Source organism: Phyllobates terribilis, unplaced genomic scaffold (assembly GCF_046119375.1).
Source record: "Phyllobates terribilis strain yellow unplaced genomic scaffold, ASM4611937v1 Scaffold_1__5_contigs__length_1240528914, whole genome shotgun sequence".
In the NCBI taxonomy this organism is placed as follows: domain Eukaryota; kingdom Metazoa; phylum Chordata; class Amphibia; order Anura; family Dendrobatidae; genus Phyllobates; species Phyllobates terribilis.
Window position 1 is genome coordinate 944,829,893 of NW_027362761.1, and position 72,089 is coordinate 944,901,981.

Genomic DNA, 72,089 nt, shown 5'->3' on the forward strand with positions numbered 1-72,089 from the left:
TATCAATTGCAACCACAGAAATAGGTGATGACAAAGGTTTGGATTTCAATTTAACGTTTTCCAAAAACCCTTTATCAATCACATTAAGTGTTGAACCACAATCCACAAATACCTGAAATTCAATCAAATCTCCCTGTAGAGTAGTACTCCCAGAAAGAAATACTCCTGCAGAGCATAAACAAGCTATACGGGCGTAACTGACCTTTTTTTTTTCTTTACTTAAACAATGCTCACAATACTTAATCAAGTGGTCAGCTTTACCACAATAAAGACACAGTCCCTCGGCGAACCTCCGGTCTCTTTCCTGAGAGTGGAGTGACATCCCCCCAACCTCCATCGGTACCCCGCCGTCAGAGCAGATTTTCTGGGGACTAGGAACTGACATTACAGGAGTCTTTACCTCATTGAGCCTGCACCTGTCTATACGAACAGCTAACTGCATAGCATCCTGCAGAGTCTCAGGTGAAGGGAATGCAATTAGCAAATCCTTAACCCTTTCACTCAGACCAGCAAGAAATAAACATCTCAGCGCAGGATCATTCCACTTAATTTCTGAAGCCCATCTCCTGAAGTGTGTGCAATAATTTTCAACATCATCTGACCCCTGATTCAAACGTCTAAGTTCTGATTCAGCAGATGAGATTCGATCAGGATCGTCATATAATAGCCCCCTAGCAGAAAAAAATTCTTCAACAGACCTTAAACACGGATCATTAGGCTGGAGAGAAAAGGCCCAACCCTGTGGTTCATTGCGCAAAAGTGACATAATAAAACCAATGAGCTGTGATTCATTCCCAGAGGATATTGGTCTCAAACGAAAATATAACAAACAAGCATTTTTAAAGGGAAAAAAATCTTGCTGTTTACCATAAAAAACATCAGGCAGTCCTACCTTGGGTTCGACAAAATGCGCTCCAGAACAGCTACTCACGTGTTGCTGAAGCTCGGCCACCTCCAGAGACAATCCCTGCAGGCGTTTAGCCAAATCCTGGACGGAAACCATACTGATCCCCGAATTTCTTTCCTTTTAGTTTTTTTTTTTGGGCTGGACTTACTGTTATGATCTGCAACATGTACTAAGGAAAGATAGGGGAAAGCTGTCCCTACAGTAAGACTAAGCTGTATACCTACGATGTAGCTGGCTGCCTCTTCCTAGTGAACAGACCCGCCTTAGTCCTTGGCTAGTCTGAACGATGACCTATAGAATTAAGGGAGGGGTCCCTAAAAGGACTATGGACTGGAACAAAAAATGGGACACCTCCTAAACAGAGAAGTTGTTGCAGAACACAAAAAGACAAACTGACAAAAATGTACAAGAGGTCCCAGAGGACCAAGCGAACTTGACAGAGAAGGCACCGAAGCACCAGGCTAGAGAAACAGTCAAACACTGAAGTCCAGCACAGCCAGAAGGGCGGAGCTGGAATATAAAGGCAGATGGTCACGTGACCGCAAAACACAAGATAGAAAAAACAAACAGGAGGGTTCTAACAGTTTTACATTTTGCGGAGATGATTCATGGCTATAAGAAGTCATAGCAGCCTTTCCAGGATGAAGAAGAAAATGAATTACTTTCATTGGTAACATCACCAGTGAGTCATTAGATTTACGTGCACTGTATATAGTTTATGCCATCTATATAGCTCCCGCGTATAATGTGATGACAATGTAATGTAATGGTGATCGCTGTAATACCTGTACATTTATTGTCTTGAAAAAGTATTCATACTTTGTGAACCTTTCTACATTTGTTCAAGTAACACCCACAAACACAAATGTATTTTATTGGGATTTTATGTGATATACCAACACAGTTTTTGCACTCTGTACAAATAAGGGCATCGCCTCCCTTTTCTTTATACTGGACATTATGTTTAAAAAGCTCCCCACTGCTGGGTGTCCATTAGTCTGGACCTCGGTCCTTATCAGCCCTTATTCACACTTACTTCATTAGACACATGGTAAGGTTTTAGTACTAGAGGTTAGGACCCAAGTAGGGTCACCGTGACGTGGTTGGATAGCTTTTATGTTTTTTTGATCAAAATGATGTTAACCAAGTACCCTATATTCCTTTCATTCACTGTTGCTATTTATTTATTTATTTGATGCAGGGTATTTGCTCATTTTGTTTTTGTCTTGGGTTTTATACCAACACAAGTATTTGTGAAGTGTAAAGAAAATGATACATGGTTTTCTAAATATTTAAAAAATATGAATCTGAAAATTGTGACATGCATTTGTATTTTGCTTCCCTCTGAAGTAATACTTTGTAGAACTACCTTTCGCTGCAATTACTGTTGTAAGTCTTTTGCGGTAAGTCTCTACCAGCTTTGCACATCTAGAGGCTGAAATTTTTGACAATACTTTTTCAAACTAGCTCTAGCTCCATGAGGAACAATCAGAGAAAAGGTATAATAGAAACAAGCCACCAAATCTGCATTTATCACCCACTCCTGGTTTTTGCTCCCACTCCTGAGAAAAAATACTGACCAAATACTGATAGTGGGGCAGTGGCCTTTCACTAAGCCTTTATCCATGGCTGTCTACATGTTGTGCCCCTGCTTTCTACAATCATTTCCACATGCTACTTTCCTTATAAGTTAAACCATACTATTTTACTGTCATGATCATGGTACGCATTGAATGTATCTTTACAACTCAGTTATACTACTCCATGGCCTTGTCTATATTGTACTGTATATTGTGTATATATTTATCATACAACGCACATTATGTTTGTCCACATTGTTTGGTACTCATGCTATGTTTTTTTTCTCTCTCTTCTAGTGACTTTTTTGACAAAGACCCAGGACTGGTTGAACCATTCTCTATATCTATGTCGCTTACCTACCAGCACCTTTGATGCCTTGTACATATCTGCAATTCACCTTCACTTGAAATAAAAAACCTTGTACTTTTTGGAACAAGAGAGTGCAGTGAATTACTCTCTACATACATACTGAACATGAAGACAATAAAAAAATAAAATAAAAAAACATTAACTGCCCAGTGTCCAATGAGAACACAATAGCAAAAATATGTTTTGCAAATAGTAGTAATTAGCTGCATATAAAGATTTCCAAATTTATCCGACTTTAGTGTTTAACCCTCTGATTGCTGAAATAGTCACCAACTATGCAATAAATGTAATCATGCAATCTGTGTGCAGGCATGGGGGGCAAGTGGTTTAAGTGCAATTAAGGGGTGACTACTGGAATTATCTGAATCAGCATTCAAAGAGCTTAAGCAACTCTGGAAGTGAGGAAAGAGTGTTTTCCAAAGGGCCATATTCACACTGTCAATCAACAAGCATGGAGATTCAATGGAGGCACTTGAATATATAAATGAATAACAATGGGAGAGTCCAGACTTCATTAGGTGACAATAGGAAGTCAATGGCTCACACTATGCAGTCGGTGAAATAATGCTGTTTACTCACTATCTATGCAGGGAAAATAAACATTAGACAGAGGACCTTCCTGTCAAGGAAATAATCAAAATCTTGGCTATAAATTCAAAGATCTCATCCTTCCTTGGCCCATCCTTTCATTTAAGATCAGAGGAGGCTGAGCAGTGCAATGTTTCACAAAACCCATCCTCATGGCCCCCAACATATCATGTTTTTAGGATTTCCTAGTATTGCACAGGTGAGAGAACATGTGTCAGTTTCTGATGCCTTAATAATAATTCCATCACCCAATATTAAGAAAATCTTGAAAACTTGACGTGTTGGGGGCCATGAGGACTGGAGTTTGGGAAACACTACTCTAGACAATCCTTCAGCAAGGGGCCATGCTGGAAAGGTAATCTTTATTCAGAGATTCCCTGACAATGGTGGTCAGTGCATCTAATTAGCAGAAGTTAGCATGTGTAAACCTCAGCATAATTAAGGAAGACACAGAGACCTTTCCTCCATCCAGAATTTTTCAAGGTGTGTACCCAATAGTGACTGAACAGACATCTATGTCAATTACTTAAAGGGACCACCAATACCATGAAAATTGCAGGCAATAAATTAATGACACAAAATATATTAATAAAAAAAGTAATGAAGAAAAACAATAAAGAAAATTATATATTTCTCAACTCAATGTTATAAAGAAAAGTAAAACTCTTTTACAAAAAAAAAACTACATTTAGTCTTATTATTTAATCCATGTTGTACAAGTGTATTCCCACCTCTGCAGCTTTTTGTACTTGATAAATGGCCATAAAACGAAAACCAAGCAGCTTTTTTCATCATTATGAATAAAGTGTGAGGCATTGTTATAGACAGTTGGAAAAAAAATATTTTAAATTATATTGCTATTAAACTAAATAATTAACCTACAAAAGACAAAAAATATATCACATACCCTACCATTATTATATATAAATGTAAAGCAAAGTTGCATATGAAATATAGGGTACTTAGTGAACTATTTTTGATCAAAAAAAGTATACAAGCCATCCCACCAGCGACAAGGTTTTTTGTCTTGTTTGCATTCTGTGCAAATTAGGGGTGTGGCATCCCCCTTGTTGAGCTGGTCAGTATATATGTAGCTTACCACGGGCTTAGGTGGTCTGAATTTGGGACCCGGTTCTATTTGTCTACCCTTTTATATGCATTACTTCAACTCTGATATACAGTAAGGTTTTTAATATAGACAGTGTAGGACCGTCCCAATTAGGGTCACCTTGTCGCTGGTTGGATGGCTTGTATACTTTTTTTTATCAAAAATAGTTCACTAAGTACCCTATATTTCATATGCAACTTTGCTTTACATTTATATATAATAATGTTAGGGTATGTGATATATTTTTTGTCTTTTGTAGGTTTTGTATCTTTTTGCTAGTGTGAACATGCTCTTATTTCTTGCATGTGTACCATCTTAGACCTCAGTTCACATTGCTTGGTTTTTTAAACTAAATAATTGTATAGCCTAAGCTTTTGAAGAGAATTTAATTAATAAAAATGAATATAGTTTCTTGAAAATACATAATCCTAATATTCCTACTTTGTATTTGTTGCCAAAATTACACAAAAACAGAGATAAACCTCCAAGACGTCACATTGTCTCTGGCAATGAAGGCCCAACAGAAAATCTAGGCAAATACAATGATATTAAATTGCAACTGTTTGTGAAATTACTTGAATCCATAGTTTAGGACACAGGAGATCTACTTAAAAAACTCAATGGATCGATTGTACCGTATCTGATGGCGATATTTTGGTGGGAATTGATGTTGAAGCCTTATTTACATTTATTCCTAACCAGAGGGGATTACATGCAGTCTCTTATTTTCTCTAGAAATGTGGTCCTGAGTGGGCTGCCCAGAATGAATTTATTGTTGACATGTTGAGTTTCGTTTTACATCATAATCATTTCACCTTTGATGGCAAACACTACTTCCAGGTGCATGGGTCTGCAATGGGGTGTTATTGTGCCCCGTTGTATGCATGCCTGCACCTGGGATGGTGGGAAGAAAATATCATATACCACAGTTAATGGTTCACCTATATGATGGCATGGCTGCGGTATATTGTGTAGCATCGGCATCTCTGCCTCCTGCCGGGTAGAGACGTCGTTCCCCTCACGGCCGCGGCCCTGGTCTGGCGTCTTCCTGTTCTCCTGTTGCTGAGGCGCGCACTGCGCGCAGCTTCCCGGGCACTGTGCTTAGGGCGCGTGCGTGCTCCCTCCCTCTTAAAGGGGCCGCGCGCACCATCCTAAAGAGTACCCGGCCAATGGCCGGAGGACTGCCCCTATATTAAGCACCTCCTCCAAAATGGAGGTGCCTGTGCAAGGTTGTTGTTTGTGTGCTAACACTCTCCTAAGCCCCCAGGTCCCTTGCCCGCCAGTCTGTCTAACAGTCCTGCCCACCAGTCTGTCTATCAGCTGAGCCCGCCAGCCTGCTTACCTGGAGCACCTGCCAGTTACCGGTTGTGCCCGCCAGCCTGCCTACCTGGAGCACCTGCTAGTTACCTGCCGTGCCCGCCAGCCTGCCTACCCGGAGCACCTGCCAGTTACCTGCCGTGCCCACCAGCCTGCCTACCCAGAGCACCTGCTAGTTACCTGCCATGCCCGCCAGCCTGCCTACCCGGAGCACCTGCCAGTTACCTGCCGTGCCCGCCAGCCTGCCTACCCGGAGCACCTGCCAAGTTACCTGCCATACCCGCCTGCTTGTCTACCCGGATCACCTGCCAGCCTACCTGCCGTGCTCATCCGCTGTACCGGTCAGCTCCTGTCATCTGACCTGTGGGAGTCACCTGCTCTCACACAAGGTCGGTCCCAAAGTGGCACCTGGTTCACCTGCCCGGTTCCTCCCTGGTTCACGGGGTCGACTAAGCCGCCAAGTGACCCAGGTTGGTCCAAGTAGGCACTTTGTTACGCCCCTCTGGTCCCTCCTTACATCAAAGCACAGAGGTTCCACCACCCGGATACATAACAGTTTGCACAGGCCATGGAATCCGGTGGCTCCCAGGCTCCTTCGCTATCTGACTTGTACCAGGAGGTCTCTCGTCAGAGATCCCAACAGGAGACTATCCTGTCCTATCTGCGGACAGTCAACTCCCGCCTGGACACGCTGTCTACTCCGACGGTGTCCGTCTCTAATTGAGCGGCACCCACTCCGGCGGCACCCACTCCGGCGGCACCTCTACCCTGTGGCACTCTGGCACCCGGCTTTGGACCCCAGCTTTCTGCACCTCCACGTTTCGATGGTGACCCTATGTCTGGGCTTCATAAATCTGTGCACGCTGCACTTTGAACTTCTGGCACACCAGTTCGTCTCCGACCGGCATTCATCATGTCTCATCTCACCGGAGAGGCGCTAGCGTGGCTTAACCCTCTGTGGGAGAGAGGGGATCCTCTGGTGTCCGATCTCCAGGCTTTCCTCGCGGCTTTCCGGAAGGTGTTCGATGAACCTGGACGAAGATCTTCTACTGCCTCCTCACTTCTCCGACTCCGTCAAGGGAGTCTTTCTGTGGGACGGTATGCCGTGCGTTTCCGCACCCTCGCTTCTGAACTGGCCTGGAATAATGAGTCACCGGTGTCCACCTTTTGGGAGGGCCTTTCTGGATGGATCAAGGATGAGCTATCCGGCCGAGACATACCTTCACCTCCTCATGGGCGAATCTACCCCTTGTCATTGGCCGAGACCCGTGCTATGTCTGAGTACATTGAGGAGAATCTTGCTAGGGGATTTATCCGGAAATCCACCTCTCCAGCTTCGTCCTTGTATTGACTATAGGGGTCTTAACCAGATTACCATCAAAAATTAGTACCCCCTGCCTCTCATCTCGGAGTTGTTTGACCGCTTAAAAGGCGCGAAGATCTTCACCAAGCTCGATCTTCAGGGGGTGTACAATCTGGTCCGGATTCACCAGGGAGACGAGTGGAAGATGGCATTCAACACCCGGGACGGTCACTACGAATACCATGTGATGCCCTTCGGTCTCTGTAATGCTCCAGCCGTCTTCCAGGAGCTAGTTAACGACATATTCCGAGATCTCCTGTATTCCTGCGTGGTGGTGTACCTGGACGACATCTTGGTGTTCTCCCCGGATCAGCCCTCACACCGGAGGGGTGTTGATCAGGTTCTGCTGAGGCCCCGGAAGAATTGCCAGTATGCCAAATACGAGAAATGCCTCTTTGAGCAGACCTCCTTGCCGTTTCTTGGTTATATCATTTCTGAGACCTGTCTGTGGATGGATCCCGAGAAGGTGTCTGCCGTCTTAAAGTGGCCCCGACCGGAGGGATTGAAGGCGATTCAACGGTTTCTGGGTTTTGCAAACTATTACCGCCTCTTCATTCCTCATTTTTCTTCCCGGACTGCTCCCATCTCTGCTCTCACCCGTAAAGGAGCAAATCCCAGAGAGTGGTCTTCCGAGGCGGAGAAAGCCTTCGTCTCCCTAAAACAAGCCTTCTCCTCCACTCCAGTGCTACACCGTCCAGATTGCAACAAGCAGTTCTTCCTGGAGGTCAATGCCTCCTCCTCCGGGGCCGGAGCAGTGCTCACCCAGAAATCCTCATCCGGGAGAATGGTAACCTGCAGCTTCTTCTCCAAGCTCTTCTGCTCATCTGAACGCAACTACTCCATTGAAGATTGAGAGCTGCTGGCCATCAAATTAGCGCTGGAGGAGTGGCGCTACTTGCTGGAGGGGGCTCTGCACCCGGTGGCCATCTACACTGACCATAAAAACCTCGCTTATTTGCAGAATGCCCAAAGACTAAACCCGCATCAGGCCAGATGGTCACTATTCTTCGCTCGATTCTGCTTTACTCTTCACTACCACCCGGCAGACAAGAACATTAAAGCCGATGCACTATCCCGTTCATTTTTGTCTACTGACCAGGAGGCGGAGCCTCTACATATCATTGACCCCTCCAAAATAATGACTGTTGCTCCATTTGACCTGTCTCATCTACCTCCCAGTAAGACCTTTGTAGCAGTTCAGGATCAGAAGAAGGTTTTACTGTGGGGCCATTCATCCAAACTGGCTGGTCACGCCGGCAAGAGTAAGACATTTCTGCTCACTGCCCGACATTATTGGTGACCCACCCTGCGCAAGGATGTTGCGGAATTTGTCATGGCTTGTTCTTCTTGTGCCCGTAACAAGATACCTAGGCACCTTCCAGCAGGCCGTCTTCTTCCTCTTCCCGTGCCTTCGGCTCAGTGGCAACATATTGCAATGGACTTCATCACAAATCTCCCTGTTTCTGCCGGTTGTACAGTCATTTGGGTGGTCGCTGACCGCTTTTCTAACATGGCCCTCTTCATTCCCCTGCCTGGTCTTACGTCTGCACCGGTGCTAGCTAAGAACTTCATCCATCACATCTTCCGTCTTCACGGCCTACCCCTCCACATTGTCTCGGATCGCGGAGTTCAATTCACTTCGTGCTTCTGGAAAGCCACGTGCAAGCTGCTGGATGTCTCCTTGGATTTTTCTTCGGCCTATCATCCTCAGTCCAATGGCCAAGTGGAACGCATCAATCAAATCCTCACCAGTTTTCTTCGACACTTTGTCAACGCTCACCATAGCAATTGGGTTGAGCTCCTGCCCTGGGCCGAGTTTTCCTATAACAACCATGAGAGCGAGTCTTCTGCTAAAATTCAGTTTTTTGTGGTCTACGGTCAACACCCCCGGATTCCGTTTCCCATCTCCTCTTCAGTGGACAATCCTGCCGCGGAGTCTCTCGTCAGCGAATTTTCTGCAATTTGGGAAGACACTAGATCTGCGCTTCTTCGGTCCTTGGAGCGGATGAAGAAGCATGCTGATAAGAGACGTTTGGATCTGCCTCTATTCCATCCGGGAGACAAGATCTTTCTTTCTTCCAAATATGTTCGTCTTAAGATACCATCTTACAAGTTGGGTCCGCGGTTCATCGGTCCGTTCGAGGTTCTAATCCAAATTAATCCGATGGCTTACAAGCTGAAACTCCCGGCCTCCTTACGGATTCCCAACTCCTTTCACGTGTCTCTCCTCAAACCGGTTGTACTTAATTCTTTCTCTGACGATCCAGGTACCACTCCAGTTCCAGTCTCCGCTGATGACGTCTTTGAGGTAGAAAACATTTTGGCCACCAAGAGGGTATGAGGAAAAACTTTCTTTCTTGTGGATTGGAAGGGGTTTGGCCCTGAGGAGAGGTCTTGGGAGCCCAGGGAGAACATTCATGCCCCTCATCTTCTAGAAAAATTTCTCACGGGCTTAAAGAAGAGGGGGCGTAAAGGTGGGGGTACTGTAGCAACGGCGTCTCTGCCTCCTGCCGGGTAGAGACGCCGTTCCCCTCACCGCCGCGGCCCCGGTCCGGCGTCTTCCTGTTCTCCTGCGCGCAGCTTCCCGGGCACTGTGTTTAGGGTGCGCGCGCCTTCCCTCCCTTTTAAAGGGGCCACGCGCGCCATCCTAAAGTGTCCCCGGCCAATGGCCGGAGGACTGCCCCTATATTAAGCAGCTCCTCCAAAATGGAGGTGAATGTGCAAGGTTGTTGTTTGTGTGCTAACACTCTCCTCAGTCCCTTGCCCACCAGTCTTTCTAACAGTCCTGCCTGCCAGTCTGTCTATCAGCCTGCCTACCCGGAGCACCTGCCAGTTACCTGCCGTGCCCGCCAGCCTGACTACCCGTAGCACCTGCCAGTTACCTGCTGTGCCCACCAGCCTGCCTAACCAGAGCACCTTCTAGTTACCTGCCGTGCCCGCCAGCCTGTCTACCCGGAGCATCTGCCAGTTACTTGCCGTGCCCGCCAGCCTGCCTACCCGGAGAACCTACCAAGTTACCTGCCATACCAGCCTGCTCGTTTACCCAGAGTACCCGTCTGGCTATCCGCTGTACCTGCCTGCTTGTCTACCCAGATCACCCGCCAGCCTACCTGCCGTGCTCATCCGCTGTACCGGTCAGCTCCTGTCACCTGCTCTCCCACAAGGTCGGTCCCAGAGTGGCACCTGGTTCACCTGCCCTGGTCCCTCCTTGGTTCACGGAGTCGACTAAGCCACCGTGCGACCTGGGTCAGTCCGAGTAGGCACTTAGTTACGCCCCTCTGGTCCCACCACCCGGATCCGTAACATATTGGCAACATATTTATGATCTGGACTGAAGGTGAATCGGAGCTTTGTAAGTTTATTGACTGGATAAATGACAACCAATTGAATCTTAGTTTTACTTTCACCTCCAGTCCAGACCATGTTATTTTTTTGGATCTTGAGATTTTTAAGAAACAATATAAACTATTTACCAAAACCTTCAGAAAATCCATAGCGGGAAACTCTTTGCTACTCATTCAAAGTCATCACCCCCAGGCTCTAATTAAGGGCATTCCCCTTTGGCAATTCTGGTGAATATGCCAGAATTGTTCAGATGATTCTTCAGATGATGAGGATTTTTTTTTTCGTGAGTGCGAGCAATTGTCATATGACTTCAAGCATAGGGGTTACAGTCAAAAAAATATTAAGCAGGGTATTAAAAAGCTATGAATTTTGACAGAGAAAACTTTCTATGTGAGAATCTTGAGAATTTTCAGAAAATTTTCCTCCTGTTCTTATTTTACATGAAAGGATGGGTCAAGGAAGGGTATGATCTGTGAATTCACAGCCAGGATTCTGATTATTTCCTTACATTGTTTAATGTTTATTTTCCCTGCATGGATAGTGAGTAAACAGCGGAGATTCATCATTCCACTCATTGCATGTTGTGAGCTATCGGCTTCTTACTGGCACTTAATGAAGACTGGACATTTCCATTGCCATTCATTTATATTTTCAAGTGCATCCACTGAATCTCCATGCTTGTTGATTGAAAGTGTGAATATGGCCCTATGGAAAACACCCTTTCCTCACTTAAACTCTTTGAATGCTGATTCAGATAATTTCACCAATCACCCCATAATTGCATTTAAACCACTGACAGATTTACCTTCTTCCTTCAGAGTTTCTTTTCGGTTATGCTACTTTAATAGGGACTACGGACCATATATCTTATGGCCGGCTTTCATCACTTGGCCCCTATTCCTGCACACAGAGTGCATGATTAAATTTGTTGCATAGTTGGTGACTATTTCAGCAATCAGAGGGTTAAACACTAAAGTCGGCTAAATTTGTAAATCTTTATATGCAGCTACTTACAAATTATTATATTTTTGCTATTGTCTTTGTTTTCTCGTTTCCCAATGACCAGCTAATGTTTAATGCCTTCATGTTCAATTTGTTTGTATGCACATTATTTTTTCTATATGCACAATTTCTCCAGTAATACATTTGATGTTTGGAGAGTTGAGTTTTTTTTTAAATAATAAAAAAAAACAGACTGATTATTTATCCTCTCATATTTGTTGGTGTGCATGTTAGTTCTGGAAGTGTTTTTTTTTTTTTTCTTGTTAATGAGCAGTATGGTGGTATTATTTAGTCACTATTGTATTTGCTGGTAATATATGGTCATATTGTTGTGTCCCTTTGTATTTGTCCCTTGTATGTGGTATCTATAATATAATCATGTCTCTGTCTGAAGCCTTTATAGACTGCGCATGCGTGACGCGCAGTCTGGCTCCAGACAGAAGACCGCATCCAGCCGTTACAGGTAAGAGGAGTGTATGGCGCCGGAGATCGCGGTATGCGTAGACACTGAACGCATACCGTGATCTCCGGCGCCATACTTACATACTTACCTGACCGGGAGGATCGTTGCCGCGGCGCCTCTCTCTTTGCCGGAGACCGGGGTAGGAGTGAGGCGCATGCTCATAGCACTATCCGGCGCCATTTTACTGAAGACACATTTGCAGTGTGTCTTCAGCAAAATGGCGCCAGACAGCGCGGTGCTCCGGCGCCGCACTCCTCCCCCGGCCTCCGGCAGAACAGGACGCTGAAGCGCTGGAGCACAGAGAAGATGAGTATAACTGTTTATTTTTTTGTATGTGTGTACAGCGTGAAATTGATGAGGGGGGCCACACATACCAGGATTGTGGGGTGAGGGGACCATGCATACTAGGATTGGGGGGTGAGAGGACCATGCATACCAGGATTGGGGGGGTGAGGGGACCATGCATACCAGGATTGGGGGGTGAGAGGACCATGCATACCAGGATTGTCGGGTGAGGGGATCATGCATACCAGGATTGGGGGGTGAGGGGACCATGCATAACAGGATTGGGGGGTGAGGGGTACCACACATACCATTATTGGGGGATGAGGGGTACCATACATACCAGGATAGGGATGAGGGGTACCATACATACCAGGATAGGGATGAGGGGTACCATACATACCAGGATTGGGGATGAGGGGCCCATGCATATGAGGATAGGGATGAGGAGTGCCATGCATACCAGAATAGGGATGAGGGGTACCATACACACCAGGATAGGAATGTGGGGTACCATGCATACCAGGATGAGGGATGGGGTGCCATGCATACCAGTATGAGGGATTGGGTGCCATGCATTCCAGGCTGAGCTGTACCATACATACTAGAATAGGGATGAGGGGTACCATACATACCAGGATAGGGATGAGGGGTACCATGTATACCAGGATAGGGGATGAGGGGCCCATGCATACCAAGATAGGGATGAGGAGTGCCATGCATACCAGGATGGGGGTGAGGGAGCCATGCATACCAGGATTGGGGATGACAGAGCCCTGCATACCAGGACTGGGGATGAGGGGTACCATGCATACCAGGATTGGAGATGAGGGAGCCATGCATACCAGGATTGGTGATGAGGGGTGCCATGCATACCAGGATTGGGGATGAGGGGTGCCATGCATATCAGGATTGGGGATGAGGGAGCCATGCATACCAGGATTGGGCATGAGGGGTGCCATGCATACCGCGATTGGGGATGAGGGGTGCCATGCATACCGGGATTGGGGATGAGGGGTGCCATGCATACCGGGATTGGGGATGAGGGGTGCCATGCATACCAGGATTGGGGATGAGAGGTGCCATGCATACCGGGATTGGGGATGAGGGGTGCCATGCATACCGGGATTGGGGATGAGGGGTGCCATGCATACCAGGATAGGGATGAGGAGTGCTATGCATACCAGGATGGGGGTGAGGGGTGCCATGCATACCAGGATGAGGGATTGGGTGCCATGCATTCCAGGCTGAGGGGTACCATACATACTAGAATAGGGATGAGGCGTACCATACATGCCAGGATAGGGATGAGGGGTACCATGTATACTAGGATTGGGGATGAGGGGTACCATGTATACCAGGATTGGGGATGAGGGGCCCATGCATACCAGGATAGGGATGAGGAGTGCCATGCATACCAGGATGGGGGTGAGGGAGCTATGCATACCAGGATTGGGGATGACAGAGCCATGCATACCAGGATTGGGGATGAGGGGTACCATGCATACCAGGATTGGGGATGAGGGAGCCATGCATACCAGGATTGGTGATGAGGGGTGCCATGCATACCAGGATTGGGGATGAGGGGCCCATGCATTCCAGGATTGGGGATGAGGGGATGAGGAGTGCCACGCATACCAGGATTGGGGTTGAGGGGTGCCATGCATACCAGGATTGGGGTTGAGGGCTGCCATGCATACCAGGATTGTGGGTGAGGGGTGCCATGCATACCAGGATTGGGGGTGAGGGGTGCCATGCATACCAGGATTGGGGATGAGGGGTGCCATGCATACTGGGATTGGTGGTGAGGGGTGCCATGCATACCAGGATAGGGATGAGGGGTGCCATGCATACCAGGATAGAATGGTGGGGACAGGAGGGAGGCAGCACAAATACCACGATGGAGGCAGCACATACCAGCATGGGAGACCATATACCAATAAAAATGCTCGCCACCCGGGCGTAGAACGGGTTCAATAGCTAGTTATTGGTATATTGATCTTGGTTTAGTTGGTTTTGCTGACTTACAGGATGGTGGTTATACACTATGTAGTGGTAATATATGGTCAGGGTGTAGCAGCATTGTTTTGCCCTTCTGAATTGATATTAGTCTTGGTATAGTGAACTTTACAGAGAAATCGTATACTGATAATATCTATTGCTTTGTAACTGTATGACTATTCTTTAGAAATATTACTTAGAAAATGATTTTGCTTTTGCGTTTTCTGTGAGATTTGGATTTTTATTTTAATTTATGGAGGGGAACACCTATATTTTTACAGGCACTGGCATTGCACCGAGGCATATGTATGGTGGGGGTGGAGTGCCCAGATGAAATTTTTTGCCCTGGTGCCTATAGGACTCTAATTACAGTATGTCACTGCTTCTACTCCCTGTAAACAAAAGTCCCTGGACAATACAAAAAAAGGTAATACTAGGTTTATTAGACAGGCAGCATAAACTGTGGTGAAGTAAAAATAAACACGGCCCTTTTGGCAAAAGCAGTAATACAAAACTAAATAGTACCACAAAGCACAGTCCTTGTGGCAGCTGGGATCCGCCCGCTCAGAGTTTAGCAAACAAATGGTTCAGTTTTTCCTTGTCAGGACACAAAGCGCTGGAGTTCCTCTCTACAGCCCTACTGAACACTGAATGATTCAAAAGTCTGGCTATTTATAGCCCAGGCCACACCCTGGGGTGGAGATATGGCGAACAGCCTCCCATCCGCTCTACAGATGTTCACATAAAATCCTAGCCCATTAAAAATGGCCGATTAACCCGTAGACACATAGTGTGCTGGAGCAAACTTCTAGGTTTTAATTCACTGAAGCTAATAGCCTCAGTGAAACATATCTCCCCTCCAGTACTTTGCCAATGATCTTGTCACAATAGGTATATGCTATATCCTGTATATAGTTATATATATTATATCCTGAGTGAGTATATACATATACTCACTCAGGACTCCACTCTCTCAACCAGAATGTAGTAGCTCCAGTACCGGTGAGCTTGAGCAGTCCATGATCATATAATAACTGCCATGTAACACTGCAAGTAGTACAACAGGTCATAGTACAAGGAAAATGTATGGAAGATCATGGCTTCTCCTGTAAAAATCAGGTGTATGTTGCCTTATTTTCACAACAACATTAATTATTGTGTACTCTATGAGGATATAAATATGTCTAGTGACTGCAAGGATCTTGGTGGGATGAACAACCTCTCTTGGCAAGGGGTATTTGGGAGTCATGTGAGATAGCTTACACCTCCCCTTAATAGCCTAAGGAATAACCACACCACAAGGTGAGATTGGATTAAATTGGCCACAGCAGCATTTTATTAACAAATAATTTAAAACAAACAATGTAAGCCATATAGCAAAAATGTATAGAGGGGTTGTCCTCAAAGCCCCATACCTAAGACAGGTATAATATGACCGCCTCGGCCCAGGTTGCATCTTATTTATAGCTGCTACGCATCAGCTCAGAGGCACCTATTAATCAATCTAGCCAATAAGTGTAAACCACTATCCATGAGCTCTCCAATCATTTAATCACCTGTCACAACTTAATTAATTTCACCTGGGGGGTCCAGAACCCACCAATCCGCCATTATCCAAATCCACTAACTTCGAGGACTTTATCTGTGAAAATTAAACAAAGTTACTTCATCCCATAAAGCACCTGACAATTAACACCTCACCAAACTGACTGACCTACACCAAAGCCGGTTGCACATGAGACCCGAACCTCGCAGATTCCCATCGCCCAATCCTCTTCACCACCTCGTCACCCAGTCCCCTCTTGGTGGCTTCCGTAGCTGCCCCAATCCTGAAAACTATAATCCCCTCTAGGAACACCCTAAATCCAGGCAGCGCTTAAAAACATCTACAAATTAAAATTGTGACAAAAACGAACCATCCTCATGCACCAACAAAGGGTCTTTAGGCCCACCACGGCCCATCCCAAACTTGCCAAGACAATGAACAGGACACAATGATGAGCCTGGGATCATAAAAAGCACCACCTTACAACCCCTTCTTGTCTGGTTCGTTTAAGAAGAATGAATAAACACCTCAATCCTATCGTTATACAAGTCTACGTCCTCTCTCAACAAACCCCCTTTTTTACATCTAGAAGGGCTAACCAACACACCTAGCCTCTGAGCCCCAAAGTAAGTCAGAGAGTAAGCAAGCTTAAACAAACCTATTTCCCAGGGCACATACATACCGCGGTGACCTGTCTACCCACAAGTAATAGTAACTCATAAGAAACCGACCATCTTCTAACTATTCTATCTCTTCTATCTCCTATCTGGCAATGAAAATGAAATCAGACTCCTTACTGCCTGAACAGAAGATTCCACAACTCTGCCGGACATACCAGTCCCGCTGTTTCCGCCCTAGGCACCAACTCCCGAAATAGTTTCCACTGTGAATGAGAGATAGTCAGCGATCTGATTTTTTACACCAGGCAAAAACGCAGCCACAACCCACATATTTAATGACAGACCCTACAACACCAACCGTTACAAAACCTTAATCGCCAGTGGAGATGAAGCCGATAATGAGCTGATTGTGAACAGCACACTTTGTTATCTCAGTGAAATCATATTTTTCTATCCCTAACCCTGTCACCTCAAACCATCAGTGACACAACAATGGGTAAAAAATTTAGAAAAATAAGATTTCCTAACAAACCATGAAACAACCAACTCTGTGGCGATCTTTGGGCCACCCAACTGCACTGAAAGTAAATGCTAAAACCATGCCAGCCAGTCGATAAACAACTCCAACTCCCCCGCATTCACTACAAGTTCCATCCACAGTGACCTCCCATTGTAAGATTCCAAAAAGCCTACCCAAACACCTAGGTCATCACGCAATTCCTTTTTTAGCCTGACAAGGTGATGAGGTGCCGTCACGCCAGCCATCACCAAAGACAAATGCCGGGAGAAAAGCCTACACATCAGCATGATCCAGCAAGCAAAATTCAGTTTACCCAACAGCGATTGAAGCTCTTTCAAAGTAACCTTCTGCAGTTTTCTGACTCTGGATACTTTCGCCAAAAGGTCTACTACTTATTCCTCCAGCAAACTACTGTACGTTCCATTGCAATCAACCACAAATTGAATCAGCCTAAATTTGTTCGGCTCCTTTTTTGGCACTACCCCCAATGGTGAGACCCTTAGATTACTAAGGGGAAACACATCAAACAGCCCCGCCATCCTAAGTAATGCCATATCCTTAAGCAACTTTTCAGAAACAACGTCAGGAAATTGTACAGCCGATTTTAATTTTTTTGTAAATAACTTAACATTAGTGTCAACAAACGGATACTAAAACCTTCCCTAAATCAATCCTCTAACAAGACGGCAGCCGCCCTTTCCAGATATCTATTTAGAAAGTGCTCCATCTCTACCAACTGCACCGGCGTCGCCCCATTTTTCAGCACTCTCATCACCTTTTTGCTTACCTCCTTGATAACATTTTGCTGCGCTGTGACTGCCACCACAGAATGAACATTCATGCTTAAATATGCATTTTCCCCCAAACTTACAAGCCCCCTCGCTGAATAGGAAATACAGCCCTCTCTGCATGGCCACCGAGTGTCCTGACTGTCTGGGACCCCCAGTGCTCCCTGGAAATGACTAACCACCCTGACCAAGCCTGTTAGGAGCCCTCAACCATAAAGCGATATCCTTATGATTAGTGTTGAGCCACCCCTGTAGTGTTTCGGGTTCGGTTCGTCGAACACCGGGATGTTCGTGGAACTGTTCGTCTAACACCTTAGAACACTGTCGAACACCGTTAAAACCAATGGCAGGCAAATAAAAACACATAGAAAACACCTTCAAAGGTGTCTAAAAGCTGACAAACTGCTCATAAGACACTCTTTTTAAAAAAGCCGGCCAGCAATTCAGCATCAGTACCCGACAATTTAGAGCAGAAAGAATAGAGCATCACACATAGATTAGATAGATAGAAACATGTCAGTCACATATATAAGAAGTACAGTGACAGTGTTGGTTACTGTACTTGTCATTTAGTGTTAGCGCAGGAGAATTTTCCCACGCTGTCAGTGACGTGCATGAGGTGAGCTGAGTTCATTGGACATGAACTCGGCTCATCTGGATGCTGTCACAGCCAGACACTGAGGAGCGCAAGCATGCCTGCGCTTCTCAGTGTCTGCGGCATGGCAAGCTGGATGGCAGTTTTCGGCTGCCATCCAGCCTGTCATGTGAATGTAGCAGAGCTGGAGCCGTCCTGGGAACCATGGAAAGGTAAGGATGATCTTGGTTTATTATTTTACTTTTATTGCAGAAGACATTGGCTTCAGCTGGAATGGGCGTGATGGTAAGTATGGTTTAATTTAGAACAATAAAGAATTGTGTGTTTATTTCAATTAAAGGACTTTACTCTGGGTGTTTGTGTTTTTTTTTAACTTTGACTATGGGGTTAGTAATGTGGGTGTCTTATAGACGCCTCTCCATTACTAACCTGGGCTTGATGTCAGCTGGCATTATAAGCTGGCATCAACCCCAGCCCTATTACCCCACTGCCACCGCTACAGGGCAGTGGGAAGAGCGAGGCTAAGTGCCAGAATTGGTGCATCCTATGGATGCGCCATTTCTGGGGCGGCTGATGGCTGGTGTTTCTAGCCTGGGAGGGGGCCAGTATTCATGGCACCCTTCCTGGGCTATTAATATCAGCCCCCAGCTGTCTGCCTAGCCTTTGCTAGCTATTAAAATAGGGGGGACCCCACGTCATTTTTGGGGGGGTCCCCCCATTTTAAGAGCTAGTAAAGGCTAGGTATTCAGCTGGGGGCTGATAATAGTTGCCTGGGAAGCTCCGTGGGTATTACCCCCTCCCCAGACTTCAAACATCTACCCCAGCCGTCTGCTTAACCTCCGCTAGAGACTAAAATTACGGAAAACCCCACGGCAATTTTTTTTTTAATAAATCCTTTATTTTAACACTAAATGACAAGTACAGCAATCGACACTATCACTGTACTTATTATATATGTGACTGACATGTTTCTATCTATCTAATCTATGTGTGATGCTCTATTCTTTCTGTTCTAAATTGTCGGGTACCGATGCTGAATTGCCGGCCGGCTTTTTTAAAGAGACTGTGCATGAAAACACTATTATCTTTTTTTTAATAAATCCTTTAACACTAAATGACAAGTACAGTAACCAACACTGTCACTGTACTTCTTATATATGTGACTGACACGTTTCTATCTATCTAATCTATGTTTGATGCTCTATCCTTTCTGTTCTAAATTGTCGGGTACCGGTGTATGCCGCTGCTGAATTGCCGGCTTTTCATGTTTCTCTGTGAGCACTGTTCCCATCGATTTGGGCAACCACTGTAATGCCACAACCACCATGGCAGTGACATTACAGTGAGTGGCAGACAATCCCTGCATGATGTGAAATAATCCAGTTACGCTTTTGGTGTACGAACAGTTATCGAACATAACCTCGAACAGACGAATTTTTTGCAAATCGTTCGCGTTCGTCAAACGACTCGAACACCGCCCAAAACAGCTCGAATTTGAGATTGGCGAACAGTTCTAGTCGAACACCGCTCATCTCTACTTATGATCCCAAAGAATGCTGAATCGCATTGAATGTCGATGACAAAATTGTTCTTCGTAGTGTAACCATCCCTGACCCCCATACACCCTGTAAGCTTCCGCAATAGCATTCATATAACTAAAAAGACCCGAACAATTCTTTGGGGCCTTTACCCTATTGTGCTGGCCAAGATAGCAAACGCCTGCAACCAATTAGAGAAGGTCCGCGGAATTAAACAATACCTCCTCCTTTTTAGAGTCATCCTTTTTCACCCTGTCAAGATTGAAACGCTCCAACTGTAACAGCGAAAAAATGTTAACATATTTGCCACTTCTTTCCCTCACCTCCTGTTTCAAATGAACCCCCAGCGGCCCTTCGAAACACACATATGCCTCCCCCTTAGCTGAATCATCAAGCAGTACTGTATCCCCCTTAGCTGAATCATCAAGCAGTACTGTATCCTCTTGATCTTTTTCCCTTTCCTCACCTGCTGACCTGACCCTCTAAAGACACATCATCACCTGCCACAGTGGACGCTGGAATCCCTGCCGCTATACCCGACACATTCAGCCCCTGCATCCTGGCAGCCAGTCTATTCTGGCAGCCAGCCTATACTGGCAGCCAGTCTACTACCAACCCCTTCACATCCCAAAACGTAACCTAAATACCCCAATCATGCTGCGGTGGGAGAAGACACCCCCCCCCTTGCATATTCCCAAACACTAATAATATTGATAAATCCTGTAACCATTGCATTAACATTCAAAAGCAGGAAAAATTGTATCCAGCTCCAAATAAAAACAGTTCATTTATTGAAAATCTTTAAAATGACCATCTAACGAGTTTCAGACGCGTCTCTGGCGTACTTTGTCAAATTGTCCTTATTTTTCAGGATACGGTTGAGAGAGACCTAAGAGAACTACATCCCACCACCTGTGCACTCGACCCGATCCCTTCCCACCTCATCCCAAACCTCACCACAGTCTTTGCCCCAACCCTAACCCATCTCTTCAACCTATCACTAACAACTGGTGTCTTCTCCTCATGCTTTAAACATGCCTCAATGACATCCATCCTCAAGAAGCCCTCCCTTGATCCATCCTCTGTGTCTAGCTATCGCCCCATATCACTTCTCCCCTATACTTGCTCCCTCTTCGACCACTTACAATCGGGCTTCTGACCGCATCACTCCACTGAAACTGCCCTGACTAAAGTCACCAATGACCTACTAACCGCCAAATCCAAGGGACACTACTCTATCCTCCTCCTCCTGAACCTGTCCTCTGCTTTTGACACAGTGGACCATTCCCTATTACTACAGATTCTCTTTTCTCTTGGCATCACTGTCTTGGCCCTAGCTTGGATCTCGTCATACCTAACAGACCGGACATTCAGTGTCTCCCACTCACACACCACCTCCTCACCTCGCCCCTATCTGTCGGTGTCCTGCAAGGTTCAGTCCACTAGCACCCCTGCTCTTCCCCATTTAAACCTTCGGCCTGGGAAAGCACATAGAGTCTCACGGCTTCTAGTACCGCCTCTATGCTGATGACACACAGAACTACCTCTCTGGACTCGATATCTCTTCTCTACTAACCAGAATCCCACAATGTCTGTCCGCTATATCATCCTTCCTCTCTGCTTGATTTCTAAAACTTAACATGGAAAAAACAGAATCTCACTGAACCCCACCAACAGACCTATCAATTAAAGTAAATGGCAGCTCAGTCTCTCCAGTCCCACAAGCTCGCTGCCTTGGGGTAACCCTGAACTGTAATCTCTCCTTCAAACCACATATCCAAGCCCTTTCCTCTTCCTGCCGACTCCAACTCAAAAATATTTCCTGGATCCGCACATTCCTTAATAAAGAATCTGCAAAAACACTAGTGCATGCCCTCATCATCTCCCACCTCGACTACTGCAACCTCATGCTCTGTGGCCTCCCTTCTAACACTCTCCCACCGCTCCAATGTTTACAAACTCTGCTGCCCGACTAATTCACCAGTCCCCCCGCTATTCGCCAGCCTCTCCCCTCTGTCGATTCTTTCACTGGCTCCCCATTACCCAGAGACTCCAGTTCAAAACCCTAACCATGGCATACAAAGCCATCTACAACCTGTCTCCTCCATACATCTGTGACCTAGTCTCCCAGTACATACCTACACACAACCTCCAATTCACAAGATCTCCTTCTCTACTCCCCTCTTATCTCCTCTTCTCATAATCGCATACAAGATTTCTCCCGCGCATCTCCCCTACTCTGGAACTCTCTACCCCAACATATCAGACTCCCGCCTACCGTGGAAACCTTCAAAAGGAATCTGAAGACCCACCTCTTCCAACAAGCCTACAACCTGCAGTAACCCTCGCTCCACCATACCACTGCTCTACCAGCTCTGTCCACACCTACTGTATCCTCACTCTTCCCTTGTAGATTGTGAGTCCTCGTGGGCAGGGTCCTCTCTCTTCTTGTACCAGTCGGTGACTTCTATTGTCTAAGGTTATTGTACTTATTTATTTTATGTATACTCCTTTTCAAATGTAAAGCGCCATGGAATAAATGGTGCTGTAATAATAAATAATAATAACTACATGCATCCATACAATCTGACACAAAACAAATTCATTTTTCTGTTTCCCAAATTAGAGCATTACGAGAGCTTAAAAATATGAACAACATAACCATAAAAAAGTCGGTATTGGTAGTAATGGACAGTAAATTATATACGTTTCAAATCATGGAACTACTTAGTGATACATCTACTTACAGCAAAATACCTTATAACCCAACATCAATTTTTCAGGGTAAAACTAATAAACCCATACAGGATGGTTTTACACTCTGGGTTTTAAGTGAGAAACAGATGGATTATTTGCTAGTGGAACTCCCTGCTCTTCCTTTCATGCATGCTCTTACAAAAGTTCATAAAGCCACAACCCCCCCCCCCACAATGAGACCCATTATTTTGGGGATAGGGTCAATGACTGAACATTTAAGCGAATGGTTGAACTCAGCTCCCCAACCATTAGCGTAAAGAATAGCAGTTTTTTTTAAGACTTGTGCGCCATTTTGCAAATAAAATGTGGTGCAGTAATTGTTCATGGCTTGGCTGAGATGTAATGTCCTTATATACATCCATACCTCACAGCATTGCAATTAAAGCATTGGAATTTCACTTATCTCGTTATAGTGACTCTTCTACAGACCTTCATTTACCTAATGACCAACCTAATTTTTTCACCTTTGATCAGTCTTATTATTTACAATGCAGGGGTGCTCCCCGTCTTTGGGCAATTTATTTATGGCATATTGGGAGTGGAAATTTCTTTATTGAGTTTCTAACCCATTTTCTCCTCTTTATATGGGAAGGCTGTGTACTTGCCATACCTAACATCATAGAATATCTCAATAGCAATAATTATAATCTGAAATTTACATATAGAGTACAGACCAAAAGTTTGGACACACCTTCTCATTTAAAGATTTTTCTGTATTTTCATGACTATGAAAACTGCACATTCACACTGAAGGCATCAAAACTATGAATTAACACATGCGGAATTATATACTTAACAAAAAAGTGTGAAACAACTGAAAATATGTCTTATATTCTCGGTTCTTCAAAGTAGCCACCTTTTGCTTTGATGACTGCTTTGCACACTCTTGGCATTCTCTTGATGAACTTTAAGAGGTAGTCACCGGAAATGGTTTTCACTTCACAGGTGTGCCCTGTCAGCTTTAATAAGTGGGATTTCTTGCCTTATAAATGGGGTTGGGACCATCAGTTGTGTTGTGCAGAAGTCTGATGGATACACAGCTGATAGTCCTACTGAATAGATTGTTAGTATTTGTATTATGGCAAGAAAAAAGCAGCTAAGTAAAGAAAAATGAGTGGCCATCATTACTTTAAAAAAATGAAGGTCAGTCAGTGCGAAAAATTGGGAAAACTTTGAAAGTGTCCCCAAGTGCAGTTGCAAAAACCATCAAGCGCTACAAAGAAAGTGGCTCACATGAGGACCGCCTCAGGAAAGGAAGACCAAGAGTCACCTCTGCTTCTGAGGATAATTTTATCCGAATCGCTAGACTCAGAAATCGCAGGTTAACAGCAGCTCAGATTAGAGACCAGGTCCATGCCACACAGAGTTCTAGCAGCAGACACATCTCTACAACAACTGTTAAGCGGAGACTTTGTGCAGCAGGCCTTCATGGTAAAATAGCTGCTAGGAAACCAATGCTAAGGAGAGGCAACAAGCAGAAGAGACTTGTTTGGGCTAAAGAACACAAGGAATGGACATTAGACCAGTGGAAATCTGTGCTTTGGTCCGATGAGTCCAAATCTGAGATCTTTGGTTCCAACCACCGTGTCTTTGTGTGACGCAGAAAAGGTGAACGGATGGACTCTACATGCCTGGTTCCCACCGTGAAGCATGGAGGAGGAGGTGTGATGGTGTGGGGGGGCTTTGCTGGTGACACTGTTGGGGATTTATTCAAAATTGAAGGCATACTGAACCAGCATGGCTACCACAGCATCTTGCAGCGGCATGCTATTCCATCCGGTTTGCGTTTAGTTGGGCCATCATTTATTTTTCAACAGGACAATGACCCCAGACACAACTCCAGGCTGTGTAAGGGCTATTTGACCAAGAAGGAGAGTGATGGGGGGCTACGCCAGATGACCTGGCCTCCACAGTCACCAGACCTGAACCCAATCGAGATGGTTTGGGGTGAGCTGGACCAAAGAGTGAAGGCAAAAGGGCCAACAAGTGGTAAGCATCCTGGGAACTCCTTCAAGATTGTTGGAAGACCATTTCCGGTGACTACCTCATCAAGAGAAAGCCAAGAGTGTGCAAAGCAGTCATCAAAGCAAAAGGTGGCTACTTTGAAGAACCTAGAATATAAGACATATTTTCAGTGGTTTCACACTTTTTTGTTAAGTATATAATTCCACATGTGGTAATCCATAGTTCTGATGCCTTCAGTGTGAATGTACAATTTTCATAGTCATGAAAATACAGAAAAATCTTTAAATGAGAAGGTGTGTCCAAACTTTTGGTCTGTACTGTACATTTCATGCTTCCCAAATTTCATTTTTGGATCTTCAGTTATTATGTACTTCAGGCTACATAATTTCTATCTCTACTCACAATAAACCTATTACCGGCAACACGATTCTCCATGCACGTGGTAGCCATCCTCAACATACGATTCAATCCATTCCAGTGTGGAAATTCAGCAGAATTAAAAGAAATTGTAGCAACCCAGATATTTTGGATAAGATCACGGAATCACGTAATAGATTGGGAAAAAAGGGTTATGCCCCCTGGTCTCTACACAGGGTGGCCAATATTATTTTAGTCTAAAAATAGACAGGATCTCATGATGAAAAAGAAAAAAACCTAAGAATATTGATAAGATAACTAAACCCATTTTATCAATATAGTATAGCCCTCAATTTAATTGCATTAAATCTGTCATCTCTAAATTATTACCCATTGTTTATCAGGATCTATATCTACAGTTGTGCTCAAAAGTTTACATACCCAGTCAGAATTTTTCCTTTCTTGGCCTTGTTTCAGAGAATATGAATGATAACAAAAAAACTTTTTCTCTACTCAGGCTTATTGGTTGGGTGAAGCCATTTATTGTCAAACTACTGATCTTTCTCTTCTTAAATCTTAATGACAACCAAAAGCATCAAAATGACCCTGATCAAAAGTTCACATACCCCAGTTCTTTCTTCCGTGTATTGCCCCCTCTAACATCAATGACAGCTTGATGTCTTTTGTGGTAGTTGTGGATGAGGTTCTTTATTTTCTCAGATGGTAAAGTTGCCCATTGTTCTTGGCAAAAAGCCTCCAGTTCCTGTAAATTCGTGGGCTGCCTAGCATGAACTGCGCGCTTGAGATCTCCCCACAGTGGCTCAATGATATTGAGGTCAGGAGACTGAGATGGCCACTCCAGAACCTTCACTTTTGTCTGCTGTAGCCAATGACAGGTCAACTTGGCCTTGTGTTTTGGATCGTCATGTTGGAACGTCCAAGTGCGTCCCATGCGCAGCTTCCGGGCTGATGAGTTCAAATTTGCCTCCAGTATTTGCTGATAACGTGCTGCATTCATCTTTCCTTCAACTTTTACCAAGTTTCCTGTGCCTTTGTAGCTCACACATCCCCAAAACATCAGCGATCCACCTCTGTGCTTTACTGTAGGAATGGTGTTCCTTTCATCATAGGCCTTGCTGACCTCTCTCCAAATGTAACGTTTATGGTTGTGGCCAAAAAGTTAAATTTTGGTCTCATCACTCCAAATTACCGTGTTCCAGAAGTTTTGAGGCTTGTCTCTGTGCTATTTGGCGTATTGTAGTTGAGATACTTTGTGGCATTTGCAAAGTAATGGCTTTCTTCTGGCAACTCGACCATGCAGTGCCTCCTTATTGGGCATCTTGAAACAGACACAACGCCAGTTTTCAGAGAGTCCTGAATTTCAGCTGATGTTATTTGTGGGTTTTTCTTTGCATCCCGAACAATTTTCCTGGCAGTTGTGGATGAAATTTTTGCTGGTCTACCTGACCGTGGTTTGGTTTTTACAGAGCCCCTGATTTTCCATTTGTTAATCACAGTTTGAACGCTGCTGTCTGGCATTATCAATTCCTTACATATTTTTTTTATCCCTTTCCTGTGATCTACGTTTTCCTGTAGATCCGTTGACAATTCTTTTGTTTTCCCCATGACTCACAATCCAGAAATGTCAGTAGCTGGATGAAAGATGCAAGAGTCTGTCTGCATCCCAGAAACTCACTCAGCTTTTATGCACACACTCTGATTACAAGCAAACAGGTCAGAGGTGAGGATGTTAACTTAAGTAGCCATTAAAACCCATTTGTGTCAAATTTTGTGCAGGTTATCAGGCCAAAATCACCAGGGTATGTGAACTTTTGATCAGGGTCATTTGGATGTTTTTGGTTGTCATTAAGATTTAAAAAGAGAAAACACAGTAGTTTGACAATAAAGGGCTTCTCCCAACAAATAACCATGAGTGGAGAAAAAGTTTTTTTGTTATCATTCATATTCTCTGAAACAAGGCCAAGAAAGGAAAAATTCTGCCGGGGTATGTAAACTTTTGAGCACAACTGTATATATCTTCCATTTTAGAACCAGATGGTTGCATTGTAGCAAAGAGAGCTATTACAATAGGGAGCATAATTTCCCCTAGCTACTTTTCTTCTCAAACCAAATCAGAAACATGGCTTTCATGCAAAGTGTTCTATCGATGCGGTGGTAATAGGTGCAGAACATGCTCACATGCAGTTCATTTCCAAAACTTTCCATAACCATGATAATTCTTGCAGTTATGATATTAAAAATTACCTTCATTGCAATACTCAAGATGTTATTTATATCATCAATTGCTCTATTTGTCATAAAATATATGTGGAACGTACTTCTCGAAAATTAAAAATCCGTATCTCACAACATATTACGGACATAATTAGTACTGATACCAAAAATTGCACTTTATATCAGGCATCTAATCACTTTATTTCACAACATAACAGACAGATTTTATTGTTTCAAGCTTTTGGCATAGAAAAAGTCATTAGGTTTAACAGGGGGAGAGACCACAGGAGACGATTGCGTACCAGGGAAGCCTTTTCGATTTATAATCTAGGTACCCGCGTCCCCTACGATCTGAACATGCACAGGGAAATTATGTTCCATTATTAATCTTGACAGGACTTTTTTCTGCTTTTATTTCAGTTATGTATATTTGATGTTTTAATATGTTCACTTTAACATTATTTTGTTTGTTTTTTGAATGTCATGTTGTCTATATATTCACGGAATGCATGCACAGTCTGAGCACACATTGTGTGTCACATGACTTTGCAAATTACTGACATTTGATCCAGTCGCTATTTAGTGTCTGCTCACATCTAACTTAGCAGCTTTGACAAAGGACGTGTCTGAAACGCTCTGTATTGTCCGTGTACCCCTTCACATCTCCTGGATGTGTCATTTTAAAGATTTTCAATCAATGAACTGTTTTTAATTGGAGCTGGATAGAACTTTTTCCTCTTTTGATTGTTTCCACGTCTGGTCAGAAAGAATTCCGTGCTCCTATACAGTGAACCGCAACAGGTGAGCTGGCATCTCCTCTCAATTACTTGCATTAACATATCCATGCCTCTGCCGAGACCCCCCAGAAAAAACTTCGGGGTTGGGTAACAAAGGCCTGAAAGGAAAAAATTGTGGCATCTCACCTAGAACCATGCCAAGGCCTAAGGAGGTGGGACCATCAGACTGCTGGCTGTACTTTGCACAAGATTCCACAGACTGTGCGGCCGATGACTGGTTGTTGGGGGCGGGGCAACCGGCAGCTGCTTGTGAAAAGAAGATGGCCTCTTTTGCTGAGCAGCTGTAATGAGATTGTTGGGGGCGAGTCCAGCCGACTGCTGCCCGCTCTCATTCAACCGCTGAGGAGCCCCACATTGTGAGCCCCGGCATCGCTCCCTCATCACCTCACCACCGTGAGTACTGTGCCTGGCGGGTCCCACCACGTCTTGGTGACCCACCCCTCCTGGTCCTGTCACCTCACATATTGTCTTCGCCGAAGGGGAGGCCGACTCCTCCACTTGCTACAGGCCTTGCCGAGCAGGAGGATTCTTCCCATAGTGAGGGTGTTGAGCGGCAGCAGACTAACCCGAGACTCGTACTGGAGGGTCCCTAGAGAGGCTCCTAATACAGCGCCGAACCCAAGGATTTTTTTCTGGACTTAAGCAAGGTTTTTTTTCTGCACTTAAGCACGCCAGAGCTCTTGTCCTTGGCCATCATTCTTCCTGGGGTGGTTTTACAGTTCCATCCCCAGCCCCCCTGTAGCAGGCTCTGTACAGATGCCTGAAGCCACTTTGCTCCTCTGACACCCACAGCACTCCTAAGCTACTGCAGCAAAAGATCTACAGCCTCCATAATAGCAGATTGCTTCCTTTGCTGGGCTACCTAAAATGGCTGCCTGCCAGCAAATGGCTCTGCCTCATAAACCCCTCTCATCCCCCATTAACCCTCCTCTCTGATGTCACCTAATACTCCCCTCCTACAATATTAAACCCCATCCCCACCACAACTCCTTCTGCTTAGTACATTCCCGCTTGAACTCTGTCATGTCGGCCTCCCTTTAAAGCCAGGGGCCCAGAAGGCCTCTCTTTAAATAAAGATACAGGCACGGGAATGGGGCAACATCTCTGTAGCAAAATGGCAGCTCTTAGGCCACTGCTCTAAGCTTTTCAAACAGACATTGACTATGTTGGATTTGAAGACCTCATGGGGCAACAGCAGTCAGGCTCTGAGTGTGACAATTTTTCCAGTTTTGCTAATTCCTTCCTTATTTCAAGGCCACCTGGCTCAGCATACCAAGACAGCTGGTTATACCAGTCCATTACACCTATGATGATAAAATGTAATCATCACTGTTGTCCGCAATCCCAGCTGCAGCAGAGGGTTTTCTCTAGCTTGCTGCTTAAAGTAGCTTTATTGTATGTAGATTTGGCTTCCGTGTAAAAAAAAAAAAAAAATCCCCATTTTGCACATATAACAAAGGCAATTTATTTTAATGCTGTCTGGACTTTCCATTTGAGTCATATCGTGCAACTGATTTATGTAAAGCACATGATATAACTGTGTATAACATATCAATGAACAAACATTAAACTCTTTATGCATTGTTCACATTTCACCAATCTGATGACTGGTGTTGTGGAAACAATGAAAAAGCAAGTTTTTAAGGTCTTTTGCATCTCTAAAGCTGACTATTATCTAGGATCATATCATAATCATGTATGAACATACTGTAGCTGACAGTAGTACAGCATATGATTTATCATATTCAGGTGCATCTCACAAAATTAGAATATCATTAAAAAGTTAATTTAATTCAGTTCTTCAATACAAAAAGTGAAACTCATATATTATATAGAGTCATTACAAACAGAGTGATCTATTTCAAGTGTTTATTTCTGTTAATGTTGATAATTATGGCTTACAGCCAATGAAAACACAAAAGTCATTATCTCAGTAAATTAGAATACTTTATAACAACTGCTTGAAAAATGTTTTTAAAATCTGAAATGTTGGCCTTCTGAAGTGTATGTTCAGTAAATGCACTCAATACTTGGTCGGGGATCCTTTTGCATCAATTACTGCATCAATGCGGCGTGGCATGGAGGCGATCAGCCTGTGGCACTGCTGAGGTGTTATGGAAGCCCAGGTTGCTTTGATAGCAGCCTTTCACCTCATCTGCATTGTTGGGTCTGGTGTCTCACATCTTCCTTTTGACAATACCCCATAGATTCTCTATGGGGTTAAGGTCAGGTGCGTTTGCTGGCCAATCAAAGAGTGGCAGTGTGGACAGGTGCCAAGTCCTGCAGGAGAATGAAATTTCCATCTCTAAAAAGCTTGTTGGCAGAGGGAAGCATGAAGTGCTCTAAAATTTCCTGGAAGACGGCTGCGCTGACTTTGGTCTTGATAAAACACAGTGGACCTACACCAGCAGATGACATGGCTCCCCAAACCATCACTGATTGTGGAAACTTCACACGAGACCTCAAGCAGCTTGAATTGTGGCCTCTGCACTCTTCCTCCAGACTCTGGGACCTTGATTTCCAAACTCTGGTACCTTGTGGAGTGTGTTAATGACTAGTGTTGAGCCACCCCCGTAGTGTTCGAGTTCGGTTCGGTTCGTCGAACACCCGTGTGTTCGCCGAACTGTTCGTCGAACTGTTCGTCAAACACCTTCGAACACCGTTAAAACCAATGGCAGGCAAACAAAAACACATAGAAACACATAGAAAACACCTTCAAAGGTGTCCAAAAGCTGACAAACTGCTCAGAAGACACAACTAACACATGGAAAAGTGACAAGTACATATAGTCATGCGAAAAGAAAAGAGGTTTAGGAGTAAAAGGAGGGGGAGACACAGATATAGGCATGTCATGCCCTTCTAAAATCCAAAAAGTGAGAAGCCGACACGGCCAGTCCGCTCCTGCCCGTGCCACCTCCGTGTCGCCGGGTTTGTGCCAGAGCAGCGGTGAACCCTGACGGCCAGCCCCCCTCTCCCAATACTGGTGCCTGTCCGCTGGTGGGTCGAGCGACCCCCCCTGTGGTGGAGGCAGCTCTAAGCTTTTTAATTTAAATTGTCTCTCTAATTTGAATGAATGCACTTTAAATCCATTTACAAGGATCTATTGGAGGGCAAGTCTCATGCCAGCAGCCGCGTAATTCCAGCTCCAGTAGTGTCCACTAAAGCTGCTGCAGTTAAAAAGCTTTTATAAGGATCGAGCTCGGCTGTCCACCGCAAGGCATCCTACTGCCAGTCCCAGCCCCTATGCCTTGGGGTGCCTCCTGATGCTCTTCACTGAGTATCCCGTGGTCCCGAAGCATTTCCTTTGAAAAAATTAAGTGTCCAAACTACAGGTGGTGTAGCTTGCTTAACAGTCGGGATAATCCGCTGACTAGCAGACACTGCTACTAGGCACAAAGTATTTCCTGGGCTAGATGCAGTTAAAAATTTGTAATTAGATACTCTCGTTGGATGCTGAGAAAGCATTCCATAGAGTCTCCTGGCACGCCATATATGATTCTCTTAAAAAGCTTGGGGTAGGGGTCTAGGGGACCCTTTTATAGCCAAAATCACGGCCCTGTATCGCAATACGTCACCTAGGCTGAAGATAAATGGAACTGTAGCACCCTGAGGGCTCGGTTGCTACAGAGGTATTGCACCTCACCCAGAGGTGTGATATCTCACTCTCAGGTAAGGATGGAGTGTGGATCAGGACCCGACACCTGCATGCATTACACCACATTGCCGTGGGGCAGGGCGACCAATATGCCCCTGAGATGGGCATGACAGTCCCTGTCCCTGGCTGGAGTGGGGGGAGGGAACACTGAGGAAGGGGAACCCTGTAGTGCAGGAGCAGGGAGGAAGCAGTTCCTGGGTGCATTGAGAAGGGAGTATAAAAGGTGGGCACCATCTTAGTTCAGTGCAGAGAAGTCTGAGCAGAAGTGACAGGGAGCAGGGGCTCTGCATGAGCTCTGCTCCGGAGGCGGGCCTAGTAACAGAGGCCCAGGCCTAGAAGAGGGAGAAGGAAGGAAGAGGAGCGGAGAAGGCTCCAGGAACGAGGAATGAAGGGATCCCAGGGGTGTGGACGGGCGAGTCGCCACCGCACGCCCGAATCCACCTGCGTGGAGGGGTCAGGCCAAAGGGGGAGACCGGTCCCCGAAACTAGTGGAGGCAGGAAACGACCCTCAGCTAGAAACCGGAGGCTGTGACATTTTATGTGGCGCAGCCCCTCGCTACACCCGCTAGGAAGGCACCACATAGGGTCAGGGAAACTGGCGCCAAGTTTACCAAGAGGAGGCCCGAAGCAGCCGGACAGAAGGGTTGGTAAGAAAGGCCAGACAAAGGACACACAAAGGGGGTCCTGTGAAGCGCTCCAAAGTTATCTGGGAGTTGTCTGAGCCCCTCACCTGGTGAGCACAGTACGACGTGGGCAGCCGTTACCTGCAGACGTGGTCTGGATAATAAGAACTGTGAGTAAAGGCCCTGGACTGCATCACTGACTCCGTGTCGTTACTGCTGCTGCCCTGCACCATCACCCCCATCCTCCGCATACACTGCCCTGAGGCTATACTCCTCCCGTGGGGAGTTATGCTACGCTCTGCTGCACCCACAACACCAGCCTCAGCGGTCTGCCCTGCAGCGGCGGTTCACTCTGACCGCAATCCATGGGTGGCATAGTCGGACATTTAAACATCAAAACCACATAAATAGTTCCGCCACTGGTTTGACCGCCCTGAGCCACGGAACCGGGTCGCCGCCACAGAGACTACAACCACCAGCATCCACCAAAAAGGGTCCGGCTCCGGGTGTCCCAAGGCCCAGGGGGTGCATCATAACATTTTCATCACCTTTCACAATCACCAATGGGACAAGGCAGGGATGTCCTCTGTCCCCTCTCTTATACATCCTAGTGACGGAGCACCTGCTCTCATCAATTCGCCATAACCCCAATATTAGGTGGATTGAGGTGGGAGGCACCGAGTACAAGTGCTCTCTATTTGCTGATGATGTCCTAGTATATATCACTCAATCACATATATCCATCCATGCTGTTATGGCTGAAATAGATCACTTTGTTACATGGTCAAATTTTAAAATCAATGCAGCGAAGTCTGAGGCCCTCGATGTCTCCCTCCCCAAATCCATACAGGATTCCATCCAGTCCAACTTTCCCTTTGCCTGGCCCTCATAGGGTATCAAATACTTAGGAATTCCTATTCATAGAGACCTCTCCCATCTATGTTATCTTAATTTTGGGCCCTTTATTGAACAACTCCATACAGACCACGGTTGGCAAGTTAGAACTGTAAGATTCACTACGTGAACCACTGGTGTTTTGTGGAAAAGCACATGTACACTGTGTTCCAAATTATTATGCAAAAAGTGTTTAGGAGTGATAAGGGAAGAATTTGTTTGTTTGTCAGTTAAACTCATTGATGGTGATGTGTGTCAGGGCTCTTTATATCACTGTAAGCAATTGCAGACACCTGTGCTAATTAGTTTGGCAGGTGTGTCCAATGAAAGGCAAGACTACTTAAGAAGGCTGTCCCACATTATTAAGCAGCCTACATTTTCTGCCAAAATGGGAAAGAAAAAGGATGTGTCGGCTGCTGAGAAGCAACAAATTGTGGAGTGTTTAGGTCAAGGCATGACTACAATCAGCATTGTGCGATGATCAGGATGAAGTGTCTTGGCAATCAAGAAGTATGTAGCTGATTCACAGTACACACGTGTGCGTGCTGATAAGGGCAAATTGAGGACTCTTTCCTACAGGCAATTACGTCAGGTTAAAAGAGCAGCGGCAAAAAAGCCTTGTCATAGCAGCAGACAAGTTTTTGAAGCTGCTGGTGCCTCCAACGTCCCCCGAACAACAAGATGCAGGGTCCTTCAGAGGTTTGCAGCTGTGCATACGCCATCCTGTCGACCTCCTCTATCCACTTCACACAAGCAGGAATGGCTCCAGTGGGCCAAACATTACATGAAGACTGATTTCAAAACTGTTTTGTTCACGGATGAGTGCCGTGCAACGCTCGATGGTCCAGATGGATGGAGTGGAGGATGGCTGGTTGATGGACACCCCACGCAAACACGGCTACAGCGCCAACAAGGAGGAGGTGGAGTAATGTTTTGGGCTGGAATCATGGGGAGAGAAATTGTCGGCCCCTTTAGGATCCCTGAAGGGGTAAAGATGAACTCCATAATGTATGTGGAGTTTCTCAAACAGCACTTCCTGCCATGGTTCAAGAAGAAGAACCGTGTATTCCACAGCAAGATCATTTTTATGCATGATAATGCACCATCTCATGCTGCACATAAAACATCTGCATCTCTGGCTGATATGGGCATAAAAGGGGACAAACTTATGGTGTGACCCCCATGCTCCCCTGACCTCTACCCCATTCAGAACCTCTGGAGCATCATCAAAAGGAGTGTCTATGATGCCGAGAGGCAGTTCACATCTAAGCAACAGCTCTGGGAGGGTATTCTGTCCTCATGCAAAACAATTGAAGCAGAAACCATCCAAAACCTGACAAATTCAATGGACGAGAGAGTTCAGAAGCTCCTTTCGAACAAGGGGTCCTATGTGAAAATGTAACATCACCTAGAATAAAGTTTTGAGTTGAAAACTGTTTGATTTCAGTTTCTAATAACTTGCTAATGCTTATAATTTCAAAAATGACCATTTTTTTGGTCTTTATTAAAATGAAAAGGTTGATCGAAAAGTTTGGGGGATCTAAGAGTGTGGCAACCCAGTAGTCAGGATTACTTCGAATTCTGACAATATGAGGGTCATGTTGCAGGTAGTGCAGCAAGAAGGCACTTATGTGTCTTGCGCATCTCGGAGCCCCAAAATTATTTTCCGGGCTAGATGCAGCTAAAAATTATTATTAATTTTAAATCTGGTGGAGCTTAGTATAGATGGCCTAATAGAATCAGTGCTGCACACTGCTACAAAGCCCAAATTATTTTCCAGCCAAGGTACAGATAAACATGATTAGTAATTTTAAATCTGGTGGAGCTTAGTATAGATGGCCTAATAGAATCAGTACTACACACTGCTACAAAGCCCAAATTATTTTCCAGCCAAGATACAGATAAACATGATTAGTAATTTTAAATCTGGTGGAGCTTATTATAGATGGCCTAATAGAATCAGTGCTGCACACTGCTACAAAGCCCAAATTATTTTCCAGCCAAGATACAGATAAACATGATTAGTAATTTGAAAGCTTAAAACGGTTGGTGAGGTGATTTTAACCAATCATCAAGCTTTTACTCTCCCCAGGATGACACAGGGGTAGAAAAGTCGTTTTGGATCCATGATTTGTTCATCTTTCCTGTGGCCTTGCAAAGGATGGGCTAAAAAAGTGGTGAAATGATTCCGCAAAATTGATGTTACCAGCAGATACTGTGGTTCTGTTACGGTTTGAGTGCTGAACACTCGACGGTCCCACGGTTAGCAAGTTGGAACTGTGAGATTCACTACGTGCACCACTGGTGTTTTGTGGAAAAGCACATGTAAGATTCTGCAACATTCTCTGCTGATACTCCTGCATGCGTGCATCCCTTTCTATGGCAGGAATAATTTCTGCAAATTTACTTTTGTACCGGGGATCTAACAGTGTGGCAACCCAGTCGTCAGGATTATGTCTAATTCTCACAATTCGAGGGTCATGTTGCAGGTAGTGCAGCAAGAAGGCACTCATGTGTGTTGCGCATCCAGGAGCACCAAGTCCCTGTTGTGTTGGTGGCGAGGTAACAATCATGCTTCCTTCCTCTGTCCTCTCCCCCCAACCTCGCACAACAGAAATGTGATCAAGGTCTCCCTCATCTGATGAGTCTTCCATCAGTTCGTCCTCCACTTCTTCCTGGGCTCCTGCACCTTCCTCACTAGTTTGGCTGCTACCATGCGCCCTGGTAAAACCATCTCCCCCACCCTCACATGCCTGCCGCCTTGGTGCTGCAGACCGTCTGGACCTTGCAGATGTTAGCCCTTCCGCATACAACTCCTCCTCCTCTACTTCCTCCACCTCCTCTTGTGCCACCACCTGACTCCGAATTCTGTTTAACATGTGCTCCAGCATGTAAATCACCGGAATAGTCATGCTGATAATGGCATCGTCAGCACTAAACATCTTCGTCGCCATTTCAAAACTGTGCAGAAGGGTGCATAGGTCCCTGATCTGAGACCACTCCTCCAGCGTGATTTGCCCCACCTCTGGATCTCGTTGGCCCAGGCTATACGTCAGAACGTATTGCACCAGGGCTTGTCGGTGCTGCCACAGTCGCTGCAACATGTGCAGAGTTGAATTCCACCGGGTAGGCACATCGCATTTTAGCCGGTGAAGTGGCAGGCCCAACGACTTCTGTAGAGATGTAAGTCGCTGAGCTGCGGGATGCGAAAGGCGGAAGTGAGCACACAGCGACCGTGCCCTCTGCAGAAAGCCATCTAGTCCGGGATAGTGGGCTAAAAATTGCTGGACAACCAGGTTCAACACGTGAGCCATGCAAGGCACGTGTGTGACATTGCCCCGGCGAAGGGCCGCACCCAGGTTTGCAGCATTGTCGCACACGGCCTTCCCTGGTTTCAGGTCCAGTGGAGACAACCATTCATGAAATTGGTTCTCCAGAGCTGACCACAACTCCTCAGCTGTGTGACTCACATTTCCCAGACATTTCAAAGTAAAAACCGCCTGATGACGTTGAGCCCTACTGCCAGCATAGTAAGGAGGTGTGCAGGATCCCTTCTGCGCAGTTAGAAAGCTTGTGGCATGACCAGACAGGCTTTGGGTGCAGGTGGAGGACCGAGAGGAGGTTGAGGAGGCAGAAGCAGTGGAGGAACTTTGACATAAAGAGGATTGACGCACAACTCGTGGGGACGGCAAGACTTGGACAGCAGCCCCTTGTCCTGCTGTCACCATAGTTACCCAGTGCCCAGTCAGCGACATGTAACGCCCCTGTCCATGCCTACTCGTCCAAGTGTCTGTGGTGAAATGCACCCTGTCACACACAGAGTTTCTCAAAGAAGCGGTGATGTTGTGTGCGACATGCTGGGGGAGCGCAGGCACACCTTTCTTTGAGAAGTAGTGCCGACTGGGCATCTGGTACTGGGGCACTGCGACGGACATAAGGTCTCGAAAATCCTCTGTGTCCACCAGGCGGAAAGGCAGCATTTCTGTAGCCAAGAGCTTGCAGATGGTGAAATTCAACCTCTTAGCTTTCTTATGGCTAGGAGGAAATGGTCTTTTACTTGTCTACATCTGAGGGACCGAGGGCTGGCTATTGTGCTTAGACGGGGGTGATAAGGGTGTCCCCGGCAAACTGCCGGTCTGTGAGGAAGATGCAGGCGGACTTGTTAGGTTGCCTTGATCCAAAGGTGGTGCTATCGATGTCGGACAGCGCTCAACACCAGCTGGTGTTACCACCTCCAAAGAATATGATGACCTGCCAATCACTCTGGCTGTTGCGGGTAAAGAGGTGGCAGGTCTGCGCCCCAAAACAGGTGTGACTGCTGTCCCCCCAGTCACAGAGGATGAAGAGGCCGCGGATGCACAAGATATGGCAGACGGTGGTTGGCCCGGCCGGCTAGGCCGCATTGTAGCACAGTGAGCTTCCCACTGCAACTTATGCTTCATGTCCATGTGCCGGTTCATGCATGAAGTACTCAAACTATGTATTTTTTGGCCTCTACTTAGCTTTTGCTGACAAATGTTACAGCTAACACGAGTTGGGTCATCTTTATCGATCTGAAAAAATGCCCAGGCTATGCAAGGCTTAGCACCCATGCGACCTGAAGAGCCACCACGACTTGTGGTGAGAGGCAGAGTTGTGTTTGAGGATGCAGTTGTTGACGTGCTTCCAGTACTACGTCTTTGTCCAGGAAGGCGCAACCTGACCTCGTCGTCACTAGCATCCTCCTCCACCTCCTCTGCTGACCTCATCTCTTGGCTGACTGTGGGTTGACAGTAAGTGGGATCTCCAACCTCATCATCATCACCCTGTGCGTTATCACACCCGTCGTCCTCAGAGCCAACCTGTTCCTGCCCAGACAAAAAACTAAAGTTGTCGCTCCAATCAGGTATTTGAGTCTCATCATCGTCTTCCTCATTGTCTCCACCAACAGGAGTTACAGTTTGGGAATGAGGGTCTACATTATGGTCAGAACCTTCTGCGTCTGGTCCTGGATCCGACTCATAAAGATTCTGGGCATCAGTGCAGATCATTTCCTCGTCTGGATTCACAGAAGCGCTGGAGTCGACCTCTGATTCCCAGGCTATAGTATGAGTAAACAGCTCTGCAGACTCAACCATCTGTTCTACCTCATACTCAGACGGGCAGCTGGAGATTTGGGAGCTGTGAGGAAGCAAGTGCGATTGGGGTGACACCTTTGAGGACTGGAGTATTTGTGATGTTGAAGTTGATGTGGAGGAGAGCCCACTTAAAGTAACACTTGATATCCGTTGAAGCACCTGCTGTTTTTGTGCCTCATCTGGAATTTGTAGCGATTGGCGTGGCCGTAAGAAAGGGATCTTATCACATTGTCCGCTAAAAGAAATAGACATTTTAGTTTGGCTGGAAGATGGTCTTTCTTCTGTAGATGTTACTGTTGCTTTAACACCTACCCAACGGACACAACCTTTTTTCCCCTTCCCAATACGCCTATTCCCCTTTCCACCAGCAGCAGGCCTTTTTTCACTCATTTTGGAGGTTAACTAATTCACAACTCTGGAGTTGTTTGCACAAAAAAACAATGGATGGGAACCGAGCAGAGCTGAGTGGCCAAACTGTGGTATTAGGCCAAAACTATTGGCTGGGTTAGATGCAGAAAAAAATTATATTCAATTTGCAACCTGATGGAGGTCAGTATAGATGGACTAATAGAACAAGTGCCACACACAGCTAGAAGCCCAAATATTTTTTCAGAGGTAGATGCTGAAAAAAAATATATTCAGTTTGCAACCTGATGGAGGTCAGTATAGATGGACTAATAGAGAAAGTCCCACACACTGCTAGAAGGCCAAATATTTTTTCAGAGCTAGATGCAGACAAAAAAATATTTTTAATTTGCAACCTGATGGAGGTCAGTATAGATGGACTAATAGAGAAAGTCCCACACACTGCTAGAAGGCCAAATATTTTTTCAGAGCTAGATGCAGATAAAAATTATTTTTAATTTGCAACCTGATGGAGGTCAGTATAGATGGACTAATAGAGAAAGTCCCACACACTGCTAGAAGGCCAAATATTTTTTCAGAGCTAGATGCAGATAAAAATTATTTTTAATTTGCAACCTGATGGAGGTCAGTATAGATGGACTAATAGAGAAAGTCCGACACATTGCTAGAAGGCCAAATATTTTTTCAGAGCTAGATGCAGATAAAAATTATTTTTAATTTGCAACCTGATGGAGGTCAGTATAGATGGACTAATAGAGAAAGTCCCACACACTGCTAGAAGGCCAAATATTTTTTCAGAGCTAGATGCAGAAAAAAATTATATTCAGTTTGCAACCTGATGGAGGTCAGTATAGATGGACTAATAGCACAAGTCCCACACACAGCTAGAAGCCCAAATATTTTTTCAGAGGTAGATGCAGATAAAAATTATTTTTAATTTGCAACCTGATGGAGGTCAGTATAGATGGACTAATAGAGAAAGTCCCACACACTGCTAGAAGGCCAAATATTTTTTCAGAGCTAGATGCAGACAAAAAATTATTTTGAATTAGCAACGTGATGGAGGTCAGTATAGATGGACTAATAGAACAAGTCCCACACACTGCTAGAAGGCCAAATATTTTTTCAGAGCTAGATGCAGAAAAAAATTATATTCAGTTTGCAACCTGATGGAGGTCAGTATAGATGGACTAATAGAACAAGTCCCACACACTGCTAGAAGCCCAAATATTTTTTCAGAGCTAGATGCAGAAAAAAATTATATTCAATTTGCAACCTGATGGAGGTCAGTATAGATGAACTAATAGAGAAAGTCACACACACTGCTAGAAGGCCAAATATTTTTTCAGAGCTAGATGCAGACAAAAAATTATTTTGAATTTGCAACCTGATGGAGGTCAGTATAGGTGGACTAATAGAACAAGTCCCACACACTGCTAGAAGGCCAAATATTTTTTCAGAGCTAGATGTAGAAAAAAATTATATTCAGTTTGCAACCTGATGGAGGTCAGTATAGATGGACTAATAGAACAAGTCCCACACACAGCTAGAAGCCCAAATATTTTTTCAGAGGTAGATGCAGAAAAAAATTATATTCAGTTTGCAACCTGATGGAGGCCAGTATAGATGGACTAATAGAACAAGTCCCACACACAGCTAGAAGCCCAAATATCTTTTCAGAGATAGATGCAGAAAAAAAATATATTCAGTTTGCAACCTGATGGAGGTCAGTATAGATGGACTAATAGAGAAAGTCCCACACACTGCTAGAAGGCCAAATATTTTTTCAGAGCTAGATGCAGACAAAAAATTATTTTTAATTTGCAACCTGATGGAGGTCAGTATAGATGGACTAATAGAGAAAGTCCCACACACTGCTAGAAGGCCAAATATTTTTTCAGAGCTAGATGCAGACAAAAAATTATTTTGAATTTGCAACGTGATGGAGGTCAGTATAGATGGACTAATAGAACAAGTCCCACACACTGCTAGAAGGCCAAATATTTTTTCAGAGCTAGATGCAGAAAAAAATTATATTCAGTTTGCAACCTGATGGAGGTCAGTATAGATGGACTAATAGAACAAGTCCCACACACTGCTAGAAGGCCAAATATTTTTTCAGAGCTAGATGTTGAAAAAAATTATATTCAATTTGCAACCTGATGGAGGTCAGTATAGATGGACTAATAGAATGATGCTATGCCCAAAAGATTTTACTTCACTAGGTGCAGTAAAAAAATTGGTATTCTATACACAGGTGGTATATCTTGCAACACAGATAGGCTACTCCACTGACTAACACACTCTGCAATAGGCCAAAAAGGATTAGCTTTGCTAGATTCAGCCAAATGCTGTGAAAAAAACTTGCACAGCACTGGCACAGACCTGCCTGGCAAAAACTGATAGGAACTGATGTAACCTAGTCCTGAAAAGGACTGCAATTACAAATAGTCTTTACTCCCACAACCTATCTATTTAAGAGCACAGACCTGCCTGATAAAAGTCGTAGGAAATGCTGTAACCTAGTCCTTAAAAGGACTGCAATCACAACTATTCCCTACTCCCAAGCTATCTGTAGATTTGTGCGAAAATTGGCTTGAAATTAACAAGGTATAGCGCACACAGCAACAGCGGTGCCGTCTAACACGCAGCTGCAGCAGTGAGAAAATGGTGGCGACGGGGAAAATGGCTTGGTCTTATAGGGCAAGGACATGTGACATACACTGCCAATGACACATGCCCTTGCTTGTGTGAAAAAAAGCACTTCACTCCTTGTGTGCGCTGCTGATAGGCTGACAGATTGCACCTCCCCACTGTAAATGCGGGAAAGAGAAAAAAAAATGGAGATCTTCATTATTCCTGCAGAGATCCATCCCCTGCCCCTCCCCCCGCCCCGCTGTACACTCAAACTGCGTATTAACATTAATTTTCATCATTACTGAGAAAAAATCCAGTTATGATTTTGGTGCACGAACAGTTATCGAACATAACCTCGAACAGCCGAATTTTTCTCAAATCGTTCGTGTTCGCCGAATGGCTCGAACACCGCCCAAAACAGCTCGAATTTGAGATTGGCGAACAGTTCGAGTCGAACAACGCTCATCTCTATTAATGACTGCCTTCTGGACACCTGTCAAGTCAGCAGTCTTCCCCGTGATTGTGGAGCCTACTGAAACAGACTAAGGGACCTTTTTAAATGCTTAGGAAGCCTTTGCAGGTGTTTTTTGTTGATTATTCTAATTTACTGAGATAATGACTTGTGTGTTTTCATTGGCTGTAAGCCATAATCATCAACATTAACAGAAATAAACACTTGAAATAGATCACTCTGTTTGTAATGACTCTATATAATATATGAGTTTCACTTTTTGTATGGAAGAACTAAAATAAATTAACTTTTTGATGATATTCTAATTTTGTGAGATGCACCTGTAGGTCAAAGGGTTGTTGTCAGTGTATACCTCAAACTCTTTGCTGTAGTAGAGTAATCTCTAAATCGTTCACAGATAGCCCATTTCAATGCCAGGAGCTCCATGTCGATAGTAATTCTTAACTTTTTAATGATATTCTAATTTAGTGAGATGCATCGGTATATTTGAAGGTAAATGTTACTATGCTGGTACATGTAGATTAGCTTGGGTGCTAACAGAGTATTTTCGGCGTGCTCAAAAAATATGCTTGCGTCACCGCGGCTGTACGTCTCGCGGCTGTTAGGCAATCCCTGCATGTGGTGCGCCCGGCTAGCAAACAGGATACCGATCATCAAACCTGTAAAGATCTGAGGTTGTGGGTTGTAAGTAATCACCTAGGCAGGTTTATTGATCACAGCCATGGTAATAAAGCAATTCCAGGTAAATGGCCAAAATACAGTTCTCTCAGTCCTCAAGTTCCCAATCTGGGTTCAGTAGTTCCACTGGCTTTGTATCAGGCCATACTCACTGTCTCCCAACTTTTGGTTGGCCCACAGATTTCTTATCTCCAGCCAGTATAGTGTGTAGCCACAGTCCTTGATCCTCTAGACGGCAGATAAAATGATGAAAACACAGGTATCCAGTAGCAGCAGTCCTTTTAAGAAAGTTTAGATCCAAACGACATAATCCATAATGGTAACATGTTTATCCATTCATCCTTCCAAGTCTACGGTCTCCATCCTCTTCCTTCAATCCTTCCACACAACTCTCTAAAACATGTCTCCCCTTTCTTCCACTGGGATCAGTCCCCTCCCAGGTCAGAAGTGATCACACCCTCCCCCTTAAACATGCACTGTTTGCTAAAACAATGAAGAATATTCTAGAAGCCTTTATCTGAGACAGCATGTAGGACCCCCTGTGGTTACGGCTCCACTGTGTCTACAATTTACACACACATAATGAGATTATTGGCTGTTGGAACAATGGTTAGATACTCCTGAGATACAGATATCCTGAGATACAGATTAGTGGAATGCTGGACATTTTACAAGTGAATCTAGTGCACATACTGACAAGTTAGCAGAACTATATTAAACATAACAAGTAAATCACTAATAAAACATAGTAGTAACATTGACAAAAATGGTGGTCCGTTGCTGGAAAAATATCATAGTCTTTAGTAAGTGGGCAGCTCCTCACAAAACCAATGAGCAAAATTGTCATTCATTGGGTGCTGCACAAAAAAAATCATCTGTCTTGGCAACTTATTGTCCTGTGAAAACAGCATTGCCAAGAACAATGTCTGCCTGTTTGCACTGAATAATGTATTACAGATTGTTCAGTATCTATCAGAAGCCGTGTTGGATGGTTTGACTAGACTATTAAACGACCATTGACCAACAATTCTTAAAGCTTGTTCACACAGCTTGTTTCCGAGTGATAAAAATGCATCGTTTTACACTAAGAGCATGGGGAATTTTTTCCTTGTTTTTGTATCCCTATATGGAGGTCTGTTTGTTAAAAAACACAGCTTGTCAATTCCTTCATTGTTTTATTGCAGGTTTTCCCCTTTGAGATCAAAATGAGTTAGCAGCACCAAAAATTCACAGAATTTCCGCTGTAGTTTTTTGGCCATAGTCTGTGTTTTAACATGTAAATAAAAACTAAACCAAATCAAATGAACATATCCGTAAGCAGACCTTAAACGCAGATATAAACACTTCCACCACTGAAGCGTTATGACTGTGCAATAGATCTGTTTCGCTGTGCCAAATCTCTCCAAGGTAGTTTATCCTTACCCAGAGATGGATGCTATATTTCAATAGTGCAGAGAATTTATTTTTAAGTCTCCTTCTGCTGGTTCAAGTTTTTTTCCTTTATCAGGGAAAAAAAAGAATATTGTGTTCCTTAACTTACTAGTGTGACTTAAAAAACAAATATCTGCTTTCCCTGATTTCAGAGTTTCTTGAGCATTTACAAGGGACAAAGATTTTAATGAAATTAGAGACTTGAGACTACAATTTGACTAACATAGTGGAGGATCATGAATAGAAGACAGCAGTCAACAAATATGATGCTCACTTTAAGGGCTCTTTCACACATCCTGATATTTCCGGTACTGGAAAAACCAGTACCGGAGATATCCGTGTCCGTGTCTCTGTGTGTTACATACGTGTGGCATCCATGAGCTCACATCATTGTCACCTGGTCTCCCTGAGATCAGCGCGATCAGGCAACAATGATGGGAGTTGTAGTCAGCACCCGCTGTGTACATCGAGTGTAAAATACAGAATTACATTTTTTAAAAAATGCGTAGGCTCCCACGTATTTTTCATAACAAGCAGAGGGAAAGCCGCCCGCTGGGAACTGATATTAATAGCCAGTGAAAGGGACCATTAGCCCTAAATGTTCCCAGGCTATTAATAACAGCTCACAGCTGATTGCTTAGCCTTTACTGGTTATTTTACACAGGGAACCCAACAAAAAATAACGTAGAGTCCCCCTATAAATTATAACCAGCAAATGTCAAACAGACCGATGTGGGCTGATATTAATAGGCAGGAAAGGGGCCATGAATCTTGGCCCCCTCCCAGGCTAAGAACATCAGCCCTCAGCGGCCCCAGAAATGGCGCATAAATAAGATGCTCCAAATCTGGGGCTTAGCATCACTCTTCCCACTTGTCCTGGTGTGGTAGCACGTGGGGTAATAGGGTTGGGGTTGATGTCAGCTGTTTTATAGCCACTGACATCAAGCCCAGGGATAAGTAATGGAGAGGCATCTATAAGACACCTCTATTACTAACCCCATAGTGATACAGCAAAAAATACACAGCCAGAATAAAGTCTTTTAATTGAAAAAAAGACATAGACTCCTTTATTTGAAATAAACACACCCCACCCTACTTTACCTATATATTAGTGTAAAATTAAAAAGAAACTATATTCCTCACCTGTCCGACAAGAAAATAATCCAGACAACTCCCATCATTGTCGCCTGCTCTCGCTGATCGCAGGGAGAGCAGGTGACAATGATGACAGTTGTAGTTAGCGATATACAGACACACCGGCCGCTGACTACAACTGTCGGAGTCGCCTGCTCTTGCTGATCGCAGGGAGAGCAGGTGACAATGATGAGAACTGCCTTCAGTAACTGGCGCCTGGGAACAGCACAAACTGTACTTCTTTTTCCCAGGCGCTGGTACGTGTCACACTGATGCCCCTCTTAGATCCAATTTAGTGAAAATCTTTGTCCCATGGATTCTTTCAAATAATTCAGAGATCAAAGGCAGAGAGTACTTAATATAGACCCAGAAGAACAGGATTCACGTATTTGGGTAGCATGTAGAAAGAAATATTTTCAGAATGCAGGACTCCAATCCGCAGAGTGATGAATCGAATAGGCTCTGCCAGGAGTTGTCCATCAATGGAGGCAATAATCAGGAGATGATCCAGCTGTTGTGTAGGGAGCTGAGGTCAGCAGACGAGATCCTGATGGATGCAGTTGCTTGCGGAGCTGGAATCCAGATGGACAGCCACAGAGAGAAACCTCTCCTCCCAGGCTGGGTTAACTTCGGTCAATAGCTTTGGAGAGCAATTACTCTCACCTAGAGTCATCTCTCTGGCCAACCCTAGGTGCTGGAGTTTCCCGGTCTCACAGCAAATAAAATGTCCCTTGCCTCCACAATACATGCATACATTCTCTCTGTACCTCTGCTGTCATTCCTGCACAGACAGTTTGGCCTGCTCAACCTGCATCAGCTCAGTGGCTGGTGGTGCGACTTGCAGTAGCAAAATGGAACTGGAAGTTTGGAGCCACTCTGGGTGGTCTTCTGGCACGAGGAGATACCGAAGCTTGTTCCATGACTCGCTCATGGAAGGAGAGATCTATAATAGTGGTCAGATGTATAAGAGAAGTGCCGGTCTGGCCATCTGGCAATTCTGGCAAATGCCAGATGGGCTGGTGCCAGTCAGCTTAAATTCGTCTGAAATAAAAACTCTCCTTGCTTTTGGACAAATCCAGACATGCCGAGTAGAGTTGAGCCACCCCCGTAGTGTTCGGGTTTGGTTCGGTTCGTCGAACACCGGTGTGTTCGCCGAACTGTTCTTCGAACACCGTCGAACACGATTAAAACCAATGGCAGGCAAACAAAAACACATAGAAACACATAGAAAACACCTTCAAAGGTGTCCAAAAGCTGACAAACTGCTCAGAGGACACAACTAACACATGGAAAAGTGACAAGTACATATGGTCATGCGAAAAGAAAAGAGGTGGAGGACTAAAAGGAGGGGGAGACACAGATATAGGCATGTCATGCCCTTCTAAAATCAAGAAAGGCTGGAGTAAAAATCTAAAATCAGCCTACCAACACCCAGACGTCGTGACAAGAAAATGTAAAAAAGAAATATCTTTAGGTAGAATGGCGGTTCCATTCAGAACACTTTCCTTACAAGACATAGTGGTATCCCCGTTGTGAGTTGTGCCAAAAGCGGAACCCAATACATTCAGACTAATCCACCATTTGTCATATCCAAGGGGCAGGTCAGTAAACGACAACATCGACGCGGAACCAAGTACAGTAGTATATACTGTACATCTGTGGCACCCCTGCGGGGGATTACCACAGGATCCATAGGTGCAGGGAGAGATGTACACTTGGGCACACACAACACCTTCCACCCCAGGTCTGAGGGAAGGAGTCAGTTTCCAGGGAGACAGCAAAAGCGGCAGTTAGTCTAGTGAGGGGTGAAGGAGGAGAGACAGAGAGAGCTGTTGGCTGAGGACCAGTTAAGCCTTGAACTAGGAAACAGGTCTGTGTTGTGAAATGCCCTAGAGAGAGGGACGGAGGCTAGAAGGAGAAAGAAAGAGATAAAACTATTATCCCTTTAGCTCACCCGGACACCGGAGTCCGAGATTGCTATTAATTCAGGAATAGCATAGAAAACCCGGACAGATCAGGAGGATCTACTCCCCCTGAAGAAGAAGGGGAAAGAGTTGCCAAACTTGACCAAGTATAGGACCAGGGGCCCAGAAAGAGAATTGGTAGCCCCAAGGAAAGGTCCTCATTGTCAGTTGTGGAGAAGGACCCCAAAGAAAGTGAAGGTGGCACGTTCAGCTTAAGGCAGGACTGATCCCAAACAACGCACACATTGTTAGAGGAGGCCTCACAAATCTCCAGAGTGAATATCTCTACCTGCACCGAAAACCTGGTTACCCTCCTGAACTGTACCTGTTACCGGACATCAGTAAAAGAAAGGTACTGAAGCAAAGACTTAATGTGTGTGTGTGCCTACTTTGACATTACTGCCTATAGCATTCGTACAAGCCGTATGCCGATCACCACAGCAACCATACACAGCGCTGGTAACCGATTTTACCAGTTACCACAGGAGGCGTCAGGACACAATACTCCCATCATCCTGACCCCCATCCCTTTACTGACGGTCCAGGGCACGGAACCGGGAACCGACCAACCGTGATCCCCACAGAAGTAACCCATCCATCCCGGTATCCGAGTACCCCTACCCCTGTCGACCGACTCAGTTTGGCGTCACGAACAGGATACTGGGCCCGATAGAACCGGGTACTGTGTGCTTAAATTGGACTTTATTGAAAGTTTGTGTACTGTAAAACGGGCGGTCATTACTGCGTCGTGGAGAAATTAAACTGCATCACAGAGCAGAGAGAGTCGCGGAGGAGCGGCTAAAAGAGCGCGAGGATAGCCCCGCCGTTTTTTTTTTTAGAGTCACCGGTTACTGAAGGAGTTGATTGTAGCGGCTGGCAGTGGTTAACTAGGGGGGCTCCGTCATGAGTGAAACAGATGATGTCCGAGACCTTGAGGGAGGGGAGGACCAAGACGCAGCAGCAGCCGGTTCCTCAGCTGGTGAGGGAGCCGCAGCATCTGGAGCGATGGCCCCGATAATGCCAATTGCCTTGCCCTATGTACCAGGGGCCAAATGGTTACCGACGTATGAAGGTAAACCCGGTACCTTAGCAGCTTTCAAACGTAAAATGTGTGCGGTGCAGGACATGTATGCGATGACAGGAAAGCAGCGAGCCTCCGTTGTGCAGGGACAATTAATAGGTGCAGCGGAGCTAGAAGCTGAGACTTGGAGCGATGCTGATGAAGACTCTATAGAAAATGTGGTTGATAAGCTCAAAGCTGCTTTTGAAAAACGCACACAGTCTGAACTAAGGATGCTATTCTACCAATGCAAGCAGAGACCGCAAGATACCATCAGAGACTTTGCCCTACGTTTACAAGCGGCACTCCGGTCCATAAAACAGGTAGATCCAGCAAGTGTGCAAGATGAAGATAAATTGCTTGCAGAACAGTTTATGACTGGGTTGAGATCAGACTTTCACCGTCAGCAGGTGCACATGTGGGTCCTAGATCATCCAGATGTGGATTTTAATACCTTAAAGGACCGTGCTATAACTGTACTACGAGACCCATTACCTGCAAAACCTGCAATCCCATCCTGGCAGGTTAATACCTCTCACATGAACTTAGAGCCTACCCCTAAAAACTCTGTAGAAGCAGTAGGACAAGCTGTCTCACCCGAATCTGCTGATGACCTACGTAATCAGGTGTTACAACTAACCAAAAACATGGACTACGTGGTAAAACTCTTGCAAGCCAGACCGGAGGCACAACCACCAAGCAAAATCCAGTTAGCTGAATCCCCTGAGGATGTTCCGTGGATGAGAAGAAAGCTCATGTCGCCCGTGCAGGGGACCAACGCACCATTCCGACGCAGAGCCACCGACCACACGGATTCTTCAGGACAACCCGTTTGCCTTCGTTGCAACAAACCGGGCCACTTTGCAAGAAGATGTCGTTTAAACCCGAGATTCCTGGGTCCCAGGGCCAAACCCCAGGAATAAAATGGCAGGGCCCATATGACTGGCATGGTCGGTATGTGGGAGGCCGTCCGTACCTCAACATTACGCTAGAAGGAATCCCCACATCGGCCCTATTGGACACTGGGTCACAAGTCTCCACCATCCCACATATCCTTTACAAGCAAATTTGGTCTGATGCTGATCTTAGCCCCCCAGACTCTTGTCTTGTCATTTTAGCAGCTAATGGTCAACCACTGAATCAGGTGGGGTTTAGAGAAGTGACAATAAAGCTGGGGAGGGTGGAGTTGAGAGGCCAAGGGTTATGTGTGGTAGAAGATGACCCCAATAACAAATGTCCTTACATGGTGCTTGGTAGTAATGTGATTGAAAACTGCCTTCAAGAAGTGCTGTTTTTACTCCAACAGATTTCAGAGACTGCTGGCATTGGGCAGAGGAGAGTCCTTCAAAGAGAAATCCGTGCCTTAATTCACAAGCAACAGGTAAATCTGTCTGGGGGGGAGATTGGCAGTGCGCGGGTAACAGACCCATTTCACATTGTATTACCACCAAACAGTGAAATTATGATATGGTGTCGAGCAGCTATGGATATCAGAGGAAAGGAATATCAGGCAATTGTAGAACCGGTATATTCAGAGCATAGACCTACACTGCTGACAGCTAGAGGGGTGGTGGATGTACGCAGGGGAAGAGTACCAATCCGTGTGTTGAATTGTGGTGAGGAAGAAGTGAAACTACCCCGGTATGCTACTGTAGCAAAGCTGTACACTGTCAGTAATGACAACATACAGACACTAGAGCCCTTGCCCCCGTCAAGTCAGGCGGAGGACAACAACCCCAAGGGACAGCTGGAGGAGTGGTGACAGCAGTTGCACATAGGGACTGATGCCACTCCTGACCACCAGAAGCAAGGAGTTTACTGGGTAGTACAAGAGTTTAGCCAAGTATTCAGTAAGCATCCATTAGATTTTGGGAGGATAAAAGGGGTACGCCATCACATACCCACAGGAGATCATCCCCTGATTAAAGTGAGACATAGACCCATCCCACCAAACCACTACCAGTGTGCTAAAGAGATGCTGCAGGACATGAAGGAGGCCGGGGTTATAAGAGATAGCTGTAGTCCCTGGGCGGCCCCCTTAGTCTTAGTCAGAAAAAAGGATGGCACTATGAGGATGTGTGTGGATTACAGGGAGGTCAATAAGATCACTCACAAAGATGCTTACCCGTTACTCCGGATAGAGGAGTCTCTTGCTGCATTAAAGACTGCTAAGTATTTCTCCACATTAGATCTCACTAGTGGGTATTGGCAGGTCTCCGTTGCAGAAGAAGACCGGGAGAAAACAGCATTCACAACACCAATGGGCCTATGCGAATTCAATAGCATGCCATTTGGGTTATGCAATGCACCGGGGATGTTTCAGAGACTCATGGAGTGCTGCCTGGGACACCGGAATTTTGAGACGGTACTTTTATACCTGGATTACGTCACAGTGTATTCCAAAACCTATGAAGTACATCTGGAACACCTAGTGGAGGTATTTACAGCTCTAACAAAGTATGGAATGAAGCTCAAACCATCTAAATGTTACCTGCTGAAGCCAAAAGTCCAATACCTAGGGCATGTGGTCAGCGCGGATGGCGTAGCGCCAGATCCGGAAAAAGTGACAGCTATCCAGGACTGGCAGAGGCCGACCACCGTCAGAGAGGTACGTCAGTTCTTAGGTTTGGTTGGGTATTACAGAAGATTTATTAAGGGCTACATGAAGATGGCAGCGCCCCTACAAGATCTTCTAGTAGGCCAAGCTAAGAAGAGAAGGTCTGCAGAGCCGCCGTTGGAATGGGGAAAGAAACAAGAAGACTCCTTCCAACAAATGAAACAGGCCCTGACTGGTGAGGAAATCTTGGCGTACCCAGATTATAACCTACCATTTGTTCTCTACACGGATGCAAGTAATGTAGGCCTGGGAGCAGTACTGTCCCAAATACAAGAAGGCAAGGAAAGAGTAATTGCCTATGCCAGTAGAAGACTTCGACCTACCGAGAGGAACACGGAAAATTACAGTTCCTTTAAGTTGGAGTTCCTGGCCTTGGTCTGGGCAGTCACGGAGAGGTTCAAGCATTACTTAGCAGCTTCAAAATTTACCATCTTTACGGACAATAATCCGCTAACACACTTGGATACTGCAAAGCTTGGTGCATTGGAGCAGCGCTGGATGGCCCGGCTATCGAACTACGACTTTAACATCAAGTACCGAACAGGCCGTGGAAATGCAAATGCTGATGCCCTCTCCAGAAACCCTCAAGTACATTTGCAAGGGCTTGAAGAAGAAACAGATGACTTGGAAGAAATAGAACTTCCAGCTTTCCATAAAAGTAGAAAATGGAAAATGACAGAAACCCATATCTACCAGAACCGTCAGGATGTTGCACTAAACCCGCTGCCTCATTATGGATGGAAAGAAACCCAAGACAGCGATCCGGCAGTGAGCCTAGTGAAGAGGCTGATAACCCAACCGGATTCCAAAATTGAGAAGAATGCTCCCCCAGAGGCCCAATACCTGTGGAAAGAAAGAAGCAGGTTATTTATCTATAAAAACCAATTGTGCAGACGGTATATCAATCCAAGGACACATGAAATGGTATGGCAAGTTGTGGTTCCAAAGAGAGACGTCCAAATGGTATTGGAAGCGTACCATAATGGAGCAGGACACTTTGGATGGAGAAAACTGGAAATACTGTTACGTGAGAGGTTTTATTGGATTGGCATGAGGTCTTCCATAGAAAAATGGTGTAAAAATTGTGGCCCATGCTCTTTAAGAAGAGGAGATCGTAACAACCAGAAAGCACCACTCCAGCCTATCATAACCAAACAGCCCTTGGAACTAGTAGCCTTGGATCATGTCAAACTCACACCCAGTAGATCAGGCTATACTTATGCTCTTACCATGGTGGACCACTATTCCAGATTCCTAGTGGTAGCTCCTGTGAAGGACTTTACAGCTCAGACAGCAGCAAGAACCTTTCAAGCTTATTTCTGCAGGCCACATGGATATCCAGAACAGGTATTGACAGATCAGGGTCCTGCCTTTGAAGCGGAAATATTTCAAGAGTTCTGTAGCTTATATGGATGCAAAAAAAATCGTACCACGCCTTACCATCCCCAAACTAATGGAATGTGCGAAAAAATGAATCACGTGGTAATAGAATTGCTGAAGACTCTACCCTTGGAAGACAGAAACAGATGGCCAGAGAAATTACCAGATCTTATTGACATCTATAACAACATCCCAGTAAGCTCAACTAATTGTACCCCGGCATACTTGATGAGAGCGAGACCAGGAAAATTGCCAGTGGACTTTGAAATGGGCATTGTAGTTCCTGAGGAAGACCCCTCAAGTGCAGATTGGGATACTAGAAGAACAGAACAATACAAGCAAATACAGGAGTGTGTTAAGAAAAGTCTAGCAAAATCCAGAGAAAGACAAGAAACCAATTTCAATAAAAACGCACAAGGAATCCCGTTAACCCCCGGAGAATTGGTTTTGAAAAGGAAAAAGAGACTTCACAAGCTAGATAATCAATGGGAAGAAGAACCATACACTGTATTACCATCCAATTTTGTCAACCAGAAAACCTGTCTAATCAGCAAGGATAACGGAAAAACAACAGCAACAGTGTCCCGAGACCACTTAAAGAAGTGTCCTCAACCCTTACAACAAAAAGAATATATCCCTTGTCCCATACCAGAAGAAGAGACGCCAAGGACAATTAAGACAATCTTAGGAGAGTTACCAGCAGATTGGCCCCAAATAGAAGGAGCATATTTAATTCCCATGTTGACATTCCCACAACCAGTAGAAGGATCAAGAGCAGAAGAACCACCTGCTGCAGCCGAGCTAGGGAATCCTGCAATCGGAGTACCTGCCATTCCCACTAGGGGAGTGGGAAGACACTCCGGCATACCTGTGCTACGTAGACCAACACATGAGTCAGTAAGTAGTGTTCGCTCCACACCAGGCTTACACACCAGTGGGATACCAGTTTTACAGAGGTCATCACGTATTAATTTTGGACACCCACCACTCAGATACAGGGAGTAAACCATAACAAAAGGGAAATGTAAATAGGTTCAAAAATGTAAATATGTAGTTAAAGTCAGTATATAGAAGGGTGACGAGTAGACCAAAACAGGTTACACCAGGTACACAACATAAAAAAAAGGGGGTGTGTAGCGTTGGCGTAAGAAGCTGTCTAGGGAGAGCAAAATCTTGGCCAATAGGTGACCCCTGGGCCAAAGGGCCTACAGTGCTTATGACCGGGAGAGGCCCCTACAGTACCTAGGACCCTTGCGCCGAGGCACACGTAGTAAATGTTTTGTTGTGTATTGTGAATTATTAAGTCTATTTGAATCATTAAGCCTAAAGAGACTTTACCTGTTTGGACGTCTGAAACTTTTTGAAAATTTTTTAAGAATGGACCGAAGCCACAGGACTGGTGGTGGCAAAAACACTTTCCCTTTAACAGCCGGCAGCAGATCGACTAGCGTTGTATGGACTGGTTATCCATCTTTCCCATTATCCCTGGTTTTTGCAAATTTTATTTTTGAGACTCTGTCCAAATTACAAATATAAATGTTAATGTTATGTTATCTTTGTTAAAAAAAAAAAAATGTTTCAGTCCCGGAGGACTGAAGTTAACTAGGGGGGAATGTGGCACCCCTGCGGGGGATTACCACAGGATCCATAGGTGCAGGGAGAGATGTACACTTGGGCACACACAACACCTTCCACCCCAGGTCTGAGGGGAGGAGTCAGTTTCCAGGGAGACAGCAAAAGCGGCAGTTAGTCTAGTGAGGGGTGAAGGAGGAGAGACAGAGAGAGCTGTTGGCTGAGGACCAGTTAAGCCTTGAACTAGGAAACAGGTCTGTGTTGTGAAACGCCCTAGAGAGAGGGACGGAGGCTAGAAGGAGAAAGAAAGAGATAAAACTATTATCCCTTTAGCTCACCCGGACACCGGAGTCCGAGATTGCTATTAATTCAGGAATAGCATAGAAAACCCGGACAGATCAGGAGGATCTACTCCCCCTGAAGAAGAAGGGGAAAGAGTTGCCAAACTTGACCAAGTATAGGACCAGGGGCCCAGAAAGAGAATTGGTAGCCCCAAGGAAAGGTCCTCATTGTCAGTTGTGGAGAAGGACCCCAAAGAAAGTGAAGGTGGCACGTTCAGCTTAAGGCAGGACTGATCCCAAACAACGCACACATTGTTAGAGGAGGCCTCACAAATCTCCAGAGTGAATATCTCTACCTGCACCGAAAACCTGGTTACCCTCCTGAACTGTACCTGTTACCGGACATCAGTAAAAGAAAGGTACTGAAGCAAAGACTTAATGTATGTGTGTGACTACTTTGACATTACTGCCTATAGCGTTCGTACAAGCCGTATGCCGATCACCTCAGCAACCATACACAGTGCTGGTAACCGATTTTACCAGTTACCACAGGAGGCGTCAGGACACAATACTCCCATCATCCTGACCCCCATCCCTTTACTGACAGTCCAGGGCACGGAACCGGGAACCGACCAACCGTGATCCCCACAGAAGTAACCCATCCATCCCGGTATCCGAGTACCCCTACCCCTGTCGACCGACTCGCATCCTTTGACAAGGCAATCAGGCGGATCAAGAAGTTGGGAAGGGTCACCCTAATGGCCAAAACAGACATTGATGCGGCGTTCCGGTTACTTACTACCTGTGCCTCCGAATAGTGTCCACCTATTGGGCTGCTTCTGGGAAGGAGCATACTATATAGATCGCTGTTTGCCCATGGGGTGGTCCAGATCCTGCTCACTATTTGAGGCGTTTAGTTGCTTCCTGGAATGTGTTGTAATGGACGTTTCTAAGGGGGCACATATTATCCATTACCTCGACTTCTTATGCCTGGGCCCAAAAGATTCGCCACAGTGTGAATACACGCGGTAGTCCACCTGTGAGAAGGAGAGAGCTGAAGGGAGAGCGGACACCACAGAGCCGAGGGGTTAGATGGAGAACGGAAGAAGGAAAGAGGGCGAGGGAGGTAAGGGAGTACAGTGGAAGGCCGACCTGAGCTCCCCCACGTTCCTGCTGGGCGGGGAACAGCCCTGGGAAGAAAAGCCGCTTGCGCATCCCTTTGAGGTTACGGGCGCTAGCGGGCAGAGGGACTACGCTGGAGTGCGAAGCCGATACGGCCAGTCCGTTCCTGCCCGCGCGACCTCCGTGTCGCCGGGTTTGTGCCAGAGCCGCGGTGGACCCTGACGGCCAGCCCCCCTCTCCCAATACTGGTGCCTGTCCGCTGGTGGGTCGAGTTCCCCCCTGCGGTGGGGGGGAGTAACATCTGCAGAAGAAAGACCATCTTCCAGCCAAACTAAGATGTCTACTTCTTTTCGTGGACAATGTGATACGATCCCTTTCTTACGGACACGCCCATCGCTACAAATTCCAGATGAGGCAAAAAAACAGCAGGTACTTCAACGGATATCAAATGCTCCTTCATGTGGGCTCTCCTCCACCTCAACTTCAACATCATAAATACTCCAGTCCTCAGAGGTGTCACCCCAATCGCACTTGTTTCCTCACAGCTCCCAAGTCTCCAGCTGCCCGTCTGAGTATGGGGTAACACAGATGGTTGAGTCTGCACAGCTGTTTACTCATGCTATAGCCTTGGAAACGGAGGTCTGCTCCAGAGCTTCTGTTAATCCAGACGAGGAAATGATCTGCACTGATGCCCAGAATCTTTATGAGTCGGATCCAGGACCAGATGAAGAAGGTTCTGAGCATAATGTAGACCCTCGTTCCCAAACTGTAACTCCTGTTGGTGGAGACAATGATGAAGACGATGATGAGACCCAAATACCTGATTGGAGCGACAACTTGACTTTTCGGTCAGGGCAGGAAGAGGATGGCTCTGAGGACGACGGGTGTGAAAACACACAAGGTGATGATGACGAGGTTGGAGATCCCACTTACTGTCAACCCACAGTCAGCCAGTCGATGAGGTCAGCAGAGGAGGTGGAAGAGGATGCTATTGACGACGAAGTTAGGTTGCGCCTTCCTGGACAGAGACGGAGTACTGGAAGCACATCAACAACTGCATCCTCAACCACAACTCTGCCTCTGACCACAAGTCGTGGTGGCTCTTCAGGTCGCATGGGCTCTAAGCCTTGCATAGCCTGGGCATTTTTTCAGATCGATAAGGATGACCCAACTTGTGTTATCTGTAATATTTGTCACCAAAACCTAAGTAGAGGCCAAAAAATCCATAGTTTGAGTACTTCATGCATGAACCGTCACATGGATATGAAGCAGAAGTTGCAGTGGGAAGCTCACTGTGCTACAATGCGGCCTAGCGGGCCGGGCCAACCACCGTCTGCCCCATCTTGTGCATCCGCGGCCTCTTCATCTTCTGTGACTGAGGGGACAGCAGTGACACATGTTTTTGGACGCAGACCTGCCACCTCTTTACCCGCAACAGCCAGTGTGATTGGCAGGTCATAATTTCATTTGGAAGTGGAAACAGCAGCTGGTGTTGAGCGCTCTCCGACATCGAGAGCACCACCTTTGGATCAAGGCAACCTAACTTTTCCGCCTGCATCTTCCTCACAGACCGGCAGTTTGCCAGGGATACCCTACTCAACCCCGTCTAAGCACAACAGCCAGCCCTCGGTCCCTCAGATGTGGACAAGTAAAATCCCATTTCCTCCTAGCCATGACAAAGCTAAGAGGTTGAATTTCACCATCTGCAAGCTGTTGGCTACAGAAATGCTGCCTTTCCGCCTGGTGGACACAGAGGATTTTCGAGACCTTATGTCCATCGCAGTGCCCCAGTACCAGATGCCCAGTCGGCACTACTTCTCAAACAAAGGTGTGCCTGTGCTACACCAGCATGCCGCACACAACATCACCGCTTCTTTGAGAAACTCTTTGTGTGACAGGGTGCATTTCACCACAGACACTTGGATGAGTAGGCATGGACAGGGGCATTACATGTCGCTGACTGGGCACTGGGTAACTATGGTGACAGCAGGACAAGGGGCTGCTGTCCAAGTCTTGCCGTCCCCACGAGTTGTGCGTCAATCCTCTTTATCTAGAAGTTCCTCCACTGCTTCTGCCTCCTCAACCGCCTCTCGGTCCTCCACCTACACCCAAAGCCTGTCTGGTAATGCCACCCGCTTTCTAACTGCGCAGAAGGAATCCTGCACACCTCCTTACTATGCTGGCAGCAGGGTTCAATGGCATCAGGCGGTGTTTACTTTGAAATGTCTGGGAAATGTGAGTCACACAGCTGAGGAGTTGTGGTCAGCGCTGGAGACCCAGTTTCATGAATGGTTGTCTCCACTGGACCTGAAACCAGGGAAGGCCGTGTGCGACAATGCTGCAAACCTGGGTGCGGTCCTTCGCCGGGGCAATGTCACACACGTGCCTTGTATGGCTCACGTGTTGAACCTGGTTGTCCAGCAATTTTTAGCCCACTATCCCGGACTAGATGGCCTTCTGCAGAGGGCACGGTCGCTGTGTGCTCACTTCCGCCGTTCGCATCCCGCAGCTCAACGACTTACATCTCTACAGAAGTCATTGGGCCTGCCAGTTCACCGGCTGAAATGCAATGTGCCGACACGGTGGAATTCAACTCTGCACATGTTGCAGCGACTGTGGCAGCACAGACAAGCCCTGGTGCAATACGTTCTGATGTATAGCCTGGGCCAACGAGATCCAGAGGTGGGGCAAATCACACTGCAGGAGTGGTCTCAGATCAGGGACCTATGCACCCTTCTGCACAGTTTTGAAATGGCGACGAAGATGTTTAGTGCTGACGATGCCATTATCAGCATGACTATTCCGGCAATTTACACGCTGGAGCACACGTTAAACAGAATTCGGAGTCAGGTGGTGGGACAAGAGGAGGTGGAGGAAGTAGAGGAGGAGTCGTATGCGGAAGGGATAACATCTCCAAGGTCCAGACGGTCGGCAGCACCAAGGCAGCAGGCATGGGAGGGTGGGGGAGAGGGATTTACCAAGGCGCATGGTAGCAGCCAAACTGTTGAGGAAGGTGCAGGATCCGAGGAAGAAGAGGAGGACCAACTGGCGATGGGCATGGAAGACTCATCAGATGAGGGAGACCTTGATCACATTTCTGTTGTGCGAGGTTGGGGGGAGAGGGCAGAGGAAGGAAGCATGATTCTTACCTCGCTACCAACACAACAAGGACTTGGTCCTCCTGGATGCGCAAGACACATGAGTGCCTTCTTGCTGCACTACCTGCAACATGACCCTCGGATTGTCAGAATTCGAAGTAATCCCGACTACTGGGTTGCCACACTCTTAGATCCCCGGTACAAAAGTAAATTTGCCGAAATAATTCCTGCCATAGAAAGGGATTCACGCATGCAGGAGTATAAGCAGAGGCTGTTGCAGAATCTTACTTGTGCTTTTCCACAAAACACCAGTGGTGCACGTAGTGAATCTCACAGTTCTAACTTGCCAACTGTGGGACTGTCGAGTCTTCATCACTCAAATCGTAACAGTAACACAGTATCTGCTGGTAACAGCAATTTTGTGTAATCGTTTCAACACTGTTTTAGACCATCCTTTGCAAGGCCACCTGAGGCAAGAAGTCTGACACATAGTTAACGCCTAGAGAGGATGGTACAGGAGTATCTCCAAGTGAACATCGAAGCCATGACTGTGTCACTGGACCCTTGCTCATTTTGGGCTTCCAATCTGGAAAAATGTCCGGAGCTCGCCACTCACGCCTTGGAGATCTTGTCATGCCCTGCAGCCAGCGTTCTCTCTGAACGTGTGCTCAGCGCTGCTGGTGGTGTGCTGACAGATAAGCGCACGCGGCTGTCCACTGAGAATGTAGACAGACTCACGTTCATAAAGATGAACAAATCATGGATCCGCAAGGACTTTTCTACCCCTCTGTCATCCTGGGGAGACTAAAAGCTTGAGGATTTGGTAAAATCACCTCACCAACCGTTTTAAGCAAATCTGGGGCAATTGATGCCACTTAAGTGGTGTCTGTGCCACAATTTTTGGAAAAAATGGTGACTCTTTTTGGAGTCCCCTTCCCTTGCTGTGTTTTACGTGATGTTGGCATCATCAATTCCGTAAGAAACTACATACACTGTGGCTTGGAGTAACACTGATGGTTGAGTCTGAAGAGCTGTTTACTCAGAGGTCTGCTCCAAAGCTTCAGTGTCTGCTAGTCAGCTTAGTAGCCCAGCTCTGAAGCAAGCTACACCGCCTGTGTATCTAATAAGAATTTTTAACTGCATCTAGCCTAGGCAGACTGTGGGGACCCCCAACCAAACCCAGACGCTCAGCCCCCCTACCGCCCCCCTTACCTTGACAATACAATAATATAACTCTTACAACTGGATGGGTGAGGATCGGTCACAGCTTTATTAACTCTTTATACTCATTCCATTAGAAAGGCATTTTATTTCTAAAATAATTCAGCTTGTTGCAGCATGCCCTGTGTCTCCAAACAGGCAAGTTGGCCAACAAGTGTAACTCTCCAACATGTCCTTTCTATTTCCAGGCCACGGATGATCCTGCGTACTCGTATGCAGGACTCTGACCCCCATCCATCATTCTTAACGCTTGTTCCACTCCGTCCTGGAGTCCTGACAGGAATATGTCCAGTCCAATATCCATTAAGTGAACACCGTCGGGCCGTATGAGGCCTGCTTTATCTCCTTCCAGTTGTCGGTGTCGTATCACTACACCGCCTCTGTCTCTTCTAAATTTTGCCATCCGAATATTTATTACCCGCCTTGTCCGTTTGATGGCCGTGATGTCTCGCGCACCTCGCCATACCGCTATCGGCACAATCTCTGACCATACTATATTTAGTTTTGTGAAAAATTCTCTGAAGTACTCAGTGTCTAGTTTCATTATCGCCATTAGTTATGTGCTCTTGTGATGACCTAGGTCGTTTCTCCCGGCCTGTATAACTAAGATGACCGGACCTCTTGCCTCTCTCCCTACCTTGATTACCTCCATTAGTACCTGTGGCCATTGCAGGCCTCTAATACCTCTCCAGTTGAAATATGTGTTATGAAACTCTAATTTCCTCCCACCTGGGCGGACTTTCGCCCTTTTTTCTGCACAATATATATACGAGTGGCCTATCACCTACACTGTTGGCTTAGCGTCACCTGTAAAAGAAACAAACCACGTTACGATAACATGTCCGGTCTTATGTATCTCGCCAAACACATGGATCGCCATCTCCCTATCCTCTGAACTTCCGTTTCTGACAGTCCTGCTTTTGCTGCTTCCGTGGCCGCGCCTATGCGGAATGAGTGTGTCCCTTAATCTTTGGGGTGGTTCCTTGCCGATGTTAGGCATTTATTAAATATAGCTTGGAACTGGTATCTTGATAATGGCGTTCCATCAATGTGTGATAGGAAGAAATTGCTTTGTGATCTGATGGTTATATATGTTTTTACTATTGTTACCCGACTCAGTGTACCGTTTGTGGGTTGTAGAAGTACCCAAGTGCCCCTGCCCTCTGGAACCGTTTTCGATTTGTGTATGCGTAGACGTATTGCATTATTGGCTATGACTACGTCCTGGTGTAATAAGCCTCCACTGGTGGTAATTTTGGATTGAGGGACTAATTCGCTTATGCATAGTGCCCCGAAGAAGGCGATCGCAAATGCAGTAGATAGTAGTGTTGCTTCAAATTGTGAGTGTCATGTTAATGGTGTTAGGGATATGATGTGCGAAATCAGTTTTAGTGACACGGGACGGGACGTTTACACTCCTGACTTGGCTGACCCCTTTTCCACCCTTTTATGGATCGTCTGATGATGAATCTCTTTGTCACATCTTCCCAATTCAGTAGTTGGAAGTGAAATGCTACTCCGGTCAGACATCGCTGCGCTGACGCCCCTGATATGCCCCTCATCATTAGCTGGTGGAGAAATTCTATGGTGACTTGTAATCTGGCTTGTGCTTGTTCACATTGGTCAACCCGTCTGCCTGCTACTAGTCGTGTCCACTCTTCCCATGCCTTACCGTATGCTTGCCACGTCGACGGGGCAACTGACACTCTGATTAATGGCATCAACTATTCGCCATTAGATCCCATAGGGAGGGTGGGCAACTGTTGCCCGATGGGTGGGTGTTGGGGAGGAGCTCTGTGAAAATCTGCCAATTGAATTGTGATAAAGCGTTAGCAGCAGCGTTAGACCCCTCAGCATCGTGGCTAGCGCGGACCCATACATTGTGTTTTAGGCACAGGAATGCTAGCCGGCGTAGTAGGCCTAGCACTGGGAGAGACGATGATGCCATATTATTAATGCAGTGCGCTAGGCTGGTGTTTTTTGTTATGAAGCGTATATTTTTGTTAGCCAGGCGCGCGCCCCATATTTCTATTGCTACCACAATTGGGAAGAGTTCCAAGAGTGTCTGTTTTTTTGTCAGCACTTTTTCTGCCCAATACGGAGGCCATAAGCTTGTGCACCATTGGTTATTTAGTATCGCTGCATATCCGTACAGATGGGCTACTCCAGTGAGTAACAGACACTGCTACAGGCCCAAAAGGTTTTACTTGGCTAGATGCAGTAAAAAATTGTTATTAAATACAAAAGTGGTGTAGCTTGGTACAGATGGGCTACTCCACTGACTACCAGACACTGCCACTATGCCCAAAAGGTTTTACTGGGCTAGATGCAGTAAAAAATTGTTATTAAATACAAAGGTGGTGTAGCTTGGTACAGATGGGCTACTACAATGAGTAACAGACACTGCTACAGGCCAAAAAGTATTTACTGGGCTAGATGCAGTAAAAAATTGTTATTAAATACAAAGGTGGTGTAGCTTGGTACAGATTGGCTACTACAATGAGTAACAGACACTGCTACTATGCCCAAAAGGTTTTACTTGGCTAGATGCAGTAAAAAATTGTTATTAAATACAAAGGTGGTGTAGCCTGGTACAGATGGGCCACTCCAATGAGTAACAGACACTGCTACTATGCCCAAAAGGTTTTACTTGGCTAGGTGCAGTAAAAAATTGGTATTAGATACACAGGTGGTGTAGCTTGCAACACAGATAGGCTACTCCGCTGACTAACACACACTGCTAGAGCCTTAAAAGGATTGGCTTAGCTAGATTTAGCCAAATGCTGTGAAAAACACTTGCACAGCACTGGCACAGACCTGCCTGGCAAAAATTGCTAGGAACTGCTGTAACCTAGCCTCAAAAGGGCTGCAATTACAACTAGTCCCTGCTCCCTAAACCTATCTGTCTATTTAAGAGCAAATTCGCTTGCAATTCACACAGTTACAAAGTATAGCGCCCACAGCAGCAGCGGTGCCGTCTAACACTCAGCTGCAGCAGTGAGAAAATGGTGGCGACGGGGAAAATGTCTGGGTCTTATAGGGCAAGGACATGTGACATACACAGCCAATGACACATGCCCTTGCTTGTGTGAAAAAAAAGCACTTCGCTGCGTGTGTGCGCTGCTGATAGGCTGACAGACTGCACCGCCCCACTGTAAATGCGGGAAAGAAAAAAAAAATGGAGATCGGCATTATTTCTGCAGAGATCCATCCCCTGCCCCTCCCCCCGCCCCGCTGTACACTCAAACTGTGTATTAACATTGATTATCAGCATTACTGTGAAAAAATCCAGTTACGATTTTGGTGCACGAACAGTTATCGAACATAACCTCGAACAGCCGGATTTTTTGCAAATCGTTCGAGTTCGTCGAACGGCTCGAACACCGCCCAAAACAGCTCGAATTTGAGATTGGCGAACAGTTCGAGTCGAACACCGCTCATCTCTAATGCCGAGAAAGTGAGAGCTGCCTATGCTTTCCCACCCACTTTGGATGTAAGTTATGTTCAAAGGAGTGGAGTGAAGAAGCAGCTAAATTGCTACAGGGATCATCTGGAATGGCGTCAGCACCAGAGGTGAGTAAAAGTGTTGTTTTTTTTACTGGAAGGTATAAAATAATAGTGATTTAGAAGTGGTTGTCCGAGTAGTGGACAACCCCTTTAATTTTACATTTATCATCAATCACTAAGCTACAAATTTTATCTTTATCTTTTATCTATTTGCTCTTTGATGTTTTAAAATCCGCATTGCATGCTGGGATACTCAAATGAGTTGTCATCAGGAGGCAGAGGCTGGCGTCAGTGCCACAGCCTCTGTCCATTTCCTGAAACGAAGTTTCATCCAGAGGCAGATATATCATTGATGTAAACTGTAGTGCCACACAGGGGCCCAAGAGGTCGGGGACCCCCATTTCCACCTCCAAAGCAGGTGGAATTGTGCATTATGATGAGTTATTGGACTGCAAAGGGCCCACATACTGTTCTTGCACAGGGGCCCTTTTCTGTTTGTGTCTGCCAATGGCATCATTAGTGACATCCATTTCTGGGGCTTGGCTCGTCCCTGCTCTTCTGGGCATGTGTCAGTTGTCTAATGTATGCTCAGTAGGACTTCCCTTGTCACTTTGCAATATTCTTCTCAGTGCACAGTGACAGTGCACAACCTCGCTGGCTCTAATGAGAAGTGACGAGCCAGAAAGAGATGGCACTGTTAATGGGCATTGTAAGGAGAGAACAGGGGAGCAGAGACCAGCCCTGACCCCAATAGTGAAGTCACTTTCGTGGGTGGGCCGGGTCCCTGTTTGCTGCAATCTGTCCTTGACTGACAGCGAGCTGTACATCAGTGCACAGTCGGCTGTCAAAGTGCTCGGGCGTGCAAAAAGCTGCTGCTCTTACTGCTGTGAGCGGTGACTGCAATTACTCCGAACACACCTGCATGACTAAAAGCCTGTGGCTCCTGTGAGAAATAAAATTTATTTTGTCCCAGGTGCCGCACTTTTAGAACAGCGGCAGGACACCTTCATAATACAATTAACCTGCAGATTAACCCTTTATCTGCAAGTAAATAGCTATCTGACCTGACAGGTTCCCTTTAAATTTCACATAGCCTGATTCTGGCTTCACAGTAGTTTGTATTCTGTAAATGTGATATATATCTCAAGCGATCCACAAAAATCGACGAACATACAGTGGGTACAGAAAGTATTCAGACCCCTTTAAATTTTTCACTCTTTGTTTCATTGCAGCCATTTGGTAAATTCTAAAAAGTTCATTTTTTTTCTCATTAAAGTACACTCTGCACCCCATCTTGACTGAAAAAAAACAGAAATGTAGAAATTTTTGCAAATTTATTAAAAATGAAAAACTGAAATAGTAGATCTCTGTCTGCCAACTCATCCTTGATATGATCGGATAGACCCTACCAGAAGGTCACCACCAGGGCTTCTTTGTTTTTTTGGAGATGGAAATTTCATTCTCCAGCAGAACTTCTCACCTGTCCACACTGCCAAAAGTACCAATACCAGGTTTAAAATCAACAGTATCACTGTGCTTGATTGGCCAGCAAACTCGCCTGACCTTAACCCCATAGAGAATCTATGGGGTATTGTCAAGAGGAGGATTAAAGACACCAGACCCAACAATGCAGATGAGTTGAAGGCTGCTATTAAAGCAACCTGGGCTTCCATAACACCTCAGCAGTGCCGCAGGCTGATCGCCTCCATGCCATGCCGCATTGATGCATTAATTGATGCAAAAGGAGCCCCGACCAAGTATTGGGTGCATTTACTGAACATACATTTCAGTAGGCCAACATTTCGGATTTTAAAAACATTTTTCAAGCTGGTGTTAAAGTATTCTAATTTACTGAGATAACGACATTTGTGTTTTCATTGGCTGTAAGCCATAATCATCAACATTAACAGACATAAACACTTGAAATAGATCACTGTTTGCAATGACTCTATATAATATATGAGTTTCACTTTTTGTATTGAAGAACTGAAATAAATAAACTTTTTTATGATATTCTAATTTTGGGAGAAGCACCTGTACATTGCCAACCAGCAGAAAAGAATGTCAAGGCAGACGCTTTATTCTGATCCTTTCATTCAGATGTTTTAACTCCTGAACCCAAATATTTCATTGACTCTGCTCAAAACCTGCTAAAAGCTTTATATTTCCCATTCATTAAGCATATTTTCATCCATATGGACTCCCTTTTTCATAATTTCTCTGACAAGGGAGTTCAGTTTACAGTACTTCCAAGTTCTGGTGTTCTCTACTTTAGACTGAAGGTTCAGTTTTATTTTTCTTCAGCATATCATGTAAGATCAACAGTCTGAGCGAGTAAATCAGGTTTTGGAAAGTTTGTTTCAGAATTTTGACTCTTCGTAGCAGAATAATTGGGTGAGCCTGCTCCCATAAGCAAAATTTGTCAAATAAATATATTCCCAAAAAGAAAAATTTAGCAAGACATCACTTTTTTTTAATTATCAATGGATCGCATCTCAAAGTGCCACTTCATTGTTGTGTACTTTCAAAAATTCTGGCAGGCAATTCTTTGCAATTTGATTTTTTTTTACCCACATTTTGCATGAAAACTCCTTGTGAAAGGCTTGTTTTGTTACAAGCAGAATGCCAAAAAGGCCTCTTCCACATGTTTGATTTCCTTGTATATGTTCTATTCATATAGTCCATGGATTGTTCACGTGTTTTTTGCAGAATGTGTGCAGAAAAAAACAACCAAAAAAACTGATACATGTCCAGTTTTGATTTTATTAATAGATCAATCTCACTCATGAAAATCTTCGGGTAAATTTAAAACTCGAAGCGGATACTGATCCTAGTACTGTCCTTTTTTTACTAGCTGTTTGCTGGAAGAAGCTAGAGACCCCTGTATCAGTTAGTTTTTTTTTTTTGCATACTAGAAAATTGATCATATCTGGTGGTAAAAAAGGACACACTGATCAAACACTGATGAAAATCTGATCTAAAATACTGATGGAAACCTTTTAATTTTTCACATATGAAAAATAAAAACAAATGTTTGAATTCAACCTAAGATAGGCAGATCGCCCCCTCAATTGGCACCTGGAGGCAAGCATATCCATATAAAGACTTCCTATTAAATTAGTGCCTCGACTTTTCGGTTCTTTTCTTGTGTGCAGAAAAAAACACTCCGGTATGCCACAACCTTTGCATTAAAGCATCTGTGCAAATTCAATTTTTTTTCCCCAAAAGTCTCCAAAGCCTTTTTTTCTTCTGGTCCTGATGTAGCATATTAAATAAGTTTGGTTTTGGATCTCAGGACATTCAGAGCCAGATGATTTTTATCTTTGTAACCTATAATTACCTACTTGCAACAATTGATTTACTGTTCAACAAATTCAAATTATTTAATCACCAAATGCAAGACTTTATTCATAAATGAAATGTTACAAAAAGTTTAACAGCTTCCAACTAAAGCCACTTTTTATCTTTCTGACCAGGCCATATTTTTAAAATCTGACATGTCACTTTATATGGTATTAATGCTGCAATGCTTCTACAAATCCCAGTGATTCTGAGATTTTTTTTTCATGACACATAGTACTTTATAAAAGTCAAAAAAGGTTCAGTATACTGATATATAGCTCCTATGCTAATATCTATTAAACTGCAAAGCTACAATACATATAATAATAAACAGAACAATAAATAACACAGTGCGAACTCAGGGATGATATGCATGTAGTTCTTGTTGTGAGTGCCTGCGGTGTAGTGTATGGTGAGTGTCAGTGTTCACTTATCTTTGTATACAATAAGGCGTGTGAGTGACATCAGCAAGAACTAGTCTGACCAATTCATATAATAATAATATCCCAGGTATAGAAGTCCTTGATCCATAGTAATCCAATGTTGTGGGAATCCTGTGAAAGGGCTTTGGCCCGTAGCGACTCTCCAAAGTCCACAAGTTTCAAAGGCAGCATTGCTCGGTAATGTCACTTGGAGGCACAGAAGTCTGGATCTCTGAAGAAAAACATTACTTTTCGAAAGCGTTGGAGGGTAGGATGATCTACCTGGACTTCTGTAGCTCCAGGTGCTGTCACGGGACGATTTTCCTTACCATATTGGAAAATGTAATCAATACCTTCCCCAAAAGCTCAGGGAGGGGTATGTGAAGGGTAATTACAAGAATATGTAATCTTACTTTGTGTGACTTTCTTCGTCTTACTCCTGGCCTTTTCTGCATTTTATTGGTATGCTAGTGTAATACCCCTTGAAGCCGCCTCCGTGGGTAAGGTGTATGGTTGTTCTCATGTCAATATAGCGCAGTGCCTCCACCCGAATCTTGCAGGGAATTGTAGTGGGATGCAGGAGGGTCTTCCTCTTCTGCCAGATGTTGATTCGGGAAACCTCTGTCCACACTCCGTACACACTCACAAGAGATGAGGTTGACAAATTAACAAGTTTATTGTGGAAGGAGGAACATGGTGAATATGGTAAGGGGGATGGCCAGTAATAATAAAACAAACAGTATTCACAATCTACAAATATAAAAACATTTAAGGCTTTGCAGTTAACCTGAATGTTAGGGATAATACTTGCCCTTTAAATAGCAACAAGCACACTCCTAACTAATGTTGCTTAAACTATAATGGGCTGCAGCCAGGGAAAACAGCAAAGTTCAATGTTGGGGCCCAGTTGCCGCAGGTGATTAGGCTTTTGAAGTGTTCGTTGGTGCACATAATGCCATAGAAACAAGATCTCCTTCACAGCTAGTCCTATTATAACTCCAAGTGTGTTGAACCACATGTCTCAGCAATGCTGCCTTATAGAAAGTTCTTATACTCTTGTCCCAGTGGAACCACAAATGCCTGCAAGATACTCACTCTTTAATGTTGCAGTTCTGCAGTCACACAGGGATCCAGCCTGGGGCTTCAGATTTAATCTCTTACGAATGGGAGGCAGAGTTCTTCTCCTTTCTGTGAAGCCAGGGGAGGAGGGCATTCCCAGAAATCCTGGCTGGTCTGGGGTTCTGGTTCAGCTCCAAGACTCACAGTCCTTTCACTGGGAGCAACAGAACTATCATTCCGCACACTGTGCTCTGCTTCTGTTTTCCTCTTGTCTCCGCCCTGTAATGACTGATAGACCTCATGTTCCCTGGTCTCGTCTCCTCCTCCCTTCTTACCCAGCTTGCTCAGCCAATCAATCCTGTCCTCTGCTGCAGCTCCACCTCTTCCAGGTTGCCAAGGCAATGCAGTAAAGGACGAGTTGATATCTTTCACTGAGAAACACGGCCTGCTCCTATCAGACTCAGTCTCTGTACACCAGTTTCCCCCCACGGGGGTTATACTAGTAATCACACTCATATGTAAATTTCCAGTTTTCCAAAGGGACTGCACTGCCAAATTCTCTAACTCATAAGCTCATTTTGCAGCAATCGGCCAGTGTAAATAGGCTGCCATTCACTCAATGAAAAAACAAAATGCGTGTTTGTTTGGGTAAAATGATTTCAGGCATACAAATGATCATTTTTAAGCCCATTGTCCTGTCCTAAACAGGGCATGTTCTGCCATGAACAATGGCAGTCTATGTGCACAGAAAGATCTTTTAATGATCATTTTGTGAGCATAGAAAATGCGATCTGCCTGTTTAACGTTGTATGGTGGGTTGTGTAAACCCTCCCTAAAGTTTTCTTGTTTGCTGCTTGCCCTCACCTCCGAAAAACAGCACTTTAGGTCTGGGGACTTCGAGATTCTTAGTGATAAGATTAATAACTTCTTGGTGGGTTTTATAGGAAAAACTTATAATCCCTTAGACTCTGCTCCCTGGTTTTATCATACAACAAATCTGTTAGCAACTTAGTCCACATTATCTAGGTATACTCTAGTTGGGCCCACAATCATTTGCTTGTATTTGTTTTTTTGGATGCTCTTATATGCAGTCTTCTTCTTGGTGGAGGCACAATATTCTTTTGGAAGCACAGGAAGCTTCTTGGGGCAGCATACATAGTATTTATTTCATGTACCAACAATTACCGCATTTTTCGGACTATAAGACGCACTTTTTTCCTCCAAAATTTTGGTGAAAAATGGGGGGGTGCGTCTTATAGTCCGAATGTTGGGGGGTGTATATATATGTAGGGTGGGGGGGGAGCGGTAGCTGTGGAGGAGCGGGGCACAGGAGGCAGCTGCCACATGGGGCATGGGGAGCACTGAATATTCATGCTCCTTAATAGCAGCACACAGTGTAGCCGCGCTGCGGCTCCTGCTGCTGCCGGAATCGCCTGTGCCCGCTGTTAAAGGGCATGAATATTCAACCTCTCTCCTCACCCATGGGTGTGGGGAGGGGTGAATATTCATGCCCTTTAATGAGCGGGCACACGCAATAGCCCGGCAGCAGCAGGAGCCGCAGCGCTGCTATGCTGTGTGCCGGCTATGAAGGAGCATGAAGTCACTGCTCCCCGCGCACACAGTCCCGGCGTGGGGAGCAGTGACTTCCGGCAGCTGATCTGTCCTTATGAGCCGCGCATAGTAGTGATGCCATGCGTGGCTCACATGGCGAGATCAGTGCGGGCAGACCGGACGCAGCGCTGGAGGAGAGAGAAGAAAGGGGAGTAGGAGTGTTTATTTATTTTTTTATGTGCAGCATGATGGGGATTAGGGGGACCATGAATACTAGGATAAGGATGAGGAGGCCATACATACCAAGGTAAGGATGAGGGGGCCATACATAATAGGGTAACGCTGAGGGGGGCATACATAACAGGATAAAGATGAGGGGGCCATACATAACAAGATAAAGATGAGGGGTCCATACATACCAAGATAATGCTGAGGGGAGCATACATAACAGGATAAAGATGAGGGGGCCATACATACCAGGATAACGCTGAGGGGGGCATACGTAACAAGATAAAGATGAGGGGGCCATACATATACCAGGATTAGGGGCCATACATACCAGGGTAAGGATGAGGGATGCCATGCATACCAGGATAGGGATTAGGGGTGCCATGCATACCAGGATAGGGATTAGGGGTGCCATGCATACCAGGATAGGGATTAGGGGTGCCATGCATACCAGGATAGGGATTAGGGGTGCCATGCATACCAGGATAGGGATTAGGGGTGCCATGCATACCAGGACAGGGATGAGGGGTGCCATGCATATCAGGAAAGGGATGAGGGGTGCCATGCATGCCAGGATGGGGATTGCTGTGCCATGCATACCAGGATGGGGATTGCTGTGCCATGCATACCAGGATAGGGATGAGGGGTGCCATGCATACCAGGATGGAGATTGCTGAGCCATGCATACCAGGATGGGGATTGGGGTGCCATGCATACCAGGACAGGGATGAGGGGTGTCATGCATACCAGGACAGGGATGAGGGGTGCCATGCATACCAGGACAGGGATGAGGGGTGCCATGCATACCAGGATGGAGGGGTTCCATGCATACCAGGATGGAGGGATGCCAGGCATACCAGGATGGGGACGGGGACCACGTATAAAAGGAAGGGGGGCATATATACCAGGATGGGGGATATTGTTAGAATTGGGGGACATTACCCCTATACCAGTGTCAGCAGAAGACCCCCTCCCCCTTAAAAGTGCATCATGAACACATTTTTTGCTTAATTTTTTTTTTATTATTTTCCTCCTCTAAAACCTAGGTGCGTCTTATGGTCCAGTGCGTCTTATAGTCCGAAAAATACAGTAATAACACTAACTCTAATTTTCACAAATTAACATCTGAACTTATTGAGTGCCACAAATTGGTGTCTAAGCCATCAGCCACATGCTGATCATTAGCTGTAAACCATAATCATCAACATTAACATTAACAGAAATAAACACTTGAAATAGATCACTCTGTTTGTAATGACTCTATATAATATACGAGTTTCACTTTTTGTATTGAAGAACGGAAATAAATTAACTTTTTGATGATATTCTAATTTAGTGAGAAGGACTTGTATTTCCCAAACTGGGAAGATCTGTACCCAGAGTTCCAAACTATTTGGGGGACTGGTCTTTTACAATTTTTTAGGCCTATTATAGGAATGTTGTTGGATCATGACAGGGAAAAACTAACATCAAAAATTTGGAAATAAAAATGTTGAATTTTAATTCTGACAATCTAGCTGTCATTTCCATGTTGCATGAAAGACATCATTGAACATTATGACAAGGGCATTGTGTCCAGAAAAACACACATATTTGCTAGAGCTAAAAACTCACTTTAACTTTTAAAAAAGCTTATAAGTGGAAACACACATAGGCAATGGTTGTCGCTATGTTATTGAAGCTGTTGACATCAATTTGACATCAATCCTGAGTGAACAGGATCAGTGTTTTGTTTGTTTTTGTATCCACAGACACAAGCCACAGGAACGGAAAACTAGACAGGGCCAATGAAAATCTGTGAAAATGCCAATCACAATGTCAAGAACAAGACACTCTACCAATATTTGATACATTTTAAAATCATTTGTAGATCATTACTTTATCTACACATGTACTTACCCAACAGAAGAGGTCAATTTTGGAAAAGGTCTCACCATTAAATGTTTTGGATAAGTTTATATGAAAGTGAACCTGACAGCAGGGTTTACCCCTATTAACTAATTACAGTGCTGCATATGTCATTAAACAGTGGTTTCAAGCAACCTCAATATTAAGGGAAATTTGCTGGCATAAATGTAAAATCAACAATGTGGGAAGGGAAGCAAAAGGCCAGGAAAAAAACATACAGCAAACATACTATTGAGAGCTCTGCTATTTGAAGTGGAAAGGAAGAACAAAGACAAAAAAAAACAGAATAATAAAAATATTGGAGAACGAGAAACCGATCACAAACTGGTGGGACGATACACATGATTGGAATACAAGGCTAGAAGGATACAACTTATTGGCAAGAAACAGACTTAATAAACGGGGAGGAGGTGTTGCATTGTATGTTAGGTAAGTGTATATCTCCAGAGAGATTGAAGCTTCAGAGACTGGGAGTTCTGCGGAAACTGTTTGGGTAAGAATACAAGGAGAGAACAACGGAAAGGACTCCATTGTAGGCATTTACTACAGGCCACCTGGGCAAGCTGAAGATATGGATGAACTCTTTATGTATCAGATGGCCAAGTTATCAAAAAAATAGGTCATAGTGATCATGAAAGATTTCAACTATCCAGACATTTGTTGGGAATCTCTCTCAGGCAAAAGTAACAGGTCCAGCAAATTCTTA